The following is a 72,089-nucleotide window of genomic DNA, read 5'->3' on the forward strand; positions in this document are numbered from 1 at the left end:
AGGAATAGCCAGCATGGCTAAACAAACCTCATTTCCTTCTTTGACAGGCAGGGTGGGGAACGGGGGTGCAGTAGACATGTTATATCTTATTTTTTAATAAGGCAAATTAAGGAAAGGTGGTTTAGATGAAATTATGGTCAGGTGGGTGCAAAACTGGTTGAAAGACCACACTCAGAAAGTAGTTTTGGTCAGGCGCTGCCTCCCAAGAGTCAGGCATAGTGGATGAGACTCAGGTCGAAGCTGGATGTCAGGTATGGACTGGGCCCAAGGGAGGGCTGTGGAACTGAGATCTCTGGACAGGCCGGGGTGAGAACAAGGATCACAGTCCGTGGATATGCAAAAACAGTACTGTGGCTGAAGTCCAGGTGCAGGCCACAGCTGGGGAGCTGCTTAAGCTAGCTAATGGGTAATGCTGACAATGTGTCCTATGCCTTGCCCCTCTCTTGAAGGTAGGCCCTCCCTGCAACCGAAATTTAGGGACTTAGCTCTGCTTTTTGAAGCATGAATGGGAACCAGCCACCTGCAGTCACACAGTTCAGGCACCAGCTCCTAAAGAGTGGGTAGTGCTGTCTACCTGTACCAATATTAGTTCAGTGGTTAGAGCACTCAGCTGCAATGTGGGAGACTCGGGTTCACTTCCCTCTGCTGGGGGAGACAATGATTTGAACAGGGGTATGAAACCTCTCAAGAGAGTGCTCTAATCGCTGAGTTACAAGCCATGCAGATGTCAGGCTCCCTCTACCTTTCCTGTTGAAGTTGTTCCAGGTTGGAGAAATAATGCCAGTGATTGGAGCAGGGGGACTCCTACCTTCCCCACGGGTGCCCAAACTCCTGGACTACAGCATCATTCTCGCTTGCTAGCTCTATTTAAGTATTTATCCACCATGGTGCAGTGTCCCACATCCCAGGTGAGTGTTGTAACTTCTGGGCTAGATGTTAAGTTATAAGGTAGGCAGCACCACCACCTTGCTGCCAGATTCTAAATGGGCCTTGATCCAGTAGGCATGCTCAGAGGCTCAGTGGATCAGGCCCCACCTTTCTCCCCACAGTTCATGAATCACTCCGGAGCTTACATGGGAGACAGGCCCCACCTCCTCCGTTGCATACAGGGAGGCAGCCCAGTGACAAAAACAGGTGCTGAGGGAACTTTTACTCTGAGAACTTGGGTGGTCAGTGAATTTAGACACCTACAGAGTTTGGTGGGAGTTTTATGGAGCCAAAACTGGCATTTAGATGCCTAAATATGGGGTTTAGGCAGTTAAGCACCTTTGAGGTTTGCACCCAAATCATCTACCTTTTGTCTCTGTCTTTGGTCAATCAACTTTTCAGGAGAGAACGTGAGAAAGAGGATGCCATTTACCTCTGGATGGAAAGGAAACAGGGCTCAGAAGTGTTCGGATGGCAGTCTGAAGGAGCTGGGTTTGAGTCTGCCCTAATCAGCAAGGACGTGTGAGTGGAGAAGCCAGAAACTGGCTAGATGGGTACAGCTTGGGTAAGGTAAGGAGCCCTCACCTCGCTGCTGAGAGTGCAGGGATAGGGGGAGATCAGATTAGAAACAAGACAACATGAGGTAATATTTCTCTCAGTCATTTTACTTATATTACTCCTAACACAGACAAAGGAATGCTATAAAAGAAAATTCTAACACTAATATAACAGTGACAAAAAAACATGTGTAACATGGCTGACAGATAGGTGCAAGAGCTGAATGAAACTGGAATTATGCTCTGTAGAAGCGACATTAAAGTTGCAGAATCCAACACTGAAAAGTTAGGAAATGCCCAAACAGAGATTGTCCACTCCTGCCCTTCCCACACACACTTCTGTATACGCCCAATAAACTACAGGAAGTCTGTGACAGAGTCTGAAATAGAATCTGTCTCGCTTCAGTCTCAGGCCTCCAATACAAGACAACAGTTCTTTTCTTGCCACCCATCACCTCATGTAGCGTCCACCCTGAGCACTGACTGAGGCAGGGGTCCAGTAGACTAAATTAAAGTAGGCAATTAAAAACTACACCATTAAAAACCTATGCCCGAGGTGCAGATTTGTGATTACATGGGCAATCTTTCCTCCGGGTATTTGTTAGTTTCAGTGCCTGACTTTGCAACCTTAATAATCTTCTCATGTAGCTTTCTAGAAGTAATTTTCTAGCATCTAAAACAAAACACAATTCTGACATCCTATTGAGCTATACTGACAGCCAGGTGAACTAATGCTAGGGTTTGAACCAGTACAACATAAAGCTATTTAATAGTAACAGCAGTACAGTGGAATGGCTTACATGACTATTTGCTAGCTAGTACAGGAACTATCAGGCGCTATTCCTGGTTTGTGTATTGAGGGTTAATCAGGGCTGGCCTTAGTGAAAATAGTGCCCTGGGTGAACTTGTGTTTTGGCACTCCACCTTCCGCTATTACCTCTGGTTCCTATGGGCTCCCTGCCCCCATCCCCAATCACTTCCAGGCCATTACCTATACTTCATACGGAATGTCCACAGGAAAGTCCATTCAATGTAGATGGTTGTCTCCCATGGTCCATTGTGAGTTAAGTGTCCCTTGGTGAGCCACTTACTTTGACTAGTCCCTTCAAGATGTGCTGGCTAACTATCTTGCGGGCATTACCCCAGGAGCAACCATTTGAAATCCAGGTATTAGAGCCAACACTCAACTTCAGATACAAAAAGGATACATGCATACAAATAGCATAAACTTATTCAGCAAATCAGAACCTTTTCACAGACAGAGTGTGTACTGGGGAGTGTGAGACTGTGTGTGAGAGAAACAATCTGTGTTGGGGGACAATGAGAGGCAGAGTGTGCGTGTGTGTGTTAGGGAAGTTTGAGAGTCAGTGAGCGCACTGTCACTTTAAGTCCCTCCTCCCCCCAGCTCGGCCCGACCCCTCCCCCACTCCCGTGGAAATTTCGCTCCCCCTGGCCCCAGCCTGCCCGGCCCCTGCCAGACACCGAACAGCAGCGCAGGGCTGCAGGCAGGGAGGGACTCGGCTCCGCTCCGGGCAGCGAGTGGTGGGCCGGGCCGCCAGTGACCAACCCCGGCCGCGCTGCTCTGGGCTCCCCGGGGCTGAGGCAGAGCTGGAGCCCTCAGCCGGCCGGCTGAGGAGGGAGGGGCTGGGGGCAGGGAGAAGCCCGCCGGCCCAGCGCAGGGGAGGGGATGGAGAAGAGAGGAGTCCGGCCATAGCCAGCCAGGGGAAGCCCGAGCCCCTTGTGGCGCCCCTCTGGCGCCCTGGGCATGGGTCCCGTTTGCCTGGCTCTAAGGCTGGCCCTGGGGTAATGGCTAGTCATGCTACCTCCTTGTGTTTTTTCCATCACAAACAAAACTAAGATGGCAAACCCAACTCCCAGTCACTTTGTTACCCTACAGGGCTGGATTCTACAACCAGTCCTGGTAGGAGTGACCTTGTGTAACCTCTTAGTTACAGACAACTGCAAATGAGTCGGAGCAGGGCGGGGGGGCGGGGGAGTTAGATTGATACTCCCCCTGTAAGAGGCCTCTCCTGCTAATAAAAGCTCTGATGTGCAGAGAATTGTTAACCCAAGGCAATGGAAAAGCAGAGTGAATAAGCCACCCCTGTGACCGACACAAGTTCCACCGACCTAAGTGCTGCTGTGAACAGCGCTATGCTGACAGGAGGGCTCTCTCCACCAGCCACGCTGCGGCGCAGCTGCACTGCTGTAGTGCTTATAGTGTAGACTAGCCCTAAGTGTGTTTTCATGAGAACCGTAAAAGGCATCTCTGACCCCAGCCCATCGCTTTGCCCAACTTCAAATGCCTGCTTCAGAAACACGGAGGAACTAGAGCGCTTCAAAGAAACAAGGGGAAAAAAAACTTGGTTAACATTAGCAAAAAAGTTCCTATTTTCCCCTAACCATGCTTTCAGCAACAATGGAATAGTTTTTTACTGAAATTCTGGGGTGGGAGGGGGGACTGAGCCTGAGGCAGAGTCCTGGCAGTGAAAATTTCAGCCCAGGTGGTTAAATGTTGGCAAAGTGTATAAGCAACCAATCACACAGGCTTGCAAGAGGAAGCCTTGGCCGGACTTAGGTATGGGTGTTCCCGAGAGCTGGCCATAATGACGACAGGGTTTCCAAATTTGATTGTAGCTTCTTCCGGATCATTCTTGGTGGCATGAGACTAGGGAATGCTCTTTATGGCTGTTGCAGCATGTCTTCCTCAGGCTCCTGCTGCATCTGCACAACACATGTATGTGAATGAAGTGTGCCCTGCCGCATCCCACTGCTAGGGCTCAGTGCCAGCCTAGTCATGGGACACAGGGGAACTCAGAACTTCCCTAAAACATTCAGAACAGTGGCAAGGCCCTGTACAGACAGAGGAAAGGATTTCAAACCGCCTTATTGCTACTTGGATGCCAGCAGCTCCTGGCAATGGTATATCTCACTGAGAGAATGTGTGAATAAAACTGGCACTTTGGAGAAGTTGGTGGGATGTGGTCATTTCTGCTGGAAAACAAGAGCAGCACGGAAACCCTGTGGGGAGAGTGTAGATCTGCATCCACTTTGACTGTAAGCTTTACAGGGCTAGGACTGTCTTGTGAGTGTACATACAAAGCCTAGCACGATGGGACCCTGACCATGGTTGAGGCCCTTCAGTAGCCACTGCAGTAGGCATGTTAACAGTAGTATGAGAGACAAGGTGAGTGAGGGAACATCTTTTACTGGACTAGCTTCTGCTGGTGAAAGACAAGCTTTCAAGCTACAGAGTGGCCCAAAGAAGAGCTCTGAGTAAATTGCAAAGCTTGTGTCTCTCCCCAACAGAATTTGGCCCAATAAAAGATGTTACCTCCCCCATCTTGTCTCTTTAATATCCTGGGACTGGCATGGCTACACCACCACTGCAAATAATGGGATTGTGATCATTATTTTTAAATAAATTTGACAGCCTAAAGACTCCCTAAAATCAGACTTCCCCTCACCAATGAATTCATGTGTGCTCTCCCTTGCTAAGGTGAGAATATAAAACGTATGCCTCTACCCCATGGGGCCATGATTTAGGTTTATAAAAGGATATGTAGATCTGCATTTGAGTGTCGGCATTGTGCTTGAATGGGTGGCAGTCCTATTAAATGGGTGGCTATTTCAGCTTCCAGCTTGTTGATAAAGGTCTAGAGTCAGCTTGTGGACAGACACATTCTGTTTCAGAACAGCCAGGGAAACCAGATGTTACAATGCTCGGCTTGTACCCTGTTACCATAGCTATATAACTGCGGGAAAACAACATTCCAAGCTTAAAATACCCAAGTTCTATTAGTTTTTGGGGTGTACAGAAGCCCTGTAGCTGTGGGTGACAATGGGGATCAACTCAAAGCTGAAAGTAAATTAAGGTTCAGCACTCTTCATGTTCTTGGGTGGGAGGGAAAGAAAGCCCAACTAAAACCCTGGTATGGATTATATAATTATTCAGAACCACAACTGCCAGGCTTTTCAGCTCTGGCTCCAAGTCTCCTGCCTTCTGTGGGTTAAAGCCAGGCCCCTCCCACGCGTGGTATAAGTTGTAAGTTAAATAATAATCATAATAATAATTTACAACTGAACGGGCAGAGGAAACTCAAAATATAGACAATAAAAAGTGAGTTACAAGGCCTGCTACCTCCTGGTCTGCTTCCTCTTTGGAATGTCGTTTATTTTCTCTTTGGTCTCCTTGTCTCCTGTGATCTGCAAAGCAGCGAGAGGCTGGTTAGCTCCTGACTTGTTTTGTACAAGTCACGCTTTGTGTAGAGGGTGACTGCATCTCTGTGTGGCATTTTAAGGGAGTCCAGCTATAGAGAGGAGGGCAAATCAGTGTCTTTTGGAGAGCACAGGTTGTCAGATCCTCCCTTTCCACCACAAGGTGGAAATGTTGGGATTTCAGAGTCGAGGGCAGGAATGTGAGCAGGAAAATGAAATTTCCCAGTACTCCCCATCACCTGCACTTCACCCTCTGTTAATTACCTGGTTCTAACCTGATTTACTAACATCTCCAGTGGCATTTGCTCTTGCTGGTATTTCAGACACTGCAGGAGAAAGAGCTATTGATACTGTACAGGTTAACTTCAAGAAAACAAGATACTCCCAGAGTCTCTTCCCCAGGGCAGCGATGGCTTTTGGAAGAACTCCCAGAAGTTAATACCCGTGTTACAAAGTGCTCGGAGATAACCAGGCAAATGAGGAGAAAAGGGCACAAGAAGTTGCATATCTTGAGACCAGCATCCCAAGAGAGTTGGTAGATGGGTAGGAAAGGAAGCAAATCGAGCCTATCTGAACTCTTAGGTGCCTAAATACCTTTAAAAACCTGTCCCCTAGTCAAAGACATCTCCCAGGGCATTGACTGTAGCCAGGTCAGTTGGAGCAGGGGGAAGTGAAAGAGCCACTAAGTTACCCAGGAAAGAGAGAGGCAGTAAATTATGACCACACAACAACTGGAATGAAACCAGAAGGATACTCACACCAAATGAAGAGGGTTAGAAGGCCAAGGAGAGAGATTACGGCTGAGGTGACTGCATAGCCTGTCAGATCTACAGTCTGTGAGCAGCCTCTCTCTATATGTTTTTTTTTTAAAAAGAGAGAAAAAGTTACAGCTTCTCAGTAGCTTGCTTATTTGCCCAAAGAAATCATAGGGGAGCTCAAATGTAGGACATAAACTTGCATTTAATCCAGACCTCTATAGGGCTAAGACATGTCTGTGGGAGGAGAGAACCGGAACATCTATATTTTATGATAATACACAAGATTCAAATGTGCTGCCCTGGGGACGTCCACTCAAGATCCCTGACCAGGGCTTTTGAGTGACCAAAGGTGAGACAGACCTCCTGAAAACCCTTCCTTGGTTTTCTGCTGAGCCAAGGGCATGGCGGGATGGGACTTTGGGGGTTTAGTCAGTGCTGTGTGTGGATACTCATGCAGCACAGACACGTTCCGAGTTCATGTGCAGTGTCCCCATGTTTTGATACAAGTGGCTCCCAGTGATGGGGGGTCACTACACCAGGCTCTGCAGCAAGAACTGCCCATGCAGAGTCTCCAGCTCTCAGAGGTGAGGGTTTGTTCTCAGGGAAACATGCAGTGTAAACATAGGTCACTAGAGGGTCTGTTCTCACCTTGGAGCCGGGAGATTTTCTGGAGTAGGAGGCTGGCAAACAGGATCACTAATATCACTGCTCCAGGGGCTGCTGAGTCCAGGATGACACGCTGCCCTGGGACATGGAGAGAAGCATGTGAAGGCAGACAGACAAATGTATTATAAAAGCTCCCATGTGAGGACATTTCTGCTATGTACAAGAGCATAATTCCAAGGAGTGCCTCATGCAGTAAATGGGTCAGATCCTGGGGCTTTGCATTCTTTTACAAACCAGAGTTATGGAAAGAAATGGACAGGAAGTTTGGGAATCAAATCTCTTCTAGTGGCAGCTGATATTTTAAAAAGCCAGTGCAAATTCAGCAGCTAAGCAGACAGACAAGCCATCCTACAGCTATGCTGGTCACCATCAAGCTGCTGAGCTCCACCTGATTATAACTTCAGTCTCTCACTCATCCCTTCTGCATACCTGGTGTTATCTCACTGCTCGTTACAGTAAAGTGACTGACACATCCAAAATGCTGATTCATGAGCCAGAGGTTTCAGAAGTTAATCCCACGTCCTTTCATGCTGCCTGCTCCTCGGCCCATATTTCCACCTTTTAAAGTCATGTGTTTGGGGCAGGGCAGGTTAAGAGTTAGATGTCGGATAGGCCTTGCAGTGAATGTGAAGGGAATGGGCTGCAGAGCGTGTGTGTGTGTGTGTGTGTCAATATTAGTACCAGTAAAAGCCGCCTATATAGCTCTTTCCTCTAACTTAGTCAGGCCTATCAAGGGTCTTTCCTCAGTCCCATTTAGGAAATAAATCAGTTCACCACCTCTCCCCCAATAATTAAATCATAAATAGAATGACTCACATGGTTTGGTCTTAAATCCACTGAGCTTTGCATGCTGACACACCAACGTTGCTGATATCAGGGCCGTTATTATGATCACATATACAAGCAAAAAGTCAAGCAATATGAAGGCAGCAAAGGGACCTGGAAGAATTAAACCAGAATTAGAGAGACTGATATGGTTAATCAGGCTTAGTAAAGGCAAATGTCAGCGAGAGATCATTATTCGGGTCTGGGCACTATACAGGCTACAGTCTGGCCTCAATTACACCAGTGACACCCCATTGCGGTCAGTGAAGTCAATGGGGTGCAGGGGCATAGCAGATGGCAGAGTTTGGCTCCCTGGCTGGGGGTGAAGTTTATAGTGGGTAAGCAGTTGCACCTGTGGACTGGAAAAGTGACTGGCAAAGGGATAGTGCTGCAGACTGAGGCATTACAGTTTAAAGGAGGTTGCAGTTTCATCCCAAGAGGCAACACTGGGTAGAATTCACTTTAAAACAAAACCTTCAGTCAACATATAGATCGCACCCTTACTATACATTAACTACCCCTGCTGCTCCCCCTCCGCCCATCCTAAGCTACTCTGCAACATCTACAAGATGTGTCCGTTTCCTGCTCAACTGTGGCAACCAGTATCTACAATCTTGGATACATACCAGTTTCCAAGACCTTGCTGCTAAAAGAGTGTTACTTCCATGACCTTGTCTCGGTGGACTAGATTGCGTGGGGCCATTGTAGGTGTCCAGTTCTGGTTGCATAGGAAGATTAAAGCTTTCCTTCATTTTTCACACAACCTATTTCTCAGGCGGCCAGCTCTGGCATTCATGCATGTCTCTGGAAAGTTTCTGAAATATGGTGTAATAGCCTAGCTTTTGTCGCCCTGCTGACCCAGGCCACCTGATCAGGCCACTAGCTAGGTCAGCCAGTGAAATTGACAACAGGGTGGCTGAGTGCACATGCACCTGAAGGTCCACCTCAGCTAAGCCTGCAACGTGTAGTTGCACTATCCTCCTTGCCCTGAAATGAGGCTTTCCTGTGAGCCACCTTCCCCCCTTATGAGTCCTTCACCATCCCCAAATGCCCAAAGCCTCTTGTGCACTCCTCTCTGAAACCCACCAAAATCACTGCTGGTGCTACCTTTCCTTCCCCCGGCGTGCTACAGTTGTCGTGGTATTTCACTGAGGACCAGATCCTCAGCTGGAGTAAATCTGTGTAGTTCCACTGGCTAGGTCGATTTACACAAGCTTCAGATGTGACTCTGAATCTGGTCACCCTCCCTTTGATTAACTGTAGGTTTCTTCTCTCTTCGTAGACTCATTCAATTCACCTCTCTCATCTCCTTACAATCTGAAGTAGACACATTTGTTAGTATCAGAGCCAGGGAGACTCTACCTTCCTCCTGCATCCAGAGCACAGTAGCAGCGAACATCAAGACGGAAGAGACACACACCAGCCCCTGAAGGAATACGCTCATCCATCTCCAGGTCTCCCTCTCTAGGAAAACAATAGACAACCAACAGTGAGTGCCAGAGCTGCATGAGACCGCAGGCTCTGCAGATTCTGTTTGCAAGGGGTGATGGAAACTTATTCTCAGCTTTGGTGTGCCTGAGGTTTATTCCCCCTGAGCTTCAAACAAAACCCCAAAACTCAAAGTGAAACTTAGCCAAAGCCACAAAGATTTGTCTAGTTTAGGTGAAAACATGAGAAACCACCTGGTTTCCTCCTGAATCAGACAACAATGAAGGTTTGTTCCAAACTCAGCCCAGGTTCAGAAACCTGGCCCAAATGTTGGGTTTGTAACAGAACCTGCAATCCAGGAGAAACCCGTCCATTTCATGTTTTGTTATGAAAGTTTCACACAGCTCTAGAGTTTCTCCACAAACAGCAGACTAGGAAGACTCAAAGGGGAGAACAGAGAAGCTTCAATAGCAAGAGTTAACACTGCAACGCTTCCAGCCTCCCACTGCAATAGTTAAAAGACAGTCACACACTGAAGACCTTTCCATTCACTTGTGAGACTTCATCTTGGTTACCCAGGCCTTTCTCACATTCAGACTGCATTACCGTAACAGGCTCTGTATAGGTGGGGGTTGGGGGGAGGCAGCTGCACCTGGAGCAAACCTGGGTGTGTCTACACTGCAGTCACAGAGTGTGACTAATTCAAGCAGACACTCCCAAGCTAGCTTTAAATTAGCTAGCTCGGATCCTGGAATAGTGAAGCCACACCAATGCGCACTTCAGCTACAAAAGCCTGCACACAACTCTGGGAAATTAATCCTGGGGCTGGCCCATGTTGAAGCACTGTGCTGCGGCTTCACTGCTGCGGATACCTGAGCTAGCTAGATTAAGGCTAGCTTGCGTATGTCTACAGGAGCCGCAGCCACACCTTGCAGGTGCAGAATGCATCCGTTCCCTTGCTCAGTGGTGCTCCAGTTTGGGAGCACTTTGCAACCACTGCAAATCCTGGGTGTCATTCACAGAATCAGTTTTCACCTGTAAAGCCCTACATGGCTAGAGCCCTGTCTACCTTAGACAGCTGTTCTCTCCATCCTTTTTCAGCAGCTGGCAGCTTCTTGGCTTAAAAGAGGCAGGACTGGTGCCAGGGTGTTTTCAGTACAGGGCTGCCAACTTCATCCTTGGTCAGACAGAGTTTGAGTCTGTTGACTAAACAGGCATGCTGCAAAGCATAGCTATTCTCAGTTGCTTTTAAAGATGGGATAAGGAGAGTGCAGGTGGGTTAAAGTGTGTGTTGGTTGAGAAGTGGGGGCATAGGCGCTGACTCTGTGGGTGCTCCGGGGCTGGAGCACCCACGGGGAAAAATTAGTGGGTGCTCTGCACCCATTGGCAGCCAAGCTCCCCGCCCACCCCGCCTCACCTCCTCCTCCTAGCACGCTGCGTCTCCACTCCTCCCTCCCTCCCAGTGCTTGCCGCTGCCAAACAGCTGTAGCAAGCTCTGGGACAAAATGGGGGGAGGAGCGGAAACATGGCGCGCTCAGGGGAGGAGGCGTGGAAGAGGCAGTGCCAGGGCGGGGATTTGGGGAAGGAGTCGAATAGGGGCAGGGAGGGGGCAGAGTTGGGGCAGGGACTATGGGGAAGGGGTTGGAATGGGGACAGGAGGGGGCAGGGCAGGGGTGCAGTCAGGGCGGGGCCGGGGGCAGAGGGGGGTTGAGCAATCACCGGAGTCAGAAGAAGTCGGCGCGTATGCATGGGGGTGGAGTCTGGATGGGCAGGGGGTAAGTTAATTATTAATTTACAATTTTTGATGTGTGTATTTTCTCTAAGCTGCATGCTCCTAGAGCGTGGGACATGACACATTTTATACCAGAGCAAACAGAGGCTGTGCCGTTGGTACAGTGAACAATAATCCGTTAAGCATCATTGTCTGTGAGTGCTGATGTGCAGAGCAAAGTACCACTCTCCAGGAGTGAGGGTGGAAGAATCTGGCCCCAAATGGAGGGAATGTTTAGGAATCAGGACAGAACAGGGGCTGAAGAGTTGCAATCCTGTTTGTTATGCTGAGTACGAGGAGTGGAGCTGGGATCTGCAGCTGCTGTTTAGAACTGGGTAACACTCCCCAGGGTTTCCACATAGGGTTGATCAGAACCGATAGACTGACCTTGCTACACTAGTGAGACCCTCATCTTGGGCCTGACCCAAAGCCTATTGAAGTTGGTGGAAAGGCTCCTACTGATTTCAGGGGCCTTTGAATCAGGCCCACGTCCGAACGTCTACACTGCAATTTTATAGCCCTGCAGCTCGAGCCCAAGGCAGCTGACCCAGGCCAGCCATGGCCATGTTGCGGGACTTGTATTGCAGTGTAGACATAGCCTGAGAGGCTAAGGGGAAAGCAATCGGCCAGTGCTGCCTGCCATTATCTGATCTGATCTCAAGCAAAGAAGAGTGGAGGCTTTAATTTTGTGTACAACAGACCCAAAGAGCCAAAGGCAGATAAAATACTTACTGATTCTTTGGTTTCCTGATTGGCAGCACAAGAAAAAGAAGCCCATCCCAGAGACCAGAGCAAACACCAAAGCAACAGCAGACATTTTCAGAACATGCTCTAGAGAAGGCGAGATACCTGGTATGTGGAGAAAAAAAATCCCAGTCTCATGGGGAAGCAGAACAGAAATAATCAACGAACAGAACAGAGAGGCTGTGGGCAGCCCATTGAGATTGGGAGCTGCTGAGAAAGTTGTTGGGAGCCAGGATATTTTCTACTTGAGGATGTGCATGAGAGGATTGCTACCGCCTGCCAGTGATGGCACCAGGTCCCAAAGACGAACCTTTCCAGCTGGGATCTAACCTCTTCTGCAGAGCTGCACAGATAGCAGGACGAAGTGAGATCATTACTGTGTTCATTCAAGTAAATGTACTCAAATAGCACATCAATAGGTAGGAGAGTTCTGGGTGTTACACTGCCCACCTTTGACCTGATACAACACATCTACCAACCACTGGGAAACTACAAACTTGGTTCTTACTCTGCTGTCTAGTGGCCAAAGTAGAAATGTATTCAGACAGGCTCTATATCAGTGGTGGGCAACCTGTGGCCCACCAGAATAATCTGATTGCTGGCTGCAAGACATTTTGTTGACATTGACCGTCCACAGGCACGGCTCCCCACAGCTCCCAGTGGCCGCAGTTCGCCGTTCCCGGCCAGTGGGAGCTGCAGGAAGCGGCGGTCCGCAGGGACATGCTGGCTGCCACTTCCTGCAGCTCCCATTGGCTGGGAATGGTGAACCACGGTCACTGGGAGCTGGTAAGGGGCGGGAGCATGCCTGTGTACAGTCAACATCAGCAAAATGTCTCATGGCCGGCAATCAGATTACTCTGGGCCGCATGCGGCTTGCGGGCCGCAGGTTGCACACCACTGTTCTATATCTTAGTGCGTAACAGCTATTCTGAAACAGGGCAGCTATAGAATTACCCACAATAAACTGAAGCCCAGGAGTAATGCAACACTCACTGACAATGGTCAAGTTCAGCGAGGATTCCTGCCAGCTGATCTCATTGCTGACATTGCAGGAATAGGAGCCACAGTCTGATTTTTCCCCTTTCCCGATGTGCAACACACTGGGACTTCCAGAAAGAAGGTAATATCTTTCCTGGGGGAGAGGGTCTCCATCCTTCTCCCAGTCAATGTTCTCCACTGTTCCCTCCGGCACATTGCAGAATAATTCAATCGGTGAACCTGCCAGGCTAGAATTGCTCCATATCTGCGGCTGGGACACAGGCCCTGAAAAATATACAACACTGGTGTAGCACCAGCCTTCACAACATGTGTGCTTCTTTCCTGGAGTTACAGGGGTTCAGGACCACACTTGAGATAAGATGAGCAGGGATCAGTCCCTGCCAGAGTGAGCACTGGGGAGTTTGGGCTGGGTGGAAGTGCAGCACTCAGGAGAAGGGGTTACATTGTTAGTGGGTTAAAGTCAAATAAAATCTGTCGTTGTTGTTTATAATAAAATAGTAATGAAGTAAATGAATACAGAACTAGCTATTCAATTTAAATGTAATCTATAAGGGTTTAGCTTCCAATTTACAGATTAAACCCCAGGCCAGCCATTCAGAGCGGCCCCCAATTTATCCATGGAAGGAGAAGAGCAGCAGCGTATGAATCAGGGTGGCTGCACAGTGCACTGAATGTCCAAAACACTGCTACCCTATGGAACTCACTGCCACCAGATATCAGTTAGGCCAAGAGCTTAGTAAGATTCACAAAAGGATTAGACATTTACATTAATAATGAGAACATTCACGGTGACATTAGATAGGCTTAAACAAACATTTTTTAAAAAGAAGGAATATAAATACTCATGGCCACAGGTTGACAGCCACTAACTGAGGAGGTTAGGAAGAAAATTCCTCTATGGGCAGGGCATTCCATAACTGTTCACTAATTAGTTTCTTGCACCTTCCTCTGAAACAGCTGGTATTGGCCACTGTCAGAGACAGGATACTGGACTAGCCAGGTTTCTGGTCTGACCTGGTATGGGGATTCCCGTGTTCTCAATATTATTGCTGTGCCATTTCTCTTGTATAACATATCTGGAGAGAGTAGAGTCCTGAAACAAGTCTTCCTGAGATGGACTTTTAATATATCCAGATGTTATAATTTTTAGTTATTTATTTTAACTTATTTATAGTGCTCTGTTTTTTTAAACAAATTGCCCATAGAGAATCTGACCCATGTAATATGTTTACAAAAATTAAAACAAATATAAATATATTAGATATTTATGGGCCACAAATGCATTAATATTGCATTAACATTGTAGATGATAAGGATTTAAGACCAGTTTAAAGGAAATTTCACTATATTGACCCCCTGTCATGAATAGCTACCGTACACAGACAAAGCAAAAAATAAACGATGGAAGCACAATGCTCAGGGTGAGGGCAATTGTTTTGTTTAGAGGGCGATGTGCTGAGCTATTGTATCCTCACGTGAGATTTGTCCAGGGTTTTCTGCCACTACATTTTTCCCTCCCTCAGCTCTGTTCTAACTGGTGCTCTGTGCTTAGAGAGCTGGCCATTAAGGAGTGAGCATAGGCATTCAACCCTGGAGCATTACTAACAATAGGTGTCATTCAGATGTTTCCCTGTGTAGCATGCTGGACAGTCACTCCCACGTGATTTCCCCTACAAGGGGCATCAAAGCTGTTCTGTGCATGGGGCACGGGGCCACCAGAGCAAGGGGCACGGGGCCACCAGAGCGGAGAGCAGTTTCACAGAGCACATTCAGACTGAACACAGCACCTCCCTGACACATCGAGTCTCCGTCATTCTGGGGGTTCAGAGCCCCTTCCTTATACATGTTTCCCAGTGCGGGATCAGATACAGCCTTCCCCATTCCGGGGCTTGCAGATCTTCCTGACATTTCTAAGTGAGTCCATCAGCATCCCCTGTCCTGCTCATAAGAACATAAGAATGGCCATACTGGGTCAGACCAAAGGTGCATCTATCCCAGTAGCCTGTCTGCCGACAGTGGCCAATGCCAGGTGCTTCAGAAAGAATGAACAGAACAGGTAATGAAGTGATCCATCCCCTGTCGCCCATTTGCTTCTGGCAAACAGAGGCTAGGGACCCCATCTCTGCCTATCCTGGCTAATAGCCATTGATGGACCTATCCTCCATGAATTTATCTAGTTCTTTTTGAAACCCTATTATAGTCTTGGCCTTCCCAACTCCTTTGTGGCTTGCTGAAAATCCCCCTCTATTATGACTATTCCCATTCACACCCTGGATTGAATGGATCCTTCTAATGTACTGATCTGTAAACACTGGAAGAGTAAGACCTCAGTGTCTCTCACTTACTGAGAACTTTCAGAAGGGTTGTCCTGGCTTCGCTCTCGATCAGATTGATACTGGCTTTGTAGACCCTGCTGTCTGTCTCGTGTAGTTTTTCCAGCAACAGGGAGCCATTAAGCGAATAGAAAATGACTCTGTCTCCATAGGGCGCATAGAGTGTCGGCTTTTGTGACCCCACATAGTACTGCACAATGAAGTCCCATGTGGTGCCATTTAGATATTCCCACTGGATGAAGTTGATGTCTTTTATGTTGTCCGGTGCAGACAGCAGCACTGAGGATCCCACGGCTGCAGCTTTTCTTTCCAGAGGTCTTGCTGCTTCTGAAGTCCACTGAAAAGCCACCAGCAGCACTAGCCAGACAGGGAAGAGAAGTGGAAAAGCATAAAAAAAGAGTCAGTCAGAAATCAAAGTCCAAAGGGCATTTTCTATACCAGGTCATTCAAAGGTTTATACCATCCTCATCACTTTAGCACCAGAGGACCTTCCAGAAGTGCATTGCACAAGAGGACTAGCATTTGTCAAGGGTTTTCCCCCTTACTTCTTTTTCCTCTTGAAGAAAATTATCTGAGGGTTTTATAGTTGTTTATTTTTAATATTACGTCTGCTGTGCTAGGTGTGTTAGTGAAGGCAAGGTCAAAGAAGCATGCCTGGCACTTGGAATGGAAAGTGAGGACATTTCAGTCAAGCCTTAGGTCTTGTTGGAATTCACTCACAGTCTTGGATTGCCCCTGCGAAAGCTCCCATCTCCTGCATAGGCAAGTTTTACCCTGGCAGTGGACAGCTCCAGTATAGAGGTTTTATGCCTCTAACATAATACTGTAAGCAAAGCTGTGCTGCTTATATTTTAACAAGGGGGAAATCCCACCAACAGTTTGTGATGAAACTTCACGCCCTGGGGCAAGGACAAGGACTATACTGATGTGTAGTGGAAACGAATATGCTGTCTCATAGCCAAGAAGGGAAGCCGCATTTCTTGGAAAACACATTTCTGTGAAACTGCACTTCGTGGGCAATGTGTAGAACTCGCTCCTGAAAAACATGCCGAGTATGGGGATAGTATCAGGCAGACAGGGATAGCATCACAATGCAGGTGAATAGGGCTGCACTGTCTGTCAAGGACGTGGTCTGAAAATGCCTCAAAATAATTGTTCTGCAGAACAGGGTTTTGTGAACTCCTCTCCAACACATCATAGTTGGCTATTTTACTTCTATCTTTTATGCAATCCAGAGCCCAGGATCTGAAAAAACAAAAAACAAAAACAGGCTACTTACTGACATATCTAAATATGTTGGCCTATTTGAATGCTTCATTTTCCTCATCTGTAAAATGGGAATGAAAGGACTTACCTTCCCCACACGGTTGCTGTTAGTGTTCACTAGTTCTGTCTGAACAGTGATTTGAAATATTACGGCGCACTCGTGACTCCATAGTTAACGCTGAGCAGAGCTTTCTGTTTCAGAGCCAATTTTTCAAAATTTCTTTAAGATTGCGATACCTCACCAAGACCAGAGGTAGCATAAGTGGTGAAAGTATGGAGTGATTTGGCCCAGCAGTTCCCCAGCCACATGCCTCTCCCCTCCTCAAACTACAGATGAGCTGCTTTTAATATCCAAAATTCACCCGCATGGGGAGAGTGTTTTGGATAATTATGCCATAAGAAGGGCTGAGCAGACTGAAGCAAATTTGAGGTCATTTGGTCCAGGTGTTCCTGAAATACTGCCCGCTTCCAATAAATTGGGCTACTTTTGAAAAGTTTCAGAGTTTAATAACTTTTTTGCACAGTTACAGGAACAAAAAAACAAAACAAAACCCTAGGCTCCTCGGATCCTCATATGACAGTACAGGACTGCCCGAGCTGAGCTATTCAGTGGTAGTAAGGTGAAAGCGGGGGTGGGGGGAAGGTTGCAAAGGCACATTCATGGTGGTTCTATGCTGTTGCATCCTAAATCAACATCCTGCTTATGATGGTGCAAATTTTTGTCCACTTGTGGAATGATGCAGAAGAATTTTTCATTCTACTGGAACTCCTGAGAGACAGATTTTGGGGCAAGACAAACTCCCCATGCACCATAGCCTGTAGCTCACTAGTCGTCTCTAATAAATAATTAATTTTCCCATCTGTCACCAGACAATGAAATAGTTCCATGGCACACAGGGATAGTTTTCTACCACAGACCTGGAAGAACTGTTCTCTTTTCCAGCCAGGGATCTCCAGCAAGCTCTCATCAGCCAATGCCACCACAGCCTGAAAAAACTGTAAGGCCATCTACTCCCCTGGCCCTCCCCTCACAGCCCTCCATCCTTTGCCACATCAAGCTAATGACCCAAAGCCACACACAAATACCAAAACATTCGTGGCAATAAACAGGAAGCAATTGCCATTTTCTTGTTAGGAAGAAGGAACCTGGCACACACAGGCAATAAGCAGAGAAGTATAGGGATGGATGGGATGCAAAGGGAGATAAAGTTGCAATTTCTGTCTTGTTATGATGCACAGAGATATTTCCCATGCTCTCCTGAACGCAGTCTCAGTTTCCAGAGGTGGACTTTCTGGTTGGCTGGATGAGGGCCATAAAACAGCACAAGTGACCTATTCCTGGCCAAAGTACTCCCACTTATCCTCACATCCTTGTGCAGTACACAGCATGCCTCAATCACATGAATGGCATTTTATACACTGCAGTTCAAATGGCTTGTAGGCAACACCCTCCTGTCTTCAGCTGGCCAAATGCACATTCCACCACCTGCTCAGGACATAGTCAGATTGTCTTCTGCCATGTGATCCCACACCAGGGTAGGCTTTAATGAGCCAGGGCAGTAGAGGATAGGCTAGGCCCCCCATTATAACAGTGGGCACAGACACCCCACTGATCTTCCACCCAAAAACTGTGGATAAGGTCCCAGCTTGGCCATATTTGAATACACTGGGTCTCCAGATTACCCTGGCTTCATGCACTTTGCCGGTGCATCCCATGTAGGTGTCTATGAACCTCCCTGTATGGTCTACCAAGGCCTCCATAAGGAGCAAGTTCATCCATTCCTGTTTATATAAACATTGTCATCTAGGTCAGGGGCATGATAAGAGGTACACCTGTACCATGGATGGCTTGAAGTCTATTCACTGAAAGACAGCTCTTACTTCAGGCACATTTCCTATCCTCACCAAGCAGGGGTGAAATCAGAACAACAGTTGCCTGGCAAACATGCATCACTACCAAATCAACAGCTGACTTGCCAATGCTGAACTGATTACCCACAGCTCTGTAACCACCTGCAGTAGCCAGCTTCTAGAGGGCAACAGCAACCCATTTTTGGGCTGGTATGGCCCTTCCCCTGCATATCCTGGTGCTAATGGGCTGGCTTGCACGACACACAGATCCGGACATGGGGCTGTCCTCATGCAGAAGTTCTGGGCTGAGGTCTGCGTAAAGATGTAGTCACACCATTCTGCGACTGTGGTCCTGGTTCAGGGTCACCAGTCAGCATTCATCAGCCTAAAATAATGGATCTGTTAATACAATAAAAAATTGCATCAGCCATCTCCAGTCCGGCAGTTCTGCATGTAGCCTGTGTGCTCTCCTTAGTTGCCGAACTGCCCTTCCCCACGTCTAGTGATCTGGATCGTCTTCCTTTTGTCAACATTTGGCACCAGTCATTGCTGCAAGCTGAACCCATGCCTTGCCACAAGTTGCAATGAAGGCCACAGAGAGAAATCTGGAGTGTGCAAAACTGGAATTGGTTTACTTTAACTTCCACACATATGCTCAGAAAGGACAGAGTCTCTCACAATATACTGCAAAGGTCTTCATAGAGTGACTCAGTTTACTGTAGTGCTATCCTTTAAAAAGGATTGTTGAAAATCTGGAGAAGGTGCAGAGAAGAGCCAGAAAAATAATTTGAGGGTTGGAATAAGTACCTTACAATGAGAGACTTTGGTTGGCTTAACCGAAGAAGACTGAGATGCCACTTGATTACAGTCTCTGTGTACCTTCATGGTGAGAAACAACTGGGTACTAATGGGTTCTTTAATTCAATGGAGAAAGGGAGAACAAGAATTGATGGCTGGAAGTTAAAGTCAGGCAAATTCTAACAGGAAAAATAAGTGCCGTATCCCTAAGCAGTAAGGATGATCGTGATGCTTCCTGGGGGTATGCAGGGCTCCGGGCATTCACCTGCAGTTTGCATATGGAAGCTTCGTCTGTGCCTGCTGTGGGGCGTGTGCTCTTTAGCGGGGTGTCACTAGGGCGCTCAGTAATTAGATCACTCCGAGGGGTTACAGTTCTCCGCTACACAGCATACCACAGTTACATTGGCTCCACGCTTGTGATGTGCTTTTCACATGTTTGCATGCACAGTCTGAGGTGTAATCCTGCTGGGGGGGCCTCTGCACATTGTAGTGAACATCGTTAGCCCTTTCCACCACTTCAAAATCCCTTCCATGAGTTCTGCATCTTGTACCTTTTCACCATGGGCGTAGTTTGGCGTGGGGCAGGGGAGCAATGCCCTCCCAAAGAGAGGCGAGGCATGGGGGGTTCAGGGGGAGAACGTGCCACTACCCCCCCTCCCCCGATTTCTGCGAGTGCTGAACTGCCCTGCAAGGCTTGCTCTGCTCATCGGCCTGTTGGGGGGGCTCTATCCTTCCCATGCTGCACCCCTCCCACCCTAGGCTTGCTGGGCTCCTGTCCCTGGCAGCCAGGTCCTGCAGGGAGAGGGATGGAGCAGCTGCTCTGGGTTACTACCTCTGCAGCTGGACACCGCCTCCTGGGTCCTAGTGCCCGCTGCTCCTGTACAACTGTGGGAGCCCACGGGTGCGGGGCCGGGGGGCAGGGCAAGGGTGGAAGAGACAGTGGGGAAGGCGGGGTAGCACAGGGCAGGGGGAAGAGAAGGGGATGGTGGAGCGCCGGGTTGGGGATAGGGTGGATGCAGTGGGGAGGGGAAGGGATGGGGAAGAGAAAGGGATATGGTAGTGTGTGTTGGGGGGAAGCAGGAGCCCGGCATGTGGTGTCCCCCCAGCAGAGAGGTGGCCAGGAGCACAGGGAGGCACCAGAGCAGCCATATCGCTGCAGCAGCTGGTGCCAGAGTGGCCGCAGCTCCCATGCTCAGGTGGCCGCAGCAGTTGCTGGGGCTCCCTCGTTAAGCCGGCCTATCCTCCCACAGCACCGGCAGCCCAGGTACCACTCCAGGCAGGGCGGGACTGAGCTGAGGGAACTGGCTTCAGCATGCACACCTGCGTGCATGCACGCCTGCACTTTGCCCCCCCAAATATAGCAGTCAAACTATGCCTATGCTTCTGACAAGGAGTAACACCAGTACCAAACCCCTGCATGAAATGAGCAATCACAGGTGTTGCGATCATACTATTCTTTGTGAGCTTCCTGGCTTTTTGGAGGTTTCACTGCACCATCACAGACTTCATTTTCTCCCTAAACCTTTGCGCATATTCAGCCACTGGTTCCCCCCTCTGCTTCCGAGCCACCCTCCCAGGAGTCTCTGATGAGATCCAGGGGACATCTGACTTTTCTCCGAACAGGAGCTCAAATGGGATGAACCCCATGGATGCTTGAGGCACTTCATGATAAGCAGACACGGGGACATTATATCCCAGTCTCTTGGTCTCTTGTTTACATACCTTTTCAGCATAGATTTTAGGGTTCTGTTGACCCTCTCCACTAAACCATTGGTTTTTAGGTGGAACAGGGCAGATTTCAGTTGCTTTCCCTCACACACCCTTCATTACACACCAAATAGCTGGGACAAGAAATGCGACCCACAATCTGATAACATTTCCTTTGGAAAGCCCACCCTGCTAAATACAGGAAACAGTTGCCGAGGCACTCTTCTATCTTCTGCATTTGATGGCGCCACGGCTTCTGAACACCGGGCAGCAAAATCCACCACCACTAATAAAAATCTTTTCCCTCTGTGGGTTGGCCTGGGTAAGGGTCCTGTAATATCTATGGCAACCCTGAAAAAATGCTTCTCTGATTACTAGTAAAGGATGCAAAGGAGCCCTAAAGTGCCCAACAGGCTTGTTCCACTTTTGACGTAAGTTGCAAGTCCTGCAGTATCCGTGTACCTTGTTCTGAGTATTGGGCCAAGAGAAGTTTTCCCTTAGCCTTTCATATGTCCTCTCCAGTCTTAAGGGACCAGCAAAAGGGCAATCGTGGGCTAGCAGCATTAACACCGCATGATGCTTTGGGGACATGATCAGTTGTTTGTTGAGCTCCCCAGGACTTCTACTTTTTCCAGCTGGGAATTCCCTGTAAATTCTTCTCTCTTCAGTAAAGAACTGCCCCATTCTCTCTGTCTGCGGTATTGGTGAGGATAGCCTCCCATATGCTTTCTAGGGAAGTCTCTGCACTTTGCCCTGTAGCAAAATCCATTTGGCTTTTGCTTGCATTGAGAGCTGTCTCAGGAAAGGGGCCAACTCCTCCCTTCCTTCCCCTCCCCTTCCCTGGAGATGCATCACAGCTTGCTGCTGCTAAGGGCGCGGAGGGCTCCTCTCCCCCCTCAGCTGCCCCTTCCTCCTCAGAACTTACTTCTGGGAACTGAGGGACATATTACCTCTTGCTGTGGATCACAACGTTAATGGCTTTGGCCAGTGATATTACGTCTCTTCCCACCAACACATCAGCAGGTAAATTCTTAAGCTGTCCCATGTTTAAAGTACCCATTAAATCTTCTCACTCTAATTCAATGCAGGCGAAAGGCACTGTGGTTCTAAACTGCCCAAGATCAGGAATTTTACCACCTCTCTCCTTAATCACATATTTCCTGACTAGGGAAACCTGGGCTCCTGTGTCTCTCCACCCCAGTCCACTTTACCATTTACTTTGGCTCCTTTAATAAACTCTTTGTCTACCTCCAGGAGGTCAGACTTTAACAAATTAACTAGATCTCCTTCTGCCACCACTGAAGTCTCTGACTCAAGGGTAGCTGCATTAACCGGGAGAGATATGGCATTTTTTCTCCATTTATTCAAGCAAGCAACCCACATGAGAAGCACCTTCTTGGACCTTCTTCTTGGGATGGGGTCCAATAATTAGAATTACCAGGAGGATGGGCATTTAGTCCCCTCTCCTTCCTCCTTTTTCCCAGAAACAAGCCAGGCCCTCCATTTTATTACAGGCTTCTGCCCTTCCCTTTGGGACCTGGACTCTATGAACGATCTCAATTGTATGTAAGAGTCATAGAATCATAGAATATCAGGGTTGGAAGGGACCTCAGGAGGTCATCTAGTCCAACCCCCTGCTCAAAGCAGGACCAATCCCCAATCAAATCATCCCAGCCAAGGCTTTGTCAAGCCTGACCTTAAAAACTACCAAGGAAGGAGATTCTACCACCTCCCTAGGTAATGCATTCCAGTGTTTCACCACCCTCTTAGTGAAAAAGTTTTTCCTAATATCCAACCTAAATCTCCCCCACTGCAACTTGAGACCATTACTCCTTGTCCTGTCCTCTTCTACCACTGAGAATAGTCTAGAACCATCCTCTCTGGAACCACCTCTCAGGTAGTTGAAAGCAGCTATCAAATCCCCCCTCATTCTTCTCTTCCGCAGACTAAACAATCCCAGTTCCCTCAGCCTCTCCTCATAAGTCATGTGTTCCAGACCCCTAATCATTTTTGTTGCCCTTCGCTGGACTCTCTCCAATTTATCCACGTCCTTCTTGTAGTGTGGGGCCCAAAACTGGACACAGTACTCCAGATGAGGCCTCACCAATGTCGAATAGAGGGGAACGATCACGTCCCTCGATCTGCTCGCTATGCCCCTACTTATGCATCCCAAAATGCCATTGGCCTTCTTGGCAACAAGGGCACACTGCTGACTCATATCCAGCTTCTCGTCCACTGTAACCCCTAGGTCCTTTTCCGCAGAACTGCTGCCTAGCCATTCGGTCCCTAGTCTGTAGATGTGCATTGGGTTCTTCCATCCTAAGTGCAGGACCCTGCACTTATCCCTATTGAACCGCATCAGGTTTCTTTTGGCCCAATCCTCCAATTTGTCTAGGGCCCTCTGTATCCTATCCCTGCCCTCCAGCGTATCTACCACTCCTCCCAGTTTAGTATCATCCGCAAATTTGCTGAGAGTGCAATCCACACCATCCTCCAGATCATTTATGAAGATATTGAACAAAACCGGCCCCAGGACCGACCCCTGGGGCACTCCACTTGACACCGGCTGCCAACTAGACATGGAGCCATTGATCACTACCCGTTGAGCCCGACAATCTAGCCAACTTTCTACCCACCTTATAGTGCATTCATCCAGCCCATACTTCTTTAACTTGCTGACAAGAATACTGTGGGAGACCGTGTCAAAAGCTTTGCTAAAGTCAAGAAACAATACATCCACTGCTTTCCCTTCATCCACAGAACCAGTAATCTCATCATAGAAGGCTATTAGATTAGTCAGGCATGAACTACCCTTGGTGAATCCATGCTGACTGTTCCTGATCACTTTCCTCTCATGTAAGTGCTTCAGGATTGATTCCTTGAGGACCTGCTCCATGATTTTTCCGGGGACTGAGGTGAGGCTGACTGGCCTGTAGTTCCCAGGATCCTCCTCCTTCCCTTTTTTAAAGATTGGCACTACATTAGCCTTTTTCCAGTCATCTGGGACTTCCCCCGTTCGCCACGAGTTTTCAAAGATAATGGCCAATGGCTCTGCAATCACATCCGCCAATTCCTTTAGCACTCTCGGATGCAACTCGTCCGGCCCCATAGACTTGTGCACGTCCAGCTTTTCTAAATAGTCCCTAACCACCTCTTTCTCCATAGAGGGCTGGCCATCTACTCCCCATGTTGCAATGCCCAGCGCAGCAGTCTGGGAGCTGTCCTTGTTAGTGAAGACAGAGGCAAAAAAAGCATTGAGCACATTAGCTTTTTCCACATCCTCTGTCACTAGGTTGCCTCCCTCATTCAGTAAGGGGCCCACACTTTCCTTGGCTTTCTTCTTGTTGCCAACATACCTGAAGAAACCCTTCTTGTTACTCTTGACATCTCTTGCTAGCTGCAGCTCCAGGTGCGATTTGGCCCTCCTGATTTCATTCCTACATGCCCGAGCAATATTTTTATACTCTTCCCTGGTCATATGTCCAACCTTCCACTTCTTGTAAGCTTCTTTTTTATGTTTAAGATCCGCTAGGATTTCACCGTTAAGCCAAGCTGGTCGCCTGCCATATTTACTACTCTTTCGACTCATCGGGATGGTTTGTCCCTGTAACCTCAACAGGGATTCCTTGAAATACAGCCAGCTCTCTTGGACTCCTTTCCCCTTCATGTTAGTCCCCCAGGGGATCCTACCCATCCGCTCCCTGAGGGAGTCGAAGTCTGCTTTCCTGAAGTCCAGGATCCGTATCCTGCTGCTTACCTTTCTTCCCTGCGTCAGGATCCTGAACTCAACCAACTCATGGTCACTGCCTCCCAGATTCCCGTCCACTTTTGCTTCCCCCACTAATTCTTCCCTGTTTGTGAGCAGCAGGTCAAGAAAAGCTCCCCCCCTAGTTGGCTCGTCTAGCACTTGCACCAGGAAATTGTCCCCTATGCTTTCCAAAAACTTCCTGGATTGTCTATGCACCGCTGTATTGCTCTCCCAGCAAATATCAGGAAAATTAAAGTCACCCATGAGAACCAGGGCGTGCGATCTAGTAGCTTCTGCGAGTTGCCGGAAGAAAGCCTCATCCACCTCATCCCCCTGGTCCGGTGGTCTATAGCAGACTCCCACCACTACATCACTCTTGTTGCTCACACTTCTAAACTTAATCCATAGACACTCAGGTTTTTCTGCAGTTTCATACCGGAGCTCTGAACAGTCATACTGCTCCCTTACATACAGTGCTACTCCCCCACCTTTTCTGCCCTGCCTGTCCTTCCTGAACAGTTTATAACCATCCATGACAGTACTCCAGTCATGTGAGTTATCCCACCAAGTCTCTGTTATTCCAATGACATCATAACTCCTTGACATCAGCAGGACCAGTGGAGAAGTAAGGGTGGCATGGAATAAGTAGACCCCTATTCAGCCCAGCACCACACCACTATATCTGGCATCACAGCCCACACAGTACTGCCCACCATCTCTCTGGGGGCAGGACTTGGGCAGATAGGTAGAATGCATTAGGAATACAGCTGTCCCAACTACAGATACTGGGGATTTTCCCCACTGCTATCCTCACCTCATCAGAGCAGACATCACAGAACAGGAGCAAAACAGATCTACCAACCTGTCATAAGTTTCTGCCCCTGTACTTTTTGTTCACTTTGTCAAATAATTCCCCATTTTCCAAACCTGTTCCCTGTAACATAACTTTCCACGTTGTTTGAGGCATCTAAGCTTTAGGTAATATACCTCTGGAGTAATCTGAAACCTTTTAAACACAAACCCCCTTAACCCAATCATACAACATAGCATCATTTACATCCATATTATTCAAAATTTGTACAGCTCTACCAGGCAGTTTGGGGAGTAAGACAGTCATTCTCTGCTCAGCTGGGATTCTGTGTACTCCTCACATCTTTTTGAAGGTGGTCAAATCTTCCCAATGCAACCAGCCTTCCTGTAACTCAGGTAGTTTGTCTCAGCTGTGTGATCCATGGGCTGGTGGTTCCATCCTTGCATTTCCAGCTTTTTAAACTCATGCTGCCTTTCCATCTCCCTTTCTTGGGCTGTTGCCTCCTGCTGTTGCTTCTCGGCTTCCCACTGTCCAGCTGCATGAGTCTCCAGTGGGCCCCCACTTGTGCTGCTTTCTCTGTCTCCCACCAATGCTTGTCTGCCGCCCTCTGTCTAACTCTTTCTGTTAATTCCAGCCTTTTGGTCCTCGTGGCTAACACCAGCTTTTGGACCTCCATCTTGGCCAGTTCTAATTTCAGGGCTGCTTCACTGGGATGTGGTCCAGGCAGAGTTCCCAAGCCTGCACCCCCGCCCCCACCCATTTCTTTTTGAGGAGTCTGGCTTCTCTGCCTCTCACTTATGTTTCATGAGCACAGATCTCATTTCCTCAAGAGTTTTCCCTATAGCAACTAATCCACGTTCTGTGCACAGACGCTCAAACCGAGCACTGGTCTGTTTGGCTCAGGTTTCTTGCTTGCTCATTTTGCGTTGTCTTTTCTTTTGTTTCCCTTTCCTAAAATAAACCCCAAACAACAAAACATAATCGTTTTTCTCTCCCTGTTTCCCACCGTCTCACTTTTGAATCTCCCAGTAGCAATGTTATCTGGTATATAAGTGCCTTGAGCAAATGGGGTATAGATCCTGCCAACTACTCCACTGTGACTCTTCCTGGGGGTACCCAGGATTGTGAGGCACCTCATCACCACCCACCCTTAGTGAAAGGAAGTCTTGTCTGTGCCTATTGGGAGTCAGCTCCCCAACTCCACTGCCACTCCACTGTCCCCTCTAGGCCTATGCGGGGCCCTCTCTCTTTATTGGTTAGCGATAGGCACGCTCCAACCCTCGAGCTCTCTGAGCATCTCCCTGGAGTGTCCAGCCCCCATTCCACTAGACATGCGCAGTAGTCACAGATCCACTGTTTCCAAAGCATCAGCACACTCCAGTTTACCAGCTTCAACGCAGATCACCGCTCCGCTAGAGAGACAGCACTGAGATATGTTTATAGTGAAATCAAGTAAGAGTTTGTTTAACAAAGTATAGAGACTCAAGTGATAGCAAAAGAAGATTTGGAACCAAATGGTTACATATGAAGTAAAATTGTAACAAGCATTCTAGAACCTAGACTTACTTAACTAGCTCTTTTCCTGGCCTATGGAGCAATGCTCACTTAAAATCCTTCCAGTTTTGTATACCCAGGCATGACTATGATCTTCCATTTAAGAGACAAGGCACGCTGTCAATTTGCCTCCTTGGTGAAAGATCCAGGGTGTACCTGCACTGCCAGTTATACCCCAACAATTCACTGTCTTTACCTGTAAACAGGATTCCCTGCCTGCTCTTTATTTCTTCCTGGAAATTCTCTCTCATGAAGATATTGCACTCCCTTGATTAGAATCAGGTTCAGTATGTAAACAGACTTCCCCTGTAAAGCAGACAATCCACAATGACCAAGGAGAGAGATAAGTGTCTTTTACCCCCTACCTGCAAGGAATATGTTTGAAGTTTGTCACCTGCTGGTTATCTGCCCTAGGAATATAATTTTCAGCATAGAAACATTAACTCCTTAATTATTCTCCCATCCAGACACAGAGCAATGATTAAGATGACCAGTGGCCTACTGGCTCCCAGAAGAGATCTCACATGCCAGTCTTTAGTGAATTATTATGTTTTTATATCCAACTCAGAGGATCCTTGTAAAATCCTATGAACCCTCCGTGCCCTCTGCTAGTTGATACCTAGAGGTTCCTGGGTACCCTGGAACAAACTACCAAGGGAAGCGGCTGTTTCTCCATCTCTTGCATTCTTCAGATCAAGACTGATGCTTTTCTGGAAGGTCAGCTTTAGCCAAACACAAGTATTTGGTCTCCACGCATCAGTAACCAGGTGAAATTCTTTGGCTTGTGTTACACGGGATGGTATAACGATCTCTTCTGGCCTTAATCTATAAAACCATGTGATGCACCCCATGCACACCACACGTGTGAGTGAAGTACCAGAGTGGATACAGCAACACGAGTGTTATTTTGCAGTGTGTCTGCTCTCACTCAGGCTCAGCTAACTTGAGAGAAGTAATTTGAGTATCGATAACTCAAGTTAACTTTGCAGTGAAGGCACAGCCTTGGTGGCAAAAGCAGGACTGGTTCTTCAACCCAAAGAGCAGGAGTCTGAGGAAGTTCAGCACCCTAGGAGTGTATTCCCAATGCATTCTACCTATCTGCCCAAGTCCTGCCCCCAGAGTGATGGTGGGCAGTACTGTGTGGGCTATGATGCCAGATATAGTGGTGTGGTGCTGGGCTGAATAGGGGTCTACTTATTCCATGCCACCCTTACTTCTCCACTGCTGCTGGCGGTGGTACTGCATTCAAAGCTGGATGCCTGGCCTGCAGCTGCCACTCTCTGCTCTCCCTTCAGAACTGGGCAGCTAGAGGGGCATAAACTACTACAGACACAAATACATTTGAGAACCACTGATTTAGAATATAGAAAGGTCACAACGAGAAACTTCAATGTTCTCAAACTTGCTCTTGAATACAAAACCTTAATGAGACCTCCTCTGCTTTTGTATCAACAGATCAGCACCTTCTTGTTACACATTCCGTGCACTTGGGATGTTCTTCTGCCTTAACGCTGCTGAGATCACAATGTCAACCCTTGTGAAGAGTGTGAGACTGTAACACGATGCAGTCAGTTCTTTGTCTCTATATCTTATTCTCATTTAAAAGTTACTGAAAGTACGTACATGAAGAACAATACTCCATGTTCAGCAGTGACACATCTCCTGGCAGATGGAGGGAACCTTCACCAAGGGGTCTGTGTGATCAGTAACTTCCAAAATCACTCCATTGATTCTCTCATGGACTTCTGTAAACTGAATACACCTAGATGCTGTTGCAGCAGCATGGCACATGCCTGTATTCCACCAGCAGGTCTGCCCACTGCACTCATCTTTTCTCCGGGTTTCTAGTCCTTGGTATGACACTTGCAGGAGTAATGACCACCATTCTGGACAACACAGGGACCTGAACTGATGACCACCAGAGCTAAATGCATAAGCCTTTATAGTCTGTCTTAAAGAGGCAGGCTCTCAGGAGAACTCTCACAGCCTCACATTCTCTGTGGATTGGGCACAGGGCAAGACAACACACACACAGTGATCAGTGGGTTACATCAGCAAAATGTGACAAATTACTGAATGGTGCAATGGATGCATTTTGGCGAGTCACCATAATTTACAGATTGAAACAGTTTTGGAACTTAAACTATGATAAAGAAGGTTAATCACAGCGTAAATCATGTACAACCATCCTATCCTGCAGAGACAGGCTTGGAAGAATTTAATCTTTATTATAGTTTTGATGGATAATATAAATGTCTATTTTAAAGCATTTTTTCCAACTTCTTTATTGATTTACATTTTCACAACCGCAGGAAATTATGGTGAGGGGGGGTTAGACAATAATGGTTTAATGGCAGTAGACGCTGAGACTCAAAAAGTTAAAACTTTATAACCATGAAAACACAAACTGTCAACATCACATGCCAAAAAATACCAAGTAGATATCCTTGAACTCTAATAAGTTCTCAGGCAGAGTATTTCTTATCTTGCCTATCTGTAAGTTTATATTATCATCAATAGACATATTTTTTCCATTGGTTTTTGTGTGTACAATAGAATCAATGTTTATCAACAAAAACTGAATCCTTCTGAGCCTACTCACAGATGAGCAGCAAAGCATGAACACCTTGACCTTCAGAACTGGAGCATAAACCCTTATTACTGGAGCTACAGGAGTAACCAGCAGTAGAGTACATCAGCCACTGGAGGAGGACTTGACACACATTTTCCCCACCAGGTTACACAACTATTTATTAGTCAACAGTAGGGTACTGATGATCAGGAATCCTGGATTCTCTCTCTGGCTCTGGAAGATGAGTGTTTTTTTAGTGATTAGAGACAGGGGAACCAAAACTGGCTTACTCAGTCTAAAAAGCATGTGGTTTAGTCGATCAGATTGGAATGTGTCATGTTAGAAACAGAAACCTAGTTTCTGTTCCTGAATGTGATTTTCTGTAAGCTCTCTTACTTATTTTAAAAGATAGGGGTGTTCAGGAGCATTTCCCTGTCTTTTAGGGTTGGGAGTTTATGGCCTTATTAATACAGCGAATTGTATGGGACAGCAGAAGTTAGAAGAATTGAGAGTTGAACTTCTAGTCTTTTGCCCAGCTCAGGGATGCTTTCCCTAGGCAACAGGGTATTTGGTGAGGGAATCTGTTGGCCATTTTGTTGCCCCCTAGTGAGAGCATTCATCCCACAGCAGATGTTTTGGAGGACTTGGCTTGGTGCACAAATTTGCTATCATGAAAACAATGTTATAAAACGCTCCATAGACAAACACTATCGATGTGTAACTGATAGAATCAGCACTTGAGGAACAACCGTGTAAACAAAGGACACATCTCAGAGCGGTTTAGATTTCTCATCAAAAGGGATGTTTTTGAACTTTAGGAGTCTCTCTTTATCAATACATTTTTTATTGTTTGATAACTAGTTCTCAAACTTTACATCCTCTGTTGTTATGATTGGTTGGTTTGTTGCCATTTCAATTAGATTTCTGCAGAATAAATGCTTAAAGTTTGCATTACAGATTTTACTTTAACTGCGGAGAAGCTACAGCTCCACCATAATGTTCTTTTGTTAGTGACCATTAGCATGTCTCAGGTCCACTGTAATTTGTGAAGTTTTGTAGGCACTGTAGTTGGGGAAGGGGAAACACGTTCACCGACACAAAAGAGAACACAAAATATTGAGCCAAGTTCTCATGCAGCCTGGATCCCAGCTCAGGTTTCTGCTCTACCTACATGTATGCAGAGGATCTCTTTGTCCTCTGTTGCTATAGTATATAATGATGAATGGTAACAATTAACATAAAATAGTTAATTACGTGTTGCTATAACTTCCCATCCAAAATGTAACATCCAAGATGCATTATAATACAGACACACAAAATGCAGTCACTATATAGTTCTTAACAACTGTTTTAATCAACATACAGATTTTTTTTTAAATCTGTTTAGTTAGGCAAATAGCCTTCCAGACTCAAGAACAAAGAGCCTAATCACTTTCACACATTTTAAAACACAGACACTTATAAAATATAGTTCAAAGCTCCCTAAAGCTGCTTCCAGACTGAGCCTAGTTCCAAGGCACATTACCTGCAATGAATGCGCAGCCTTTACCCAGGGTCTCCAAGAAGAAACAGATCAGCATCTGTGAAAGGAAAACTGTTTAACCATCCAGTGACTTTAAAACTGGAATCCAAACATTAAAGAAACCACAGTAACTGCCAAGAAAGAAACACAATTCTCTTTTTCTGTGATATACAGGAGGTGGTTTACACCCAGACCCTCAAAGATTTTAAGGTGCCTATCTGCCATTGATTGATACCTTTGAGGATCTGGGCCTTAGACACTCCTCCACACCAGTAAAAGGCTAGACTAAGGCAGGGACACAACTACACGAGATCTAACTCAATTGATGAAAAGTCCTTCTCTCCTACTTATTGCTTGAATATACTGATCTAGAGACTACTCTCTGCCTTGGTTTCTTAAGCTCATTTTACCAAGGTAAAGGCAAGTCTCCAAGAAAATCGTCTGACCCAAGAAGCCAAAGTACAATGACACACAAAAAGTAGCAGCAATTGTAACACGAAGCCAGGTGCTTAGCTTGGTTAACTGTTGCATCTCCATTGACTTCATTGGAGCAACACTAATTTACATCAGCTGACTAATTAGCTGAAGATCAGTATGCAGACCAATTGGGAAGACACAACACCTCCAGAACTAAGCTTACCGGCAGGATGAAAATTCGGAAGCACTGACTCCTGTCTGGAAATCAATTAACCTGAGGCACTTAACATATTTGTAAGGGCTAGTGTGGACATCCAATGTGTTTATTGTTGGTTACAAATATTTGTTCCTTACCTTATGTATCAGTGCATGAAAGACACCTTTAGGTCACGTATAGTTTGCTCCGTAGGGGCCATTGCAGGAAATTTTCTAGTGCTTCATCCAGCCAAGTTTTAGTGTTTTCAAATATTTAGAAGTGGGCAGTAAGTGCTGTTTTGGCTTCTGTTTTTTAAGGAACTAGGCGGCAGTTAAAACAGCAGCATGCCATTAATAAGGGCTCATCTACACATGGAGCGACACTGGAATGCTTTAAATTTAAAACTTACCTTATTCTAGAATAATTTTCATGTGTTGACATGTCCAACTGAACCGAAGTAACCATGTTATCATAACTTTCTTCCAATTCCCTCATTCTTTGTTGATATACCCACTTGCTGCATCTTGTCTCAAAGCTGGATCCTGCAGACACATACACACACTAACCTTACTGATATAGTCCTATTAACTTCCAGTTGGGCTGCTCATGTGAGTAAAGTTACTCACACATACTTTGCAGGATGTAGGCTCTTCAAGGCAAGAGCCTATGACAACTGCACGGTGCCTAGCACAATGGGGTCTGACCCCAATCAAAGCATTTGGGGGCTACCATAATATTTGTGATCAGAACTCAATACACATTCATTGTTAGTCACAGAATTTAGTATTCCCTACTGCACTCCTTCATTTAGAGGTGCAGTGGAATCCTGTGGGCCCTGTTAACAATGAAAAAGATGCAAAGACAACTTGGGTTATAACTTGAGATGCCAATCAGTTGGTAGGTTTCAGAGTAGCAGCCGTGTTAGTCTGTATCCGCAAAAGGAAAAGGAGGACTTGTGGCACCTTAGAGACTAACAAATTTATTTCAGCATAAGGATGCATCTGATGAAGTGAGTTGTAGCTCACTAAAGTTTATGCTCAAATAAATTTGTTAGTCTCTAAGGTGCCACAAGTCCTCCTTTTCTTTTAATCAGTAGGTAGTGAGTGTTACATGTCAGTACCCTTCTGAACATGCTTATACCGTCCAGCTTCATAGCAGTCTGTGACTCCTGGGGAATGGCTCCTGGATCTCCTGTCCCCGGGGAGGGGGTAGAAAAGGGTGTTGCCATTCAATATTGGGGGAGAAAACAGAAATATAACACAATAATTTCCCTGTCTATTCCCCAAGAGGCTTGAGAGAACCAGGTGCAGGGTCCCAGGAGAAGGGAATGCTTTCCAGACACGTCCCCTTGGCCTGTCCCCAGTTTAGCTAAAAACATTTCCCAGCCCCTGGGGCGCCTTCTGCAGATACAGGCTTGTTCTGTGAACTCTCCCTGGTGCACCCTCTGCTCCAAGCCCGGCTCCCACACCGAGCCACGTCAAGCGGAGAGTCCAGAAAGCTGCACACGCCCCAGCATGGAGGCTCTCGCGGGCTGCGCTGCTGGCTGCGTTGCGGGGAGAAGGGAAGCTGTGATTTTTGCGTCTGACCGCCCAGTGCTGGCCACACCCGTAAGCCGCCTGCGCCTGCCAAGGATCGGGTGCACTCCGGTCCGTAGAAACCTACAGAAGGGTCGCTGGGGCAGATCATTGTGTGAAAGGGCCGGAGGCTCGGCCCGCCGAGGGACGCGCTCCCGGCAGATTTCTTCTCACCTTTGTTCTGGGCAGCGCGGGTTTCCTGCACGGCGGGGGCAGGAGAAGAAAAGCACCAAAGAAACCTTCCTAGTAACCCTCTTCCCAGCGCTGGCCCCATGCGAGGGGTGGGGTGGGGTATAAAAGATCATAGCAGGGGTGCAAAATCCCAGCTGGGGACGCGGTGACCGGACTAAGAGTGAAACCGAAAGTAAAGACAAGCCCAGCGAACAGCTGGCAGCCGGGGCAAGAAGGTGCCAGATCGCCAACAGCGGATCCGAATCTAAATTGTACATGACGCAACATACTTACCCCAGTTAATAGCAATCCTAGGGCGGCGGCCAGGGCTGCTAAAGACCCAGGTGAATGATATCCGCTGCCTTCCCTCCGCGACCTCGCCTTGCTCTATAAGGCTCTTCCTCTAGCAGGGCTCTAGGGGCAGGTCTACAGGAAGCCCGGCCTATCAGATCAGTACGTGGGGGGACAGATTTTTCACACCCCTGAGCGAGGCAGTTAAACCCATGTAAGGCCATACACGACATACTTCGGTATAACTACATCGCTCAAGGGTGTGAAAAATCCAGCCCTGCCCCTGAGATGAAGTTATACCGACCTTCACCCTGTGTAGACATAACTACTGGCTCTTGCCAAGGTGGAGTAACTAAGCCAGCCCGAGAGCTCTCTCCCATCCGCTTAGAGAGTCTTGACCAGAAGCGCTACAGTGACACAGCTGCATTGGTGCAGCAGCTCTGATCCAAGTTTGTAGTGTAGTCCTGCCCTAAGTTTTTATAGTGTAGACCTGGCCCCGGAGTTTGGCAGTAACTGCATGGCTTACCGGTGTCCATGCCCCTAAGCGATGTGCCGATACTGGCACACGTTTATAGCATAGGGCCAGCTCTACGCTATAAACGTACGTTGATATAACTGCCTCGCTCAGGGGTGTGAAAAATCCATGCCCCAGAACAACTTCGTTATACCTAGAGCCCTGCAAATCTGCGGATATCCACGGATGCAGACATTAGTGGACCATGTTTGTGGATCATGGATGTATGTGGATCCAAATTTTATATCTAGAACCCTGGAAATCTACAGATATCCACTTTATATCTATGTTGGTGGATCGCACATCGGATGCGGATACAAGTTTTGTATCTGTACAGGACTCGTGAAGACATGGCTGTGTCGGCAGGAGTGCTTCTCCCATCGATATAGCTACTGCCTCTTGTGAATGTGGATTAACGACGCTGACAGGAGAAGCTCTCCCATCAGTATAGTAGTGTCTTCCTTGAAGTGCTACAGCATTTTAAGTGTAGACGTGCCCCCAGTGTAAACAGCAATATATTACCTGGAAGCATTTTTCTCTCCATCTCATACTTTGACCTTCTGAATAAATGCTATATTTCAATAGAGGAGCTATTGTTTTGATCCAACAGAATTATTTCCTGGTAGCCTTGTGCAAACCATTAGCTCATATAAACCATGCAACTAACTTCTCTACCCTGTGCTGATGGGCTGTTTGCTCCAATCTTCCCTTTCCCTACAGTCTCCACTCCACACCTACTCCTAGAGTGACCAGATGTCCCAATTTTATAGGGACAGTCCCCATATTTAGGGCTTTGTCTTCTGTAGGTGCCTATTACCCCCCACCCCGTCCCAATTTTTCACACTTGCTGTCTGGTCACCCTACCTACTCCTCTTAATCTTCTTCTCTCCTGCCCTGTCCTTCTGAACCCCTTCCCTTTTCATCCCAGTTAGCTGATCCCCTCCTAAATAAACCCCACCACCTAAAAACGGTGGAATTAATATGCCACCAAATCAGTACAAGTGGTCATCAGTGACCATTTGTCTGGAGGTTGGGCCACCAGCACAGAGGATTTTTAGTACAGGCCATCAATGACCATCTATAGCAGATTGGGCAACTGGTGGCTTCCACCTCAGATCCTTTTTTCTTCTGGAACAGGGAATTGGGCCACCATTTGTCAAATGACATTGTGACATTCCCCTGGTGTTATCCGGACCAGTGATCTGCTAGGTCATTCCAGTCGTTGACTCTGGGAGCCAGCCTTACCCTGCTCTGCTGTGAGAACCCCCACTCCTGGGCTGTTCACGCACAGCCTCTGGCATGTAAGCTGCTCCTTAGATTGGGCAACCGAATGACACTAGCCAATATCTCCTGTCCCAGACACAACCCTAGGAACCTCTGTCTTGTAGTGTCAGTTATGCCCGCTGGACGCTGCAAGCTTATATGAGTTTGTCAGTTTAACAAAGAAATTGATATGCACCAGTCTTGTTATCCCAAATGCACTGCTTCAGGTAGAATAAACAAACAAATTTATTAACTACAAAGATAGATTTTAAGTGATATTAAGTGATAGGCAAAAAGTCAGAGTTAGTTACCAAAAGAAATAAAATAAAAGCACGCAGTCTAAACTCTCAACCCTATTAGACTGGGCAACATCTAGATTAAGCAGTTTTTCTCATCCCACTGGACATTAAAGTTCTTAATATAAAGGTTTTTTCCTTAAACCTGGGCCAATATCCTCTGTTGGAGTCTTGTCTTCTTCTCAGTGTCTTAGTTGCTTGCAGTGAACGTGGGGGCAGGAGAAGGGCCCAGTATGTGTCCACTCTGTCTGTTTTATACCCTCAGTCCATGTGCTTGGGGAGCACAAGTCCAGGCATGTCTGGGGGACATTGCTGAGTCTCTCCAAGCAAGGTTGAGCAATTCCCCTGGTGTGGCTCATGCAGGTGAGTCATTGCATTGTAGCTCCCTTGCTGGGCAATGGCTGTTGATGGGCTGATTGACACCATGCCCAGGCATTGGTTACTTTTCTTGCTGTTGCCTCTGGGGAACTAATATCTGGCTGATTCCCCAATTTACAGCATGTTTTAGTGACCACCATACAACACAATTCTAATTATTTCATATGCATTAATGATACACATATATGGATAGAGAAATGACTTTCAGCAGACCATAACCTTTCCCCGATACCTTACAAGGCATGCTTTATATGTAAGATCATGATTATATGAAAATGAGGAATATAGGGGTTACAGTTCGCTCCCCCAAGATATAGAATGTCACAGACCTACCTCTTGGGCAGGGGGAATCCCCCTGCATATCTCCCTGAGCCCTGGAGAGCCTGCTAGAGGAAAAGCATTTTTCTGACCTCCATTTGAAGCAGAGCCTAATGACATATGCCACCCTCATGTGTAGCTGTGTCATTTCATTCTTTTCACATAGGTCTACAGTACCATTTTGGAAGCTGTTTTGTTTACATAAATTACACATTTTGAATCAGTTGTCTTATTTCTTTTAAATTACATATTCTAATATTCCTCCTGCCCTAGCAGTTTGCTGGGTATAGGAATATATTGTAGCCTCAAGTATGAACACACTGAGGACATGAACTAGTTCATTTGTTTGTAGTTTTTCGCCATCTCCTCCAGGAAAAGATAAGAGCTGAGATAAGAGTGAGATAATTAGTAGGCTGCGGTAAGCAACTAAAAGAGCTGGCAAAGATGATGTTGGCACCACTGATCTCCATTCTGTGCTGTTCTCAGACACCGCGTCTCTCTCCCACTGCCCTGCTGCCCCATGTGTGACTGATAAGTCACCTGGAATGGAGCCACTGGAATTCTATGGGGGAGATCATGCAGGACAAGCTCTGTGAAGCTCCCTGTGAATTTGAAATACTCATCTCCCACTCAGTCAGCTAGAACTTTGAACATGCTGCTTAACCCACCTTGTATGGGCATTTTTACAGGGATAACTTGATAGCTGAATGGGCCACATATAGAGGTGGGTATAGATCCTGATTCAATGCCCTCCCCCATTCATCCACCCACCCATGTACTCATTCATCTCCATCCACCCTCCACTATATGAGAATTTGATCAGGCTCTTATTTGGTAATTTGATTCCTGTTCTGTTAGAATTTGTGTACTGATTAGGGTTACTTACACTTTATAGACCACCAGCTGTATAAGCATTGGCATCATAAAATCTCAATAAATAATATCTAAGGGATAGTTTAGAATATTGTTTATTTTTAAAAATGACCTCTCCTACCTTAAGAGTTTGGGTTGGAAAAAAAATTGGAAGGGAAAGTAATAGAAAAAAAATCAACCCACCAAAAAAGAAGGCATATATATATATATATAACTATTTTGATGCAATTTATTCAGTACCGATACTATGTACCTCACAATGAAACCAAAACAATTAAAAAGCATTTGGAATATTAGCCTGTAGGGTAAGACTGGGGTGGTCCAATGAGACAAGAAAACAAAGGCAGACACACAGGACTCATGAAAGAAGTGAATGGACTCCTCTGAAGAGGGCAAGCAGAAGTGTGTCAAAGACTCTGTAAAGAAGAAAAGGAAGACAGTGTTGTACTTCTGTGAAACCACTCTGAACACAGAAACCAACAGTACTTGTGTACGTGCCTGATCCAACACCAACTGAAGTCAATGGAAAGACTCCAGTTGACTCCAAGAGGCATTTAGATCAGGTCCAATGTGAACAGAGTGTGATTCTGGTGATTTTGGTATCCTTTTATTATATTGTGCTTAGATTTGTAAAATAAATAGTGAACAAAAAGCTTATTTCTCTATGATAATTTAGGTAATTAAGGAGATCATTAAAATCAAGTGTTACAACATAGTGCCAACAGTTGGCTTCATCCAAAATCAATTCCCCAAATACTTCTGAATTGTTACAATATCGCTGCACAAAAAGCACAAAACAAGGTTCCCAGTCTGTCCCTTACATTATAACACACTTTCACTTCCAGCCTGCCGTAATCAAAAGCCTGGAGAAACAGATGGCTCTTCAATCTTACTGCATGTGCCTGTCTGAAAGTGCTTGTGTTAGTGCTCACACACACTTTCAAAGTGAAAGATGAAGAAATTGTATTAACTAAGCCAGACCCTAATTGTGCCCACTGATATTTATGTGTAATTCCCATTGAAATGTTCATGGTGCCAACATATAGCAGGATCAGGGCAGATAAAGAAGTAATGCCATGCTTTGCTGTCCAATGGGAAAAGGGATGGTGGATGTGGGTGGTGAGGGGGTATCTGGCATCCAGAACTGAGCATAGTGTGTGGAGCAGAAATGATTATGAGGCATCCGGGACTTTTGAGTCTGTGGCCTAACGCTAGTTGATTTGGACATGCCATTTCTGATATATGAGAATTGGATACATGCTTTTTTTGCCATATATAAATCAGGAATGGTTTGGCCTTGACACTGGAAATGTATTTGGAACAGGACCAGTTTTATATGTGAGTTTTGGGGCTGTATATTTTGGAGGCTAATCACCGCTGAATTAGGAATGTCTCAACAATCCATTGGGCTTGACAAGCTTCCGCCCTGGGCATGCTAATGACTCCGTTCTATAAGGCGCAGAGTACTGATGAGTAATTCTATCGACCTCAATGAGACTTACTCATGTGCTTAAAGTAAATTGACGGGACTACTCGTGCTTAAAGTTAAGCATGTGCATAATGCTTTGCTGAACTGGGGCCCAAGTCAGGAGCAACTCCACTGAACTCATTAGAGTTACACTGATGTAAATGAAGGAGCGTAAGGGATAGATTGGGCCTTGTGTTTTCTGATTTTTGTGGTTTGAAAAAGGCTCATCACTTTACATTCTTTCTTGTGCTTTAGGGCGGTTTCTAGACAGTATCAATTGATATTGAAATAGACAATTAACAGAGATTTACCACCTGCACGATTTGCCCCTGGGGTCCTGTCTTTCTCTCTGTCATGTTTGGTTAATATGATCTGCAAAGCAGCGATGAGTTAGTTCTTGGCTGATGTTTCATACACAAGACAAACCTAGTGCAAGGGATATCATGTTGCTTGTGGAATGAAACAGCTGGGATACTTACAGCACACAAAGATTGCTAGGAGAGGAAGAAGGGATACTATGGCCATGCTGTGACAGTTAAATCAACAGACTCTGTGCAGCCTTTTTCTGTGGATTATAAGACAAACCAAGAGAAAATTAGAGTGTCAGCCTGTTTAATAAATCTGCATTGAAGCCAAGCCTCAGTGATCTTTCTGGAGCACAACTAGTTGAAAAATGGGAGAAAGAAATAGTGAAAACTTTTACAAAGGAAATGTCTGGCTTTTGTCAAATTTTCCAGAGTTCCGATGAGCTAAAAAACTAACAAAAATTATTCTCCCTCCCCACCCCCAAATTTGCCCTTGGATTCCCCTCTTCCCATTTTTTATAGACATTTTGATTTCAGTGGAAGTTAGGAGTTACTTTTGTGGATCTGAGCTTCCCTGGCCAGTGCTAGTTCTGAGTTATAGCTGAAGGTGTGTCTGTGTAAGGGGAGAACAGGGACACTTGTATTTCATGTCAGGCATGAGATTCAGCCTCAGCATAACATCTGTGATACCATTTCCCAAAATGAGGGATTGTCAGACATGCAGTATTTACATGCAGGTCTCCAAAGGATCTAATCTCACCTTGGAGTTGGTGGATCTTCTTTATTAGGAGAACAGCAAACAGCACAACTAAAATCACCCCACAGGAGCAGCGAAGTCCAGCGTGCGCTTTGCTGGGAAAGAGAAAGAAAACAAGAAGGTGTTTGCCTACCTGAGACACCTAAATCAGAAGGGGAATTGGGATGGCTCATGGCAGTTTGGCGAGCCCGTCCCGTTTTCTGGAAGCTGCCACCTTGTGGTCCACAGTCAAACTGTTCATTTAAAAAAAAAAAATTAAGGCCCAGATTTACTGATAGGCTCTAGCTGCTTTGAGTAGCTCTGGTGATGCAAATCAGCCATAAATCTGGCTTAAATCTTGAGCGGGATTTATGGCTGCCTCACATCACTCAAGCAATATAAAGCAGCCAAAGAGTATCAGTGAATCTGGCTCTAATGTTTTGTCTACACTGCACATCACTGGCAGGGGAGGTGTAGCTACTCGCTGCAGTGGAAACAGCTGTGGTGTGTAGCTACACACGCCAATGAAAAGCTCTGGCAGGGTGGAAGCAGTGGGACACTACTTTGCTGAAAATAGCAGTGTAGATGGGGGAGACACTGCTTGGGCATGTAGAGAGCTGTGTAGTGTACATACCCACAGAGTTCAGGCATTTCTTTCCTTGTCTAAGCAGCGCCTCACCATCTACACTTGCTCTTAACCCCTGTGTTGGATGTGTGTGTGTGTGTGTAATGTATGTGCTCTACACACTGCCCTAAGGAGTGTGCAGCGTAGATGCACATTAAGGCTTTTAGACTTTCTAGGGCAGATGACCTTCAAGATGTGAACTGATGCAAGCTGGTGTATTGATGAAAAGAAGGAGGGTCCAGTGGTTGGGCACTAGCTTCAGAGACCTTGTTTCAATTCCCTGCTCTTCTACAGAGTCCCTGAGGGCCCTTGGCCAAGTTACTTAGTCCCAGCTCCTCAAAGGTATTTAGGCATCTATCTCCCATTGATTTCAATGTTGTGTTTGAACACTAAGGGCTTGGCTACACTACAAAATTAAAACAATGAGGAGTACTTGTGGCACCTTAGAGACTAACAAATTTATTTGGGCATAAGCTTTCATGGGCTAATACCCTGGGGTTTAGCCCACGAAAGCTTATGCCCAAATAAATTTGTTAGTCTCTAAGGTGCCACAAGTACTCCTTTTTGTTTTTGCTGATACAGACTAACACAGCTACCACTCTGAAACTACAAAATTAAGTTGATTTTATCTAATACGACCTTGAGCCTCTGAATTAACTAAGTCGATTGTGCGTGGCCACACCTTGCTCATTGTCTCGATGGAGTGTATCCTCACTAGCTGTGCCTGCATTGATGCACAAAGCAGTGCATCGTGGGTAGCTATCCCAAAGTGCAACTTGCCGCATTGTGTTTTGTGAAGTCTGTGCAATGCCTCATAGGACCAAAACACTGTTGCAGGGAAGAATGGGAACATTGTGTTGGCATCCTATGATGCATTGTGCTTCCTCTCTCATATCAATGGCAAACAACCCAGTGGTTTTCACGCCTTAAAACCACCGTGCATACACCATAACCCCAGAAGCATGGAGCCTGCTCACTTGTGCACTCTTGCTGTGAGCATCTCAAACACCTCATGCCTTCTCCTGCAGTATTTCCAGAGCTGAAGTAGGGTTCGCCACACGGAACAGCGATGTCCTGCAAGCAGCCCTGCTGCAAGCCATTGAAGAAAACAATTCACAGTTGCTGCTGGCAGTCACAGAGCAGCTGCACTCTGTTGAGCACTGTTTCTGGTAGCATGAAAGAAGCACTGACATGTGGGACCACATTGTTTTGCAGGTATGGGATGATAAGCAGTGGCTGCAGAACTTTTGAATGCAGAAAGCCACCTTCCAGGAACTTTGTGCAGAGCTTTCCCCTGCCTTGCAGTTCAGCAACACAAAAGCGAGAGCTGCTCTGACACTGGAGAAGCAAGTGGCGATCACTATTTCGAAGCTTGCAATGGCAGGCCCCGACAGTTACCGATCAGTGGGGAATCAATTTGGAGTAGGTAAATCAACTGTGGGAGCTACTATGCTCCAAGTGTGCAGGGCCATTAATTGTCTTCTGCTATGAAGAGTAGTGAGTCTGGGAAATGTGCAGGACATAGTGGATGGTTTTGCTGTGATGGGGTTCCCTAATTGCAGTGGGGCGATAGATGGCACACGTATCCCCAGCTTGGCACCAGACCACCTTGCCAAAGAGTACATAAACCAAAAGGGATACTTTTCAATAGTATTGCAAGCGCTGGTGGATGACATGGGGGCGTTTCACCTACATCAGCGTAGGATGGTCGGGAAAGGTTCATGACACATGCATCTTTAGGAACTTGGGTCTGTTCAAAAAGCTGCAATCCGGAACTTTCTTTCCAGACCACAAAATGAACATTGACAACATTGAGATGCCTATAGTTATCCTGGGGGACCCAGCCTACCCCTTGCTCCCATGGCTCATGAAGCCATACACTGGCCATCTGGACAGCAGTAAGGAATGGTTCAACTATAGGCTCAGCAAGTGCAGAAGGGTGATTGAATGTGCCTTTGGTCATTTAAAAGGGCGCTGGAGAAGTTTATTAACAAGATTGGACCTTAGTGAAGAGAACATCCCCATGGTTATAGCTGCATGCTGTGTGCTCCATAATATCTGTGGAAAAAAGGGGGAAAATTTTCTGCAGGGGTGGGCAGTTGAGACAGATTGCATGGCAGCCATTTTTGAGCAGCCAGACACCAGAGCAATAAGAAGAGCACAGCAAGGGGCGGCTGCGTATCCGCGAGGCTTTGAAAAGCCGTTTCAGTAATGAGTCTCAGTAATGTGAGCTGCTTGTCTGCGTTGTGCTTTCCCAAACCTTCACCAGCCTTGTATCACTGTCCCTGTAAAACCAAACCCCCTCACCCAAGCCCACTGCTTCTACTCAATAAAGAACATTTATTTCTTGAATCCATTTACTTTATTTAACAAACATAAGTAAAGAGGGAGAACAGAAAGAAAAGGTAACCTTGGGGAAAAGGGGTTGTAAAGTTGGAATGGGAGAAACATTTTCAGCTGTGTGGCATAACACCATCAAAGGTCTGTGAACAGGCACCTTCTGTTCCTTGTACCATCCCCCTGCATTTAGTCAAGGTCAGCTCCCAGACTACTGCACTGGGCAGCACAGCATGGGGAGGAGGTGACCAGCTGTCTGTGGAGAAAGAAGTGGTTCGGGACTATTTAGAAAAGCTGGACGAGCACAAGTCCATGGGGCCGGATGCATTGCATCCGAGAGTGCTAAAGGAGTTGGCGGATGTGATTGCAGAGCCATTGGCCATTATCTTTGAAAACTCATGGCGATCAGGGGAAGTCCCGGACGACGGGAAAAAGGCTAATGTAGTGCCCATCTTTAAAAAAGGGAAGAAGGAGGATCCTGGGAACTACAGGCCAGTCAGCCTCACCTCAGTCCCTGGAAAAATCATGGAGCAGGTCCTCAAGGAATCAATTCTGAAGCACTTACACGAGAGGAAAGTGATCAGGAACAGTCAGCATGGATTCACCAAGGGCAAGTCATGCCTGACTAATCTAATTGCCTTCTATGACAAGATAACTGGCTCTGTGGATGAAGGGAAAGCAGTGGACGTGTTGTTCCTTGACTTTAGCAAAGCTTTTGACACTGTCTTCCACAGTATTCTTGCCAGCAAGTTAAAGAAGTATGGGCTGGATGAATGGACTATAAGGCGGATAGAAAGCTGGCTAGATTGTCAGGCTCAATGGGTAGTGATCAATGGCTCCATGTCTAGTTGGCAGCCAGTATCAAGTGGAGTGCCCCAAGGGTCGGTCCTGGGGCCGGTTTTGTTTAATATCTTCATAAATGATCTGCAGGATGGTGTGGATTGCACCCTCAGCAAGTTTGCAGATGACACTAAACTGGAAGGAGAGGTAGATACGCTGGAGGGTAGGAATAGGATACAGAGGGCCCTAGACAAATTGGAGGATTGGGCCAAAAGAAATCTGATGAGGTTCAACAAGGACAAGTGCAGAGTCCTGCACTTAGGACGGAAGAATCCCATGCACCGCTACAGACTAGGGACCGAATGGCTCGGCAGCAGTTCTGCAGAAAAGGACCTAGGGGTTACAGTGGACGAGAAGCTGGATATGAGTCAACAGTGTGCCCTTGTTGCCAAGAAGGCCAATGGCATTTTGGGATGTATAAGTAGGGGCATTGCCAGCAGATTGAGGGACGTGATCGTTCCCCTCTATTCGACATTGGTGAGGCCTCATCTGGAGTACTGTGTCCAGTTTTGGGCCCCACACTACAAGAAGGATGTGGAAAAATTGGAAAGTGTCCAGCAGAGGGCAACAAAAATGATTAGGGGACTGGAACACATGACTTATGAGGAGAGGCTGAGGGAACTGCGGATGTTTAGTCTGCGGAAGAGAAGAATGAGGGGGCATTTGATAGCTGCTTTCAACTACCTGAAAGGGGGTTCCAAAGAGGATGGCTCTAGACTGTTCTCAGTGGTAGCAGATGACAGAACAAGGAGTAATGGTCTCAAGTTGCAGTGGGGGAGGTTTAGGTTGGATATTAGGAAAAACTTTTTCACTAGGAGGGTGGTGAAACACTGGAATGCGTTACCTAGGGAGGTGGTGGAATCTCCTTCCTTAGAAGTTTTTAAGGTCAGGCTTGACAAAGCCCTGGCTGGGATGATTTAATTGGGCATCGGTCCTGCTTGAGCAGGGGGTTGGACTAGATGACCTCCTGAGGTCCCTTCCAACCCTGATATTCTATGATTCTATGATAAGTGAAAGGGATAATGGACTTTTCTCCCATGCCTCAGTGAACGCTTGGGGGAGGGTGATTCTGTGCCAGGCGATGCTGGCTGCCTGGCTGTCCACCAGGGTCTGCAGATGGACTCTACCCTCCTGCTTCTGTTCTTGCAGTACAACCAGACGCCTCAACATGTCTGCTTGGTTCCTCATAATCCGAAGCATCTCATCCTGTGCCATACGCTCTTGCTTATTGGAAGCTTTCTTGCTCTCCATGTCCATGTCTAACTTCTTGGACAGTGAAATTCTACACGCTCTGAGCTCTGGGTCAGCTGTCCCAGAGGCATTCATTATCTCGGTCAACATGTCCTCCCATGTTCTCTTTCTCCTCCTTCTAATCAGCAAAAGTCTGCTTTCAGGTGTTGATGACATGCTGAAGGACACATTTCCAGCTGTCAGTCAGGGGAAAAAATAAAGGAGCCATTGTATGTGAATAAAATGTTTCCATAGCAAGGCCATTTTCATTAAAAAACCCTCATATTATACTAGGTGCAAGCCATAATATAATCAGAATCCGTAACCATTCACTTTGCCATTTTGCTGCAGCCATGGAGAGTAGGTCCCCCTGGGTCATGGGTGACTGCACTTTTAGTTAAGTTTATGGCAGATTCATATCGGGAGCAGAGATAGCTAGTTGAACAATGGTTCTTCCCCACAGCACCACGGGAAGCTGTTTATGAATGGGGCGGGGGTTGGGGGGAACATTTTCACTCCCAAATTGCAGAATCTCTCATGTGGGGCTGCAGTCCCCTATCAGCCACTTTAAACTACTTGCCGACCCATGCCGAGCACAGTAAAGGCACATTAGCGGCCACGTGGTTTGGCGATCTGGAATGTGGGGGGCGGGGTGGGTCTACATGCCCTTTTTTTTCTTGTAAAAGCACTTTTAATGAGACCTTTCCCCATTTCCCCTAGGCGACCCTGTGTGATATCAGTCTCCTGAGGGTAACAGAGGCGGAAAGGAAGGAGATGCTGCAAGCGTCTGGGTATAGACCTGGTCCTTATGCTGCTATTCTGTGTACTGCAATGATGCCAGCAGAATTAAGTCAGGAGTTACATGGGAAAGTGTCCTACCATGGTGAAAGAAATAAGACTGCCCTGCCCAGAAACCTTCTGCAAAGGATTGCAGAGTACCTCCATGAAAGTTTCCTAGAGAGATCCATGGAGGATTCCTGGGCTATCCCAGTCCACCTAAACAGTCTTTTCCGGGGGCCACCCTCTGCGTAGCTTGAGTGGCCTCTTGTAAGCAGAGAACCACAGCACCTTGCTTTTTCTTCACAGTAAACATGCAATACCACCGAATGTGTGTGCCTGCTGAAGTTTAAGTGGACTTTGATTGTAACTGCATACTCACCAGAGGTGCCTTCCCTGGCATCACAGTCGGCCACCGTGATGTACAGGGCTCCAGGATTAAAAATATTTCCTGGCTCTCGGGGAGAATGGATCCACCACTTGCCTGTCTCCCATTCTCCTCCTCCTCCTCTTCCTCATCCACCATAGTGTCCTCCTTGTTGTCCCTAAACTCACACACCTATGAGGTGTCCACATTGCTTGTGGGGGTGTGGGTAGGGTCACCCTGTGAATCGCATGCAGCTCATTGTAGAATTGACATGTGTGGTGTTCAGCACCAGAACGACTGTTCGCCTCCCTTGTCTTCTGGTACACTTGGCGAAGTTCTTTTATTTTTACACGGCACTGCTGTGTGTCCCCCGTGTAGCCCTTCTCCCCATTCCACGAGCGATCTTTGCATAGATGTCAGAGTTTCTTCTGCTGGATCGGAGCTCTGCCTGCACGGACTCTTCTCCCCACACAGAGATGAGATCCACCACCTTCTATGCAGACCAGGATGGAGCGCATTTGGGGTGTGTAGTCTCTATGATCAGCTGTGCTCAAGCTGGCATGCTCCCAATGCTGATCAAATAGGAAATGGGAAGTCAAAAATTCCCAGGGCTTTAGCAGGGCAGGGGCTGTTTCCCATGTACCTGGCTGCAGTGCAGCAGAGTTGAGAATGATCTCCAGAGCGGTCACAGAAGAGCATTGTGGGACACCACATGGAGGCCAATTAAGTCGAATTACACAATGCTGCATCTACACTACCTCGCAGTCGACCCATGAAAATCGAATTAAATGCTACGCCTCTCACAGAGGTGGATTACAGAAGTCAACATTAGAGGCAACTTAGGTTGGCGTAAAGGACCCGGTAGTGTAGACGCATACATTAACAGGTTGACTTAAGGGGGCTTCCTTTAACCTAGCTTTTTCGTGTAGACCAGGCCTAAGGCACCTTAAATACCTTTGAAGATCTGGGCCTTAAGGCATGTCTACACTACGAAATTAGGTCAAATTTATTTAAGTCTACATTTAGCCTCCGATTTTACAAAGTTGATGCTGCATGTCTCCACTATGCACATTCTGTCGGCGGAGTGCATCCTCGCTACCATGGCTAGCATCGACTCATGGAGCTATGCACTGTGGGCAGCTATCCCACAGTTCCTGCTGCCGATTGAAATTCTGGATTAGGCTCCCACTGCCTGATGGGACAAAAACATTTCTGTGAGTTGTTTTGGGTGCATATCGTCAGCCTCCCATGATGCACTTGCCTCCTCCCTGCCTCCCTCTGTCCCTGAAAGCAAAGGCAAACAATCATTTTCATGCCTAAGCCTGGGTTACTTGTGCAGATGCCATAGCACGGCACACATGGACCCCGCTCAGCTGTACACTCTTGTTGTGAGCATCCAAACATCTCACGCATCATCCTGCGGTATTTGCAGAGCCTAGCCAGGAGCCACCGCGCGGAAGCATGTGATGCCATGCAAACAGCTGTGCTGAAGGAATGGAGCAATTCGCACATGCTGGCAGCAGCAGCCAGGCTTGTTGACACAGTGGAACGCTGCTTCTGGGCCCGGGAAACAAGCACAGACTGGTGGGAACGCATAGTTATGCAGGTATGGGATGAGGAGCAGTGGCCACATAACTTTCGAATGCTTAAGGCCGCTTTAATTGAACTTTGTGAATTGCTTTCCCTAGCCCTGAAGTGCAGAAATACCAAAATGAGACCTGCACTGATAGTTGAGAAGCGAGTGACGATAGCCCTGAGGAAGCTTTCTACCAGTCAGTCGGGAATCAGTTTGGAGTGGGTAAATCTACCATGGGGGCTGCTATGATCCAAGTAGCCAGGGCAATCAGTTCACTTCTGCTAAGAAGGATGATAACTCTGGGAAACATGCAGGACATAGTGGATGGCTTTGCTGCAATGGAGTTCCCTAACTGTGGTGGGGCGATAGATGGAATGCATATCCCTATCTTGGCACTGGAGAACCTTGCCAAAGAGTACATAAACTGCAAGGGGTATTTCTCAATGGTGTTGCAAGCACTAGTGGATCACAAGGGCCATTTCATCAACATCAACGTGGGATGGTCAGAAAAGGTACATAATGCATGCATCTTTAGGAACTCCAGTCTTTTCAGAAAGCTGCAAGAAGGAACTTTCTTCCCAGACCGGAAAATTACCATTGGTGATGTTGAAATGCCAATAGTTATTCTTGGAGACCCAGCCTACCCCTTGCTCCTGTGGCTCATGAAGCCGTAGACAGGCAGCCTGGACAGCAGTAAGGAGCAGTTCAACCATAGGCTGAGCAAGTGCAGACTGGTGGTAGAGTGTGCCTTTGGACGTTTAAAGGGGCACTGGTGCAGTTTACTCACTAGGTTAGACCTCAGTGAAAGCAATATTCCCATTATTGTTGCTGCTTGCTATGTGCTCCATAATAGCTGTGAAAGTACGGAGGAAATGTTTCTGGCAGGGTGGGGGGGTTGAGGCAGATTGTCTGGCAGCCCATTTTGAGCAGCCAGACACCAGGGCAATAAGAAGAGCACTTCAAGACGCACTGTGTCTCCGAGAGGCTTTGAAAACTAGTTTAATAAATGATCCAACACTAATGTGATAGTTGTGTGTGTTGTTTCTTACCAACCTGCCCCTTTTTTGCATGTACTTCCCTGTAAACTAAACCTCCACCGACCACAGTGTGCACAGTGAATAAAGAGCCTTTTGTCCTCAATTCATGCATTTTTATTATGCTAACAAACACTGAACAGAGACAGCAATGAATAGCAAAGATACCCCAGGTCTAAAGGGCGAGGGGCAAGGACACGTAGCTTACTACAATTGCACTGTCTAGCAATCAAAGTTGTGGGAATGAGAGCTTTCTGCTCCATGAACCATCCCCTGGACTTGAGTTCAAGGGATAACGGAGCTTCCCACTCCCCCTCCCCTCATTCTAGGACATCTGCGAGAGGAGGATATGGAACTTGGTGAGGAGGGCAGCTGGTTCATCATTGGGTGCAGTGGGACTCTAAGGTCTAGCTGCCTTTCCTGCACCTCAACCAGATGCCTCAATATGTCTGTTTGCTCCCCCATAAGATGCAACATCTCCTCTTGAGTGTTACACTTTTTGTTCCCTGCATGCTTTCCTGCCCTCTTGGTTGGTGTGCATGCTCTCTGAGAGTGTGAGCCTTCATGCATTCAGCTGGGCCCTGTCAGTCTCGGAGGAACGCATCAAATCACAGAACATGTCTTCCCTTGTCCGCTTTTTTCACCTTCTAATATGGGACAGCCTTTGTGCTTGTGTGGAGGAAGCACCCACAGACAATGTTGCAGCTGCAAGGAAAAGCATACATTGTTGAAAACACAAGGTTAACTCTTGCAATGAATGAAACACTTCACAGCAGTAAATACATTCCCTGAGGTACACAGCCACATTTTGTCTTCTAAAAGAAGTGCCTACCTCTAAGGTACAAGACACAGCAGAGCACTGGGCAGCAGATTTTGGTTTGCAGGCAGACATGGTAAGCACACACGAAAGGCTAGGCGGTGTGAGGGCACACCCTGGGACATTTTTTGGTGGGGAAACTCTTGGCACATAAACAGGCTTTTCCGGAGAGTACCCTTTGCATAGCTGGACTGGTTGCCACTGTACCCCAATTGTTTACCTCAAATTAAACATTAACCACAATTTCATTTAACCCCTATAGTGTGATTACAAGTGTGCACTCACCATAAGTTCCTTCCCCGCCATCACAGTAGGTCCTGGGAGGGGATTGGCTCCAGAGTTAGGAAAAGGTCCTGGCTATCGGGAAGAATGGATCCTCCACTTGCTTGCTGTGCATTCTCCTTCTCCTCCTCCTCTTCCTCATCAACAGTGTCCTCCCCGTTGTTGCCCGTGGCTGCCTGGGGCCCCTGGGAGGTATCCACGGAGAGTGTTGGGGTACTGGTGGGGTCCCCGCCTAGAATCGCATGCAGCTCATTGTAGAACCAGCATGTCTGTGGCTCAGCACCAGAGCAAATATTCACCTCCCTTGTCTTCGGGTACGCTTGCCTGAGCTCCTTTATTTTCACACAGCACTGCTGTGTGTCCCTGGTGTAGCCTTTGTCCCCCATGCCCTGTGTGATTTTGGCATAGATGTCAGCGTTTCTTCTGGTGGTTCGGAGCTCTGCCTGCACAGACTCTTCTCCCCACACAGCAATCAGATCCAGTGTCTCCTGTACACTCCATGCTGGAATGCATTTGCGGCCCTGGGCAGGCATGGTCAGCTGTGGTGGTGAGCTCTCCATGCTGATCAAACAGGAAATGAGATTCAAAAGTTCCCGGGGCTTTTCCTGTGTACCTGGCTGAAGTGCAGTGGAGTTGAAAGTGCTGTCCAGAGCAATCACATTGGAGCACTCTGGGACACCTCCCAGAGGCCAAACCCATTGAATTACACAGTGTTGTGTCTACACTAACCTTAATTCGACCCGGGAAGGTCGACTTTAGCACTACTGTTCTCACCAAGGTGGAGTACTGGCGTCGATTTTACAAGCCCTTTAGGTCGGCGGAAAGGGCTCGGTAGTGTAGCAACGCACATTATAAATTCAACCTAACGCGGCATATGTCACTCTAATGCCGTAGTGTAGACCAGGCCTCAGTGTCTTAGACTGATGCTCACTGATTTCAGTGGGAGTTAGGCACCTAAATATTTTTGGGGCTATAAAATCATGATGGGTGTGGAGAAAGTAAATAAGGAAGTGTTATTTACTCCTTCTCATAAGAATTAGGGGTCACCAAATGAAATTAATAGGCAGCAGGTTTAAAACAAACCAAACCAAAGGAAGTTTTTCTTCACACAACACACAGTAACCTCTGGAACTCTTTGCTAGAGGATGATGTGAAGGCCAAGACTATAACAGGGTTCAAAAAAGAACTAGATAAATTCATGAGGCTAGGTCCATCAATGGCTAGTAACGTCTGATTGCAAGAAGCTGGGAATGGGCGACAGGGGATGGATCACTTGATGATTACCTGTTCTTATTCCCTCTGAAGCACTTGGCATTGGCCACTGTCAGAAGACAGGATACTGGGCTAGATGGACCTTTGGTCTGATCCAGTATGGTCGTTCTTATGGTCTGAGCCTCTGTGCCTCCATGACCTCTTCGTAAAATGGGGATAATGGTACTTCCCCACCTGCGAGAGTTGGTGAGAGGATAAAGATGTTAAAGTCTCAGAGGTGCTCAGATGCTATAACGTAGGGGCCCTATAGGTGCCTGAGCTAGATGTCTGCAGACAGCCTGAAAGAAAACCCTTCCCTCATTCAGCTAAGCGGGTTGCTAACCTAGAAGCCGGATGCTAATGGTTTAAATGTCAGATTGATCACTATTTTACTGCTGATTAAAGCACACAAGAAAGAAGGACGATCCTGTTGTGAGGAGTTGCACCAGCTTCTAGGGGTGATCTCTCATTTTGCTGTCATGACTGGGTAGCTCTTGGTTTAAGGGTGGAGTGGGGTAGAGTACTGCCACTTATTTTTCCTATTGGACTGCTGGGTCCAGCATGCCAGCAGGCAGGAACAGAGCCTAGGGGGGCATCTAAGCATCACCGAGGCAGCGCAAAGCCTGAGGATTCCAGAAGAGCATCCTAACCCCAGCAATAATCTCCCTGTGTGTCTGCGCAGTACCTAGAACAACAGGAGCCTGATGCAACTGGGGACCTCTGGATGGAACCTCAGCACGTGTTTAATGAGGTACAGGGAAGAGTTTGGCTGAAGTTCCATTTGGGGACATAATCATCTCACCAAAAGTCCTCTGAAAGTTTACTCAAATAAAATGACTCACATGCTTTGCTTGTAAACCCATTGAGCTTTTGGGGCCGAACTGTCATTATAGCTGTTAGCAGGCATGTTACCAGTATCACATACGAAAGGAGAATTTCAGACAATACAAAGGCAGCAGAGGGACCTAGGAAAAAGAGCGAATTGAACCAGAATGAGAAGTGTTAGAAGTGGTTCCTCTGGCTTAGTAATATCAAATGTCTAATAGAGATCATCATTCAGGGCTAGGTGTTCAAGGAACAGAAAGCCAGAGGAGCACCAAATGAGACATCTGCTCTGCTTGGGCCTTCTAGCGTGTGGGGGAATTTATATTCCTGCTTCTCCTTGTTGGCCAGTAGATTTTACCAACAAAAGCCATTGATCAGCTAAGGGCACATTAGGTCTAAAATAACCTGTCACAATCAATTGATGTATGTTTGACCGTATGCAGTGTAGCTGTAGCTGTGTCGGTCCCAGGATATTAGAAATACAAGCGGGTGAGGTCATATCTTTCATTGGACCAACTTCTCACCAACAGAAGTTGGTCCAATACAAGATGACCTCACTCACCTAGTGTTTGACCATCAGAAAAGCCCAGAACTGGATAGATAAGAAGGCTGAACATGGCCTCTGTGGTCACCTGTAACTGACCGTGCTTGGCCCATCAGTGATGTTTTAATTCAGGTCTAAGCATGAGCCTTTACAACTTGACCTAAAGGACCCAGCCCTCTAGTGGGAAGAACTATCATGCTCATAAACTGCTCTTATGGATGAGCCTCTAGATGGGCACAGAGATGCACACTCTCCTGGTTTCAGAGTAGCAGCCATGTTAGTCTGTATTTGCAAAAAGAAAAGGAGGACTTGTGGCACCTTAGAGACTAACAAATTTATTTGAGCATAAGCTTTCGTGAGCTACAGCTCACTTCACTCTCCTGGTGTGAATTACACGCCACAATCACACCTACACCTCCCCAGCCTGCCTGGTCTGGCATTCATAGGATGATTTCCCTCTGTCCTGGTCAGCGTTGAACTTGCTCCTTTGTGTGGTTGTGGGTTTCTTCCCCCTCTTCAGACTCATTCATTCTGCTTCATTCATTTCCTTACACTCTGAAACCTGCAAATCTATAGTTCCTCTCAGAGCCAGTGTTATTTACATAGATTACAACCTCTTTGGGGCAGGGACTGTCTTTTTGTTCTGTGTTTGTACAGCGCCTAGCACAATGGGGTCCCTATACATACACATATACTATACAAAATAAATAATAATTTCCACCTTCCTCTCGCATCCAGAGCAGAGCAGCAGCGTACGCCAGGATAGAAGAGACACACACTAACCCATGAGTGTAGGCACTGAGCCATCTCCACAGCTCTCCCCCTAGGACAATAGCAAACCCACCAGAGTTAGCAGCACTCAGAACTGTAGGAAGCTTGGTGGAGTCACTACTGACACATCCAGACTAAACAACTAAAGCTTCTACTATCAAATGTACCCCATGGCACTTTAATCATCTAAAGTGCTACTGATAACACGAGTAAGGGCATTTATTTAATTACATGACTTTTATCTTGATAAGTATCCCATTCAACTACAGCCTCATGACCCTACTGCAGGAGCATAGGAGTGATCAGATTTACTCGCACAGGCCCGGGGTGGTGCAAATGACACTGCCCTGCACCTGCAGGAGCTGCTGTGCACTACAGGGTGGATTCACCCTGGGAGAGGGCAGGCAGTGGGAGGAAGATGGGCAGAGAACAAGATGGATGTGAAGAGACTTTGGAGACCTGGGTTCAACTCCCTACAGATCTTCTTATCGGTAGTGGAGCTTGCTAAGCCAGTTTGCAGCAGCCTGATCAGTCAAGTGCAGAGCCCTCAGACCACCATCAACTCTGGCCAGAGGGCAGTCGTCAATGATGTGAGATTGTCTGTCGTTGGCCACAGCCACAGGTGGGGTCCTCTCGTTGGCCCCAAGTGTGAAGGCTGGCTCCACATTGATCCTGGCCCATTCAAAACCAGTTCCGAAGGGTCCATGAGAGGCATGGCAAATCAAAGCCGGGCCCGCGTACGGTCGGGTCAGTTATAAGAGACTGATTTCTGATGTCACCTGCAGACACAGAGACAGATGACACAGAGAAATCTGGGCAGGGCAAGTGGGCTCCTCAACAACAAGCGCGCTCTTGGGGGGTCAAAGAGGTCTGTGTATAGCGATGGACTCGGGGGCCAGAGAAGTACCTTAGGCAGAACAATTCCGGCCGCTGCTCTATCTGAGCCCCTGTGCTGGAGACTGACTGGGAGATGGGCTCTGTTCCCCATTGGTAAATGGGGATAACAACACCCCCTCTCTGTGTTTAGGCTATTTACTGTGCATGTGTTACCCCCTCCCTCCCTCTGCTGAGCTGGATGGGAAGGAACCTGGCAGGCATTGGGCAGCTCACATTAGAGGGAGATTGCCCAGGGGAATGAACATGCTCTCTGGAGTGAAAGCCAACCTTCCATGGCAGCGGGAGGAGGAATAACAGTCTGGCAGACGGAGTCTGCAGACCGGTGTGGGTCTGAGCTGATAACTGGCTCTGAGAAAGGGGATTTTAGTGGGTGTCTTGACGCTTTGTGACTTCCAGTCCCACTCCTATCAAACAGAGATGGCTCTAGGCTGTATTACTCCTGTCGCTGCCTGAGGTGGCTCCAGATTATCCCACTATGAAGTGGGATTTGAAAGACCCGGGAGCTCCTTTTTCCTACAGATAATCACAGGGACTAAGGAACCGTGGATTTTGGGGGTTTTTCTTGGGCAATACAATCCTGTTTGTTTTTCCACAATAGATTCTAAATTAAAAGTTGAAACATATTGCATTTCATGTTCTTTCCTTTACAAATCTTCTTTTTGAGTTAAATATATGCTATCCGTTTTTTTATGAAATAACATATTTATCATTTTGGTGCATCATTTCTATTAGAGAGCGCTTGGAAAGATTTGTTACAGAGTAAGGCCAACAGCCAGGTATTAGCTGAACTGCCACTTCTACTATACACAACCTTTCGGGAAGGGACTGCCTCTTAATGTGTTTTTATACACAATGGATCCTGCAGTACTATTACTGCAACTAAATAATATGATTAAAATAGCTGGTTGAGAAATTATTATTTTCCCACAAAAAAGTTTCAATGAAAACAAATGATTTGCTTCAAAAATGTTTGGAAATTCTTCGGATTTTCATGGAAAAAAATCAAAATACTGCAAACTTTAGAATTGAAAGAATTTTGATTTTCTGCTGTAAACAGTTTTTCATTTTTTGGAGGTTTATTTATTTTTTTAAGAAAAGCAGAATTTTTTTTAAATTTTTTTTGTTGTTGAAAAAGAAATTTTCCAAAATTTAAATGACATATTTTCAAAGAATAATAAATAATAATAATGATGTTGATGCATAGAATAAGCCACAGACTTGACTTTGCTTTCACTGGCCATATTGTCTGAAATCCACAGGCAAAGAGATTGAATACTTACTAATTCTTAGCTTCTCTGGTTGACAAAACGGGATAATTAAGCCCCATCTTGAGACAGCAGCAAACACCAGTTCAACCACAAAAATTCTCAGACTATCTTGCAATGCAGGTGAGATACCCAGAGAATGAATCCAAAGGTAATGGGAAAGCTGAAGAAACTAAAAAAAAAAGATCTCACCACCTCTTGACTGTCAAGTTGGGGCAGCCCAGCAGGACTTGGAGATGATGGAGCTTTGGGTTTTCTTTTTGATTAGGTCCTATTTATTCCCAGCTCTTTACTGAAAGAATAAAATTCATAGTCATCAGATTTCAGAGTAACAGCCGTGTTAGTCTGTATTCGCAAAAAGAACAGGAGTACTTGTGGCACCTTAGAGACTAACCAATTTATTTGAGCATAAGCTTTCGTGAGCTACAGCTCACTTCATCCGAGCTGTAGCTCTCGAAAGCTTATGCTCAAATAAATTGGTTAGTCTCTAAGGTGCCACAAGTACTCCTGTTCTTATAGTCATCAGAGATGACAGGCTCTGTTCGTAATGTGACCACCCATTTAGTCTGGCTGTGGACACCTCTTGTCCAAAGGCACATTCTGATTAGTCAGCTGGGCCTTGCTGGTGATGGCCCAGCTATGCATCAGCACCTAATCATGGACCCCTGGGATTTCATCATTGGGGCACAAATAAAAAATGATATGCACATTATATTTAATTGAGAATAAGTATACTTGTATAAGTAGGGGCATAGCGAGCAGGTCGAGGGACGTGATCGTTCCCCTCTATTCGACACTGGTGAGGCCTCATCTGGAGTACTGTGTCCAGTTTTGGGCCCCACACTACAAGAAGGATGTGGATAAATTGGAGAGAGTCCAGCGAAGGGCAACAAAAATGATTAGGGGTCTAGAGCACATGACTTATGAGGAGAGGCTGAGGGAGCTGGGATTGTTTAGTCTGCAGAAGAGAAGAATGAGGGGGGATTTGATAGCTGCTTTCAACTACCTGAAAGGGGGTTCCAAAGAGGATGGCTCTAGACTGTTCTCAATGGTAGCAGATGACAGAACGAGGAGTAATGGTCTCAAGTTGCAATGGGGGAGGTTTAGATTGGATATTAGGAAAAACTTTTTCACTAAGAGGGTGGTGAAACACTGGAATGCGTTACCTAGGGAGGTGGTAGAATCTCCTTCCTTAGAGGTTTTTAAGGTCAGGCTTGACAAAGCCCTGGCTGGGATGATTTAACTGGGAATTGGTCCTGCTTCGAGCAGGGGGTTGGACTAGATGACCTTCTGGGGTCCCTTCCAACCCTGATATTCTATGATTCTATGATTCTATGAGAAGGGGTGGAACATTGACGATGCAGAGACAGAGAGGCAGGCAGTAGGGGAGTCAGGGTGAAGAGCATGAGAGTTTTAAGCTGTCCTAAGGAATTTTAATGCCCTTTCAGCAGCAGCTTGTGGCCCTATCAGCCCCTTTGAATTCACTCCCTTGCCAGTGGCAAAGGAATGGATTAATAGTCCACATTTTGTTTTTTAGAAAAGAAAGTGAATTTAAACTGGCAGCTTGGCCACAAAGAGCCACGGAAAGACTTGCCAGACTTCTGCGGACAGGACGGGGGAGAAGAATCCAAATCAGCCAGGGAGCTTTTGACAAGGAGAGCTGGGTTAACAAAAGCAGTTACCTGCAATGGTCAAATTCACTGAGCATTCCTGCCAGCTGATCTCATTGCTGACATTGCAGGAATAGGAACCACAGTCTGATTTCTGCCCTTCTGGTGTGTTCAAAATCCTGAGATTTTTGGAGAGGCAGAAATCTCTCTCCTGTGGAAGGGGTTTCCCATCCTTCTTCCAAACAATAGTGTCCACTCTGCCCTCTGACACGTCACAGAATAACTCAATAGTTGACTGTACCAGAAGAGAATTGCTCCATATCCTAGGCCGGGACACAGGCTCTGGGAAATGTATAGGACACACAACTCTTCTGTAGTATTTATCTCACAGCACTTTTAAATGTTCGATTTAGGGAGGTTTAGGGTCACACTCACAATGTGAGTGATAATCTTGAGTTTCTAATGATATTGCTACATTTGCCCTTGCTTATGTATTCGAATAGTCCTGTAAGAAGCCCCAACAATACAGAATTTCAGCACATATTATGGTAGCAGTAGCGGTCAATTGCTGTTTTTGTATTACTTGGGTTACATTGTCAGAGTATCTAGCAGGACATTTATACCATATTCAGAAAATGAAAATAAGAAGATATGTGTACAAATATTTTTAGATTTCTAGGTAATTAAATAATAGATTACTTATCTTACAGATCATTAAAAGCTGTGATGTGATATACATAGTACAAAACAATTATGTAAAGACACACAGCTACTAAGTTTACAAACTAAGACAAACTAAGGGAGAGCAACGGTTCGGGCCAGTGCAAATGGTTAGAGACGTATTCTTTTAACTCTCTCCATCAGCGCTGGAGTCTCTGCTTAGAAAACAGGCCACTAACCAATATGGGGATTTAACTCCCATCATTGTCGGTGGCATTTTTGCAACTGACTCCCTGTGCACTGTAGTATGTCTCAAATATTTTCCTATACAAGAGATGGCAAAGCTGTTCTCCATGTGGCCAGCAAGGGGCACTCTGAAACCAGAGCACAGTGGCTTCCGCAGTCCCAGAGCTGAATGAACACAGCACCCCACTGACACCTTGTTGACCCCGTTCTGGGACTCAGAGATCCCCTCCCTCCTCAGGCACCCCACGATGTAGCTCAGAGCAGTATCATACACAAATTCCACCATTTTCAGGCCATAGCTAAGTCTGCCAGTGAGTGTCTCAGTGCAGAGTTAGCCCCTGCCTGTCTCTTTTGTGTCTGGCTGAAACCATTACGGCTCTTCCCACTGCTCTGAACTCTGATCCCTCCATCGGTAGCCTCTTTGATAATGTACTCATGAGCACACGTACGAGGACTAAAACCATCTCCTCTGTGTCGCTCACTTACTGAGAACTTCCAGCAGGGTTCTCCTTGCTTCACTTTGTACCATATTGATCACTGCTCCATAGATCCCATTGTCTGTCTCTTGCATATTTTCCAGCAAGAGGGGTCCATTGGCTGGATAGAAAATGACTCTGCCTCCAGAGGGTGCATGGGCAGTTGGATCTGGTGAACCTTCGTGGTACTGCACAATGAAGTGGGACGCGGTGCCATTTATATATTCCCAGTGCAGGAACTTCATCCCCTTTAGGCAGGAACACTGAGGATCCCACAGCTGCAGCTTTTCTCGCTAGGTTCCCTCTGCTTCAGCTGCCCCTTGGAAAATCAGCAACAGTGCTGGGCAGAAAGGGAAGAGAAGCCAGAGATGAAAAAGCCTGCAAATTTTATGTACGAGAGGGCTGTTTAAAGACCCCCAGGGAATACAACGATCATGCCAGGGGGACATGCTGCGCCACTGGATGTACAAGTTGCTAGCTGAGAGCATTTATAAATGGTTCATAACCCTTAACATATTCCCAGCTGTCACCCATACTCCCCTCTTGGGAGAGTGTGCAAAAATGGAATGCCCTCCATGGGAGCTGTGGGCACGCGGCACCTCCGCAAACCAAGATATTTTCATGCATGTGCTTGTCGGGGGGAAGTCCTCCGAGAGTCTTTTCCAGTCTCAGTTACTGACCACCACACCACCAGGTGTATTTCACCACCAGCATGCTTTATTACATCCCTTCCACAGGCCGCAGTCTGCAGTGTTGTATACATACTAGTTACAGGCCTGTGTCCCCCCACTTGCTTTGGGAAAAGGGCACAGTGTGAGGGAAAAAGGTTTCCCCTCCCGTCTAGGGTTAGGAGGGTAGCCTTCCCTGGACTGCTGTATTAGCCAAACAAGACACAGAGTCGTGGCTCTTTGATAAAGTGAGGCACTTTAATGCTAGCAAGTACGACAGCTGAAGGGCTCACCAATTCCTTCACAGAGGAAAATGGTGAAGCCCCGAACAAAGAACAGAGATGAGCTTTTATAGCCTGGTTCAGTTCAGTTCACACTGGATACAGTGTGATATCTCTTCCAGTTCAAACCGGTTAACCCACTCTGTTTGAAGTTCTGGGGTAGGTATGAACATGGAGGCTTATCTGTATAAGGAATTCTTTCCCCAAAACGGGGAGTACAGGTTACACACAGTTCACATTCCTTTTACCCATAACCTTAGAGAGAAGACAGATAAGCATAGAAAAAAGACAGAAGCCTAGCTTTACATGATTATAGGGTTGTTTTCTGGTTCTTTTCTTTAGCAACAGCATTATTATTGACACCAGCCAGCCCTGCCTTCCTTCAGGCTCCCTCCTGTCCTCCCCAGCACTGCAGTCTTGTTTGCTAATACAGTCCTGCTGGGACTACTTCCACCCTATCAGTCCTCAGCTATATCTCTACTCAGTTAATTGGCCCCCTTGGCTAACTGCCTGCCTTCCAGTCAGGTCCCCGTTAATGTAGACCGGTGGGGATTTGAGTGACAGGCAGCCGAGTCAGCTCCTAGCTCAGCACACCCCGTTACAGTGCCTAAAGACAGGGGTAGCCTTACGCCTAGCCTTACGCGCTGAAATTTGAAAATGATGGTGTAAGTGACTTGGCCAATGCCACACAGTGACTGACAGGTACTTGATCAACGCTTAGGATGGTTTCCCTGGGTATTTATGAGTCTCTTTCCTTTTTTAAACATTTTTAACCCATTCCCACACCTAGAGGAGGCTTATTTTCAACCTGAGCCTGTTTTCCCAGCTCATTCCAACAGCTGGGCATATGTTTGTGCTGGACCCTTCTTTTTGTTCATTCCCTGGTGAGCGGAATGGGTGCCTGTTGTTCCCTGTGCCCCCAGGCCTTTCACAGCATGGCCTGTAGCACATTTAGGGTTAGACTTGGTAGGGAAAATTATCCAAAAATCATGAAAAATTCTGATTTTTTAAAAGGATGTTTGGATCCAGTGACGACAAAAGGCTGGGAAAACTTGCTGCTGCTGCTGTTGCCTTAATCCTGCTGCAGCCGAGGTCCTGGGGTCTTCAAAAGAGTGAGCGGGGGGGTGGGGGGTGGTGCGGGGGTGGGGATTCAGATTTGCATGATTTCCCAGCAAGGGTGGAAGACATGCCAAAGCCTTGAAGTGGAACATTTTTCTTACTCTGCTTTAAGAGCTAACGTTGTTTGCTGTGACAGTTCATGGTGTGGCATTTTTTAGGATGCTGAGTAGGGATGATCACTAAGGAGCGGGAAAGGAGAACTTTAGATATTTAACATATAAAGCCAGAGGCTCAGCTGGTGTAAATGCGTGAAACCTCGTTGACTTCAATAGAGCTGTGTCCGTGTACACCAGCAGAAGGTCTGGCTTGCTAGGAATTTTCAACCAGGGCAGAAGGGGATCATTAGTAGAACCCCCTGTGGCTGTGGAGACAATGGCTAAAATCAAATCCCCTGGCACAGATGATATCATGCTTTCATCCCAAATACACATGGTCCAAAAACAGCAGTTGTTTTGTATCCGGATGGTATGTAGTCTACCGAAATTAAACATTTATATCGTGGGACACTGATGGCCAGATCCTCAGCTGGTGTTAATTGATTCATTACTTTACTGCGTCCAGGTTGAATTTAAGATGAGATTGTGCTGACCAATCCCCCAGTGCACTTAAATCCATCTGATTTCATGCACAGTCCTTCTATTCTGAAGGGCATTGGTTCTTGATCATTCTATTTCCTGGCACCTGATTAGCTTTTAAACCAAAACAAGACTTTGCCCCTTACTCCTTGGTTACTTAATTTCCTTAACAGCCTTGCATAGTAGGTGGGAACATATAAAAAGTGTTTTGAAATTCCAAGTAAATTATTTCCATTGGGTTATTTTTAGTAATTTTAGTAATTTTTAAAAATACCTAACGGGTTCTTCATATATGCCTGGATCTCCTGGTGGTAGCAACGAGAGATTAGTGCATAGGAAGAGAGCAAAATATGTGAGTTGAGAGCCATCCTTTGGCTTGAAGAGAAATATTGATTATTATAGTCTCAGTGATTTATTATTAATTATTATTATTGTAGTACATGAACATAATGAACATTAGCAGTCCATTTAACACAAGATAAGACAAACTGGTTAATTATGTGTAGCTTTTATGGCTGTAATATCCAAGGTCCATCATATAGACTCCCATACACAGCACACTGGCTGTGTGGCATTTTAAACAGGTTCTTTCAGCAACAAGCATAACACTGATATCGAAACACCTCTCTGCTGTTTTAGGTGCTGATCCTGCAAAGACTTATGCTTGGGTTTAAGTTTAGGCATGTGAAGAGTCCCACTGAATTCAATTCACATGCATATAAATTGAACACTTCTGTAAGACTTTGCAGGATTGGGGTATAGTTTTGTACGGACCAACTCTCCTTGTGCTTCCAGCTCATTCTATCCTTGAACAGAGCAGCAGAAGTTCTTACCTATTTCTTCTTGCCTTGTCCCAGCAAATAAATTCGCTGGCCCAGTAACTCGGAGCCTGATCCCTTCAATAGCCTTTTAAAATAAGCACACATATAAAATAAAATTGAGGGCCACATCCTCAACTGGTGCAAACTGGCATAGCTCCAATGATGTCAAAGGGATTCCACTAATTTACCCCAGCTGAGGGTCTGGCGCAGTGTTGAGCCCATTGGAGCTGCACCTGAGGACGACCCAGCGCAGAGACACTTTACCTGCAAAGAATGTGCAGCTTTTCCTGAGTAACTCTGGGAAGAGGCAGATCAGCATCTGTTGCGGGGAAAAAACAGTTTAAACTGCATTGGCTTTAAAGTAATAACCCATGCAAAGATCAAAAGAAATTTTAAGGCAACCACAGGGAATGGGAGCAAACAATAGGACTATAATTTATACACAGCGTGAGATTTCCAGAATCACATAAAGGGTTTAGATGGCCAGTTCCCCTTAATTTGTGTGTCTTTGAAAATCTCAGCCTAAATATAACCCCAGACCTCAACTGATCTATCCTATTTCCACACCTCTCCCTCAAGTCATAACTCACTGTTTTCCTCCTGTCTTCTCCTCTCCTCTCTTCCGTCTTTCTCTTCAGCTTGCAGTGGAGCACTAGCCCTGCAGACTTGTGGCTCGCTCTCTGATTTCCAGTGCCCAGCCTTAGCATTGTGTGTTTCTCTGCACTGACTCAAACAACAGTGCTGCCAGGAAGCAGGGAGGGGAAGCCAGGGGCTCCAGACTCAGTGCAGAAGCAAAGGGCCTGCTAGCTATCTGGATCCTGGGAATAGGGTGGGAGCAGAGCTGCATGATCATGGGTGAAGAATGTGTAGGCGGGCAAATCCCACTTCCCCCAAAGAATAATTTGGGAAAACCCTGAATCTTAGTGGAGATTTCCTCCCTCCAGGCTGATTTTCACAGGTATCTCAGGGGGAGCGGCCTGTGAATTTTATTGGCTAAATCTCTACAGAACCAATTTTATCAATGAAGTCTCTCACACTGATAGCACAGAAGAGTTAGGGTGTCTAGTCAGGTAGCTGATAGTAGGGTATACACTGGGGAACTGGATGAACCTTTCCTTGATTCAGTTCTACAGTCTCATGTCAATGCCCAAGCAGAGGAATGTGACGCAGACCAGATTATTCAATTTGGTCAAAGATCAACCTGAAGATACACAAATAAGGAACTTTTTATTGAATGAGGTTATGTGACTGGGTTGTCTGCGATAGCAGGAGACGGGACTCAATGACCCAGGAGGTCCCTTCCAGTCCTATGTTTATGAGAAGAGCTCTCCAACTGGAGCAGAGGTAGATTTGCCTAATCCCATCACAATGTTTGTGGAAGGTATTGTAGAGATACCTTTGTGATTGCACAGAACAGACAGAACTCAAAGTTAACCTGCCAACCAGACTAGACCCTTGACTTCTCTTCCATGCTAGACACCAAAGACTCCCAAGTGATACTTGTTCTCCGCAGGTACCTTTCTTTACTACTTGACTGCAGACTGACATAGGCAAGATATGATTGCGAGTCACAGATGTGCTCACACTGCTAGGACATGGGGCAGAATTTAGTTCACATGTAGCCTACTTCAGCATTTTCTTTTTTCCTAAAGGAAGGGAAAGAAGCAGTGGAGAGGAGGAATGGGTTTGCCTGAATCATCCACGCCTCTGCAGAACAGAACATGAGGGGTTAAAGTGAGATAAAATAGTATTGAAGGTTAGAGCCCTGCAGAAGAGCTCTGAGAGAAACGTCCCTCCATGAGTGTGAGCTTGGTCTACACTAGAAATTGTATCACTTTAACTATATTGATATAGTTAGAGCAATACACTTCCCCTAGTGTGGATGCAGTTATGTTTGAATAAAGGTGGGGAGTTGCTATATGGGGAATATGCCACATGGGGGATTGCTACACTGGCATGAGACTTAGCCCATACTGTACTACTGAGTTTTACTGGCATAGCTATGTCATCTAGCAGTGGGGGGAAAATCACACCCCTTTGCCAACATAGCTATGCTGGCAAAATCCCCAGTGGGCACAACCATGGTGACAGAAGAGTGCTTCTGTCAGCTTAGCTAATATCATCTAGGGAGGTGATTGAGCTCTGCTGGCAGAAAAACTCCTTCAGCCATTTTACACTGCTTCTCCAGTAGGGGGCTTGGCCAGCATAGTGATACTGGTATAGCTGTGCCAGCAGAACGTTTGTAGTGTAGACAAGCCCTCAGTCACCTTCACACCAGTAAGACTGCACCCAGCACTAAGGGATTGTACTGCTTTAACAATTTCAGTAAAAACGTCATACCCCTAACTGACATAGTTTACCAATAAAACTTTTACATGTAGACTAGGCCATGTCTACACTAGGAATACTTTGCAGTATAGTTATATCTATATACTATGCCAGCAAAGGGCTCCTAGAGTATACACAGCTTATGCTGGCAAAACTGCATTTTTACTTATATAGTTTATTCCTCCCATCCTTGAGCAAAACAAGCAGAATGGATAAAAGTGCAGCTTGCTGTTATAACTGCGACTACATTACGGGTTCTGCTGGCACAGCTGCATCGGTCAGGGGATCACACCTGCTCACATTCCCTAAATAGCTGTCACAGTGGAAGTCTGTATTGTAGCCAGAGCTTTAGATTAACTCACATTCTCACTTTCCCACTGTTCTGTCTCTGGTCCCTTAGACTGAAAGGCTTTTTCTTTCACCGGTCTTCATTTTTTTTACAATACAAAATAAATTCTGGTTCTCTGCTCCTGTGTGTTTTGCTCTGGATACTTATTAGTTATGGATGTATGTGCTAGTATCCGAACAAGGTATCTGAAACAATTGTTCAAATGTGTTCCAGGGGAATTTTACCTTGTTTTGGGACAAATAAAAATTAAAGCCCATTGCAGGGAGTACAGTCTAAATTTTAAGACTCAGCAGCTAAGAAGCTGTCTGATGCCACCAAACAGGAAAGAAACACGGCAAAAGGTAGCCCTGCAAACTCCGATGATTATCCCATGGCTGATTCACAATTTTCAAAAGTAGCTAGTCTCTGTACATATCTCTCAGCCACTTTCCTGGCCTAACTGCAGGTGCAGTACATGGGCTTATACAAGACAGGAAAAACTAATGTGGGATTCCAACTTTTGTCTTTCATAAAAAAACATTACAGAGCAAACTCCCTGTTCTGCAGGTGGATATTATATTTTTTTTCTGAAAAGGATTCATTTACATATTGCCAGAAATTCCTCTGAAAAGAATTTGCCATGTGTTTAGCAAGGATCCATGCACTCATCGTAAGAGGAGTGGTTTCCATACACAACTCCTGGTTTCATTGCTCAGCTGGATCATTTCCATTCATTGTGTCCATTTGGTTCCTCCTTCTGATTTTAAATGGGAAAGTTTCAAGGGATGCTGTCAGCTTGAATTTTTGAGTGACTAATTTGTAAAGTGTTTTGAAATCTACTGATGACAAGAGCTATACAAGGGCTAAGTATTATTAATTATTATAATTATTAATAATAACAATAATAATATATATTTATTTTAAAACTCACCTGCTAAGCAGCCTGCTACAGTTCAGTACAACTGCATCTGTATTCCTCCTCAGTGGTCCACCAAGGACTGCCACTCTGGGCTCCCAGCTCCTGAGCTGCCACCTTTCTTGGGCATAGACCCATGTCTATCTACCTCCTGGCCTGCTTTTTTCCAGGGTGTACAGTTCTCTGCCTACACTGTAATATCCCCAGCAAGCCAGACTGCCCAAACCTCAGTGTCTGCACTTAGCTTTCTTTCTGATAGCTCTGAACAGTGGGACTGCCAGCAGTTAAAAGTTACCACACAGCTCTTTATAGGCAAGTACATTTATTCTTAAGGTGAAAGCATTACATAGAAAACACATTTAAAACAATAAAAGTTCCTATACGCACACTAGAAACTTACCAGAGGTCACCATTCAGTCTTCTGTAGGCTACAGGGGCCTCAGTAGGCTACAGTCCTTCCAACGCTTCTCTGGAAGGTGTGGGGCTCCCCTTGGACAGAAGGTCCTGTCCATTTGCTGTATGAGAAAAGCAGCCCTGAGTCAATTTAAACTCAGGGTATTTAGTCAAGAAATGTTTCTTTGTCTGTTGGTCTCTGGAGAATCCAGTTTGAACCAATATTTTTGAGTCTCTCCAGATGGGGTACTTGTCTGGAGGTGCTACAAGCTGAGTGAATTTTCCTAGTCACCCCCCACTGTTCTTCGTTCCTGCAGGAACTGTGGTCACCTTCCCCAATGGCATTACATACGGTCCCTGGCCACCAATGATACACAAACGTCATAAAGTAAGATCACTCCCACAGATATTGCAAGGCATTATCATATCTAGGACCCTAGCAAATTCATGGTCCATTTCGGTCAATTTCACAGTCATAGGATTTTAAAAATAGTAAATTTAATGATTTCAGATATTTATATCTGAAATTTCATGGTGTTGTAACTGTAGGGGTCCTGACCCAAAAGGAGGTTGGGGGGGGAGGGTTGCAAGGTTATTTTGCGGGGGTCATGGTATTGCCACCCCTACTTCTGTGCTGCTGCTGGTGGCGGCGCTGCCTGCAGAGCTGGGTGCCCACCCAACTCTGAAGGCAGCACAGAAGTAAGGGTGGCAATACCATGACCCTGCTACAATAACCTTGTGATTGCCCTCCCGTGACCCTTTTATGGGTCATGACCCCCAGTTTGAGAAAGGCTGGTCTCCCCTGTGAAATCAGTATAGTATAGGATAAAAGTACACAAAGGATCAGATTTCATGGGTGAGACCAGATTTCATGGTCCATGAAGCATTTTTTACAGCCATGAATTTGGTAGGGACTTAGTCATATCTGTCACACACCCTTTAAATAGTATGTCCTGAAATTCTCTTCAAAACTGTTTAAAGGGTTTTGCTGCTCTGCTTTTTAACTGTCTTTGGGGTGGCAGAAAGCTACATGCTAAGCTAGGGTACCCTCCCTTTCCTTCCCCTCTGCATGCCTGTTTGCTGCTTGCCTCCTCTACAGTTTCAGTTTTGCTGAGGTTGTTGCTGGTAAAGATTTTTCTTTTGGAGCCTGAGGAAGAACGCACATGTGAGCTACCCCAGAGCAGTACATGTCATCATGCTAGCGCATGAGCCAGGAAGTACAGTCAAAAAAAAGTACAGTACACCATCAAAAAACACCAGTGAAACCGACAACAGAAAAGACTGCAAACACACAAACTGAAAAATGAGAAGTGATAAAAAATGTTTTCCAGTCTTTTTCATTGACAACTGTCTTAGCTGTTATTTGTAACAACTGTAGGTAGAAATTATTCAGATGACCACATGACTTTCAAGTTGTGAATGTCCGTTTAACTTTTGGAGGCCCAGATTCCGCAAATAGTCCCTCCCCATCCCAGTAGGGGACATAAGAACATTAGAACATAAGAACGGCCATAGTGGGTGTGACGTTATCTGATTAAAATATGACCATATAGATCATTGTTGCAACCACTGTTATATATTTGCAACAAATCTTGTACAAAATGTAGCATGTAAGATGTCTATGAAAAGGTTATGATTTGCTGGTTATGATTATGCTATCTGTATGCATGTATCATTTTTGTATTTGAAGTTATGAGTATTGGCGCTATACATACCTGAATTTCAAATGTTTGCTCCTGGGGTAACTAACAAGGTAGTTAGCCAGCACATCTTGGAGGGACTATTCAAATTAAGTGGCTCATCAAGAAACACTTAACAGACAATGGACCATGAGAAACGCCCATCTACACTGAATGGACTGCAGATGTGCTGTCTGAGGTATAGGTAATGGCTTCTACTGTGTACAAACCTTCATTCATGGACATGTGACTTGCCCATGTGACTCCAAGCACTATCTTGTCACCTGTAATTTTCCACTAGCTGTGCTGAGGGCTTTGTTTGAAACAAAGGGTTCCCTCCACATGGCAGAAGATATAAAAGGCCCTGGAAACCCCTCCATTTGGCCTCTATCTTGCTCCAGCCTCTGTTCTGCTCAAGCTTCTGGAATATGAATTTATACTAATGGGAGCTGACTCTCACTTTCTTCTTTCTTTCTTTCTTTCTTTCTTTCTTTCTTTCTTTCTTTCTTTCTTTCTTTCTTTCTTTCTTTCTATGAATAAACCTTTAGTTTTTAGAAACTAAAGAATTGGCATCAGCGTGATTTTTTGGTAAGATCTGGGTGTGTGGCTGGTCCTTTGGTATCACAAAAACCTTTTATTTGAAGAGATTGGTTTTAAAGAACCATGCATTTCTAAATCCAGTGTTTTTGGTGGTGATACAAGGACTGGATTACCTAAGGAAACTGCTTTTATGACTTCTTGTTAGCCAGTGTGGTGAAATAGAAGTTTACTTTTGTTGCTGGTTTGGTATATCTTATGGAAGAATAACCACCAGTTTTGGGTTGTGTTTGCCCTATTTCTCAGCTGTTTGTCCTGAATTTGGTATCCTCAGTTGTGACCCACTGAGGCACGGTTACACTGGGTCGGACCAATGGTCCATCTAGTGCAGAATCCTGTCATTTGACAGTGGTCAATGCCAGATGCTTCAGAGGGAAAGAACAGAACAGGGAAATTATCAAGTGATCCATCCCTGTTGTCCACTCCCAGCTTCTGGCAAATATAGGCTAATGGCACTCAGAGCATGGTGTTGCATCGCTGACCATCTTGACTAATAGCTATTAATGGACCTATCTAGTTCTTTTTTGAATCTGGTTATTGTTTTGGTCTTTATAACATCCCCTAGCAGGAAAGAACTTCCTTTTGTTTGTTTTAAACCTGCCGCTCATTGATTTAATTGGGTCACCCCTGGTTTTTGTGGTATGTGATGGAGTTAATAACTCTTTTGTATTCACTGTCTCCTCACCAGTCAAGATTTTATAGATCTCTATCATATCGCCTCTTAGTCGTTTCTTTTCCAGGCTGAAAAGTCTCAGTCTTTTTAATCTTTCCTCATACGGCAGCTGTTCCATACCCTGGTCATTTTTGTTGCCCTTCTCTGTACATTTTCCAATTCTAATAAATCTTTTTTGAGATGGAGCAACCAGAACTGCACGCAGTATTCAAGGTGTGGGCGTACCATAGATTTTTATACAGGCATTATGATATTTTATGTTTTATTATCTATTCCTTTCCTAATGGTCCCTAACAGTCTTTTAGGTTTTTTGACAGCCGTTGCACATTGAGCAGATGTTTTCAGAGAACTACCCACAATGACTCCAAGGTCTCTTTCGTGAGTGGTAACAGCTAATTTAGACCCTATCATTTTGTAAATATAGTTGGGATTATGTTTTTCAATGTGCATTACTTTAATTTATTAACATTGAATAAATTAATTTATTAACATTGAATAAATGGGGGTCTTGGAAAAAATTTTGAAGGAGAAGGTAGTTAAGGACATTGAAGTCAATGGTAAATGGGACAAAATACAACATGGTTTTACAAAAGGTAGATTGTGCCAAACCAACCTGATCTCCTTCTTTGAGAAAGTAACAGATTTTTTAGACAAAGGAAACGCAGTGGATCTAATTTACCTAGATTTCAGTAAGGCATTTGATACTGTGCCACATGGGGAATTATTAGTTAAATTGGATAAGATGGGGATCAATAGGAAAACTGAAAGGTGGATAAGGAATTGGTTAAAGGGGAGACTACAGTGGGTCCTACTGAAAGGTGAACTGTCAGGCTGGAGGGAGGTTACCAGTGAAGTTCCTCAAGGATTGGTTTTGGGACCAATCTTATTTAATCTTTTTATTACTGACCTCGGCACAAAAAGTGAGAGTGTGCTAATAAAGTTTGCGGATGATACAAAGCTGGGAGGTATTGCCAATTTAGAGAAGGACAGGGATATCCTACAGGACGATCTGGATGACCTTGTAAACTGGAGTAATAGTAATAGGATGAAATTTAATAGTGAGAAGTGTAAGGTCATGCATTTAGGGATTAATAACAAGAATTTTAGTTATAAGCTGGGGACGCATCAATTAGAAGTAACGGAGGAGGAGAAGGACCTTGGAGTATTGGTTGATCATAGGATGACTATGAGCCGCCAATGTGATATGGCCGTAAAAAAAGCTAATGCGGTCAGTTACAGAGAAGGGCTACTAGGATGATCTGAAGAATGGAAAACTTGTCTTATGAAAGGAGACTCAAGGAGCTTGGCTTGTTTTGCCTAAGAGAAGGTTGAGGGGAGATATGCTTGCTCTCTATAAATATATCAGAGGGATAAATACCAGAGAGGGAGAGGAATTATTTAAGCTCAGTACCAATGTGGACACAAGAACAAATGGATATAAACTGGCTACCAGGAAGTTTAGACTTGAAATTAGACGAAGGTTTCTAACCATCAGAGGAGTGAAGTTTTGGAATAGCCTTCCAAGGGAAGCAGTGGGGGCAAAAGATCTATCTGGCTTTAAGATTAAACTCGATAAGTTTATGGAGGAGATGGTATGATAGGATAACATGGTTTTGGTAATTAAATATTCATGGTAAATAGACCCAATGGCCTGTGATGGGATATTAGATGGGGTGGGATCTGAGTTACCCAGGAAAGAATTTTCTGTAGTATCTGGCTGGTGAATCTTGCCCATATGCTCAGAGTTTAGCTGATCACCATATTTGGGGTCGGGAAGGAATTTTCCTCCAGGGCAAATTGGAAGAGGCCCTGGAGGTTTTTCGCCTTCCTCTGTAGCATGGGCCACTTGCTGGAGGATTCTCTGCTCCTTGAAGTCTTTAAACCACGATTTGAGGACTTCAATAGCACAGACATAGGTGAGAGGTTTTTCTCAGGAGTCGTGGGTGAAATTCTGTGGCTTGCGTTGTGCAGGAGGTCAGACTAGATGATCATAATGGTCCCTTCTGACCTAAATATCTATGAATCTATGAATTTCATCTGCCATTTTGTTGCCCAGCCAATCAGTTTTGTGAGATCCTTTTGTAGCTCTTCGCAGTCTGCTTTGGACTTAACTATCTTGAGTAGTTTTGTATCATCTGCAGATTTTGCCACCTCTCTGTTACCTGCTTTTTCCAGATCATTTATGAATATGTTGAACAGCACTGGTTCCAGTACAGACCCATGGGGGTCACCACTATTTATCTCTCTCCATTCTGAAAACTGACCATTTATTCCCACCCTTTGTTTCCTATCTTTTAACCTGATCCATTAGAGAACCTTCCCTCTTATCCCATGACAGCTTACTTTGCTTAAGAGCCTTTGGGGAGGGACCTTGTCAAAGGCTTTCTGAAAGTCTAAGTACACTTGTCCATGTTTGTTGACCCCCTCAAAGAATTCTAATAGATTGGTGAGGCATGATTTCCCTTTACAAAAGCCATGTTGACTCTTCCCCAACAAATAGTGTTCATCTGTGTGTCTGATCATTCAGTTCTTTATTATAGTTTCAATCAATTTGCCTGGTACTGAAGTTAGACTTAGTGATCTGTGTGAGAGGGCCCTCAGTGGCTGGGGAGCCGAGTGGCTAGATCGTTGGTTGGGGGGCTGTAGGGGGACTTGACCCCTCCTTCTCTCTCAGGTCCTGGCCCAGGGTCCTGTGTCGCTCAACCCCTAAATAGGTGAGATGGATCTTTCTCCCAGCCATGGGGGGAGGTGGTTCAGGGCCTGTTTTCCTGGCCTGCTTCCTATGCAAATCCTTTTGGTTTGGGGCATGGCCCCGCTAGTCTAGTTGCCCCACAGTTGGGGCTTATCTGTAGATTCCCCTTGGCAGGGGAAGGTTTACTTGCCTCCAGTGGCTGTGTTGGCAGGCAGGCTGCTGGTCTGTGCCTTCAGGCAGACATACAGAGAGCTCCTGCCTCTTTGCCAGTCAGCCCCTGAGCCAGACTTTCTTCTTTTCTCCCCCTCCAGGCCTGGCATTGGCTGCAGGTATAACGGGGCTGGGCTAGCTGAACCCACAGGTGTTCTTTAACCCCTGCTGTGCCTGGCAGCAGTCTCTCTGCTCCTTCACAGTCTGTAATTGCCAGGATCACCTCTGGAGCCCTTTTTAAAAACTTGTCATCACATTAGCTATCCTCCAGTCATCTGGTACAGAAACTGATTTAAGTGATAGGTTACATACCACAGTTAGTAGTTCTGCAATTTCACATGTGAGTTCTTTCAGACTATTCATTTGCTTCAAGTTAGGTACATGTTTAAGGCACCTTGCGGTAAAAGAGCCTAGTTTGCACTTTCTTGTTTGATTCCTGTTCTCCTCTAGCACAGACAGCCCTGTCCCATCTATCCCCGTCCACATTCCCAAGGACACGAAGAGATTAAAATTGAACTGTATTA

General features: G+C 46.0%; 1 protein-coding gene across 1 annotated transcript; it reads right to left on the reverse strand.

Moving 5' to 3' along the window:
• Nucleotides 1-3,479: 3,479 nt before the first annotated feature.
• Nucleotides 3,480-33,845, reverse strand: LOC141994194 (uncharacterized). The gene is made up of 12 exons (XM_074964372.1): nt 33,708-33,845; nt 32,078-32,210; nt 31,059-31,113; nt 15,239-15,583; nt 12,888-13,157; nt 11,883-11,999; nt 9,314-9,415; nt 7,943-8,065; nt 7,109-7,204; nt 6,461-6,553; nt 5,626-5,690; nt 3,480-4,208 (listed from the first exon to the last, which is right to left on the reverse strand). The coding sequence occupies exons 3-12, from the start codon at nt 31,111-31,113 to the stop codon at nt 4,167-4,169; spliced, it is 1,308 nt and encodes a 435-aa protein (XP_074820473.1). The 5' UTR covers nt 32,078-32,210; nt 33,708-33,845; the 3' UTR covers nt 3,480-4,166.
• Between the last annotated feature and the right edge of the window lie 38,244 nt (nt 33,846-72,089).

The sequence above is a fragment of the Natator depressus genome, chromosome 9 (assembly GCF_965152275.1).
Source record: "Natator depressus isolate rNatDep1 chromosome 9, rNatDep2.hap1, whole genome shotgun sequence".
Lineage (NCBI taxonomy): Eukaryota > Metazoa > Chordata > Testudines > Cheloniidae > Natator > Natator depressus.

Excerpts from the sequence above, each read along its gene's own strand:
- LOC141994194 (XM_074964372.1), bottom strand. The coding sequence starts at position 31,113 with ATGCTGATCTGTTTCTTCTTGGAGACCCTGGGTAAAGGCTGCGCATTC. Across the intron at positions 6,554-7,108 it reads GAAAATCTCCCGGCTCCAAG|AGAGAGGCTGCTCACAGACT; the intron begins GTGAGAACAGAC and ends AAAAACATATAG. Across the intron at positions 5,691-6,460 it reads TCTAACCCTCTTCATTTGGT|ATCACAGGAGACAAGGAGAC; the intron begins GTGAGTATCCTT and ends GCTGCTTTGCAG.